Raw genomic sequence first — 72,089 nt, forward strand, 5'->3', positions numbered from 1 at the left:
GGGGGGGGGGAATCCTACTCCCGGTGGGAGTAGGACTCCCCTTGGGGCGCGCCTAGGAGGCCGGTCCCCTCCCCCTCCTCCACTCCTTTATATACGGGGGAGGGGGCACCCCATAGACACACAAGTTGATCATTGATCTTTTAGCCGTCTGCGGTGCCCCCCTCCACCATAATCCACCTCGGTCATATCTTCGTAGTGCTTAGGCGAAGCCCTATGCCGGTAGCTTCATCATCACCATCATCACACCGTCGTGCTGAAGAAGCTCTTCCCCGACACTCTACTGGATCGTGAGGTCGTGGGACGTCACCGAGCCGAATGTGTGCAGATCGTGGAGGTGCCGTACCTTCGGTGCTAGGATCGGTCGATCGTGAAGACGTACGACTACATCAACCGCGTTGTCATAACGCTTCCGCTTACGGTCTACAAGGGTACGTGGACAATATTCTCCCCTCTCGTTGCTATGCATCACCATGATCTTGCGTGTGCGTAGGATTTTTTTGAAATTACTACGTTCCCCAACAGTGGCATCCGAGCCAGGTTTATGCGTAGATGTTATATGCATGAGTAGAACACAAGTGAGTTGTGGGTGATATTAGTCATACTGCTTACCAGCATGTCATACTTTGATTCGGCGGCATTGTTGGATGAAGTGGCCCGGACCGACATTACGCGTACGCTTACGCGAGACTGGTTCTACCGACGTGCTTCGCACATAGGTGACTGGCGGGTGTCAGTTTCTCCAACTTTAGTTGAATCGAGTGTGGCTACGCCCGGTCGTTGTTGAAGGTTAAAACATCACATACTTGACGAAATATCGTTGTGGTTTTGATGCGTAGGTAAGAACGGTTCTTGCTCAGCCCGTAGCAGCCACGTAAAACTTGCAACAACATAGTAGAGGACGTCTAACTTGTTTTTGAAGGGCATGTTGTGATGTGATATGGTCAAGACATGATGCTAAATTTTATTGTATGAGATGATCATGTTTTGTAACAGAGTTATCGGCAACTGGCAGGAGCCATATGGTTGTCACTTTATTGTATGAAATGCAATCGCTATGTAATTGCTTTACTTTATCACTAAGCGGTAGCAATAGTCGTAGAAGCAATAGTTGGCGAGACGACAACGATGCTGCGATGAAGATCAAGGTGTCGCGCCGGTGACGATGGTGATCATGACGGTGCTTTGGAGATGGAGATCAAAGGCACAAGATGATGATGGCCATATCATATCACTTATATTAATTGCATGTGATGTTTATCCTTTATGCATCTTACTTTGCTTAGTTCGACGGTAGCATTATAAGATGATCTCTCACTAAATTTCAAGGTATAAGTGTTCTCCCTGAGTATGCACCGTTGCGAAAGTTCGTCGTGCCGAGACACCACGTGATGATTGGGTGTGATAAGCTCTACGTTCACATACAACGGGTGCAAGCCAGTTTTGCACACGCAGAATACTCGGGTTAAACTTGACGAGCCTAGCATATGCAGATATGGCCTCGGAACACTGAGACCCAAAGGTCGAGCGTGAATCATTTAGTAGATATGATCAACATAGTGATGTTCACCATTGAAAACTACTCCATCTCACGTGATGATCGGACATGGTTTAGTTGATATGGATCATGTGATCACTTAGATGATTAGAGGGATGTCTATCTAAGTGGGAGTTCTTAAGTAATTTGATAAATTGAACTTTAATTTATCATGAACTTAGTACCTGATAGTATTTTGCATGTCTATGTTGTTGTAGATAGATGGCCCGTGCCGTTGTTCCGTTAAATTTTAATGCGTTCCTAGAGAAAGCTAAGTTGAAAGATGATGGTAGCAACTACACGGACTGGGTCCGTAACTTGAGGATTATCCTCATTGCTGCATAGAAGAATTACGTCCTGGAAGCACCGCTAGGTGCCAAACCCGCTGCAGGAGCAACGCCAGATGTTATGAACGTCTGGCAGACCAAAGCTGATGACTACTTGTCGTGGAATCGTCACGGCAGATGTCCTAGTGTGAGGACTTAGTCGTGAGGCCAATACATCTACGCGGTAGCTTGAAGGGGTTGATCAGGATCGAGAGACGCAACACGCAAGACAAAGATTTAGACAGCTTCGGGCCCCGGGAAACATCATCCGGTAACAACCCTACATGCTGTTTGTGGCTAGGTCTCATTATCATCATGAGGGAGTCGCCGTAAACCGGCTCTCCTAGTTGTGTCTAGTCCTAAGATTACTCAACCTGTCCCTCTTGGGGTGCCCTGCCCCTCCTTATATAAGTTTAAGGGGCGGGTTACATGACTAGTCCTAGTAGGATTAGGATTACTCTATTACAAGTGGAGTCCTAGTCTTCCTTTGTAGGAGAATATTCCTTATGCCTTTCCTCTTAAACCATCCCACCATAACATGAGCCGGTCGTCTGGGCCTTGGGCCTTGTCGTCCGTTTGACCCGCCCGCTGGGTCACCAGTGAGTTGCAATATTAGGCGGGTTGTCCGTAAACTGCCAAGTCCGGGTGGGTCGCCAAGCTCCAGCCGGGTCTCTGGTGAGTTGCCAAGTCCGGCTGGGTCATACTACGGGGTATATCCCCGACATTAGCCCCCAGTTTAATTTGGATTTATCCATGTTAAACTGATCCTGATCATCCTTAAGTCCTTGTCATTTCCTCCTTCTGAAAAGTCCGGGTCAATAGACCAGCTTCATAATCAATTTGCTGACATTGGTTTCTCATTGTGAAGAATAATTCATTTGATTCAACTCCCAATGCTTAAAAAAATATTGGTCTTGAAATACTCATCAGATTTTCAGCCGGCTTGTAGAACTTGCCGGTTTATCATTGCCAGAATATCCAATTTGTAAATATTGATAGCACCGGGTCATAATTGTTGCCGATGCCGGGTCATAATTACTGATGACGCCGGGTTATGATTGTTGCAGACACCGGGTCATAATGATTGGTGACGCCGGGTCAATATGCTTTGCTCAAAACTGAGAATTTGAAAATATTTCTCCTTATATCCATATTACCTGTAGCCCCCAAGTCTTGAGCAGAACAACGTGATGATTTGAGACTTGTCAATATAATTACTGCCACTTTGAACAAATCTATGTTGTTCATCTCAGTCACTAGTAAAAAACTGAATACTCCATATATGTACCTGTAACATCCCAAAATTCTAAATTTTGGAATGTTATAATAAATAGATAGTTTTGATTGATTGATTGTGTGAAATTGAGTGAAATTTGAAACATTTTGAAAGTTAAATGAGAGGGAATGAAATGACTTTCCCAAACTTTCACCTTTGCTTTTATGATCTCCATGAATTCAAATTCATTTCAACACAAAACCCTAGAGTGAAGATGACATGACTTCTTCCATTTAATTAAATGAAAAAGGGTTTTTGAAAAATATTTGAATTTCATTGGGAAATATTTCAATTCAGAAACTTTAAGCAACTCAATGATTTTCATGAGAGAAGATAAAATGACTTCTTCAAATCATATGAAATATGAGTTAGAAGTTTCAAAGAATCAAATTTAAAGTCCCTTTGAAATTATTTTCAATTGGGAGTTATTTGGGTTTTATTCAAATTATTTTCCTCCAAAAATAAAATATATGGAAAATAGGGTAACATGATTCCCTACAGTAGAAAATTGGAGAGAAATAAATTTGAAGTCATTTTGGTATTTTTAAAATGATTTTTATTGGATTTTATTAGAGCTGTAGCGTTGTTTGAATTATTTGAATTTTTGTGGATTTTATTTGACGTTAGAAAATTGTCCATGTTGTAGAAAATGTTTTTCTGAAATTTTGATATATTACATGCCTGTGTAATATTTTTATTTATTTTTGTTCGTCTGGAAAAATGTTTAAAAAAACATTTCCCTCCGACTGGGCCGGCCCAGCTAGCAGGCCCAGCCCAGCCAGCGTGCCCTCCGCGTCGTCCACAAGGGCGGGACGACTCCCGCCGCCGCACGCCGTCGAGTTCGGCTCGGCTACGCTCCGCCGCCGCCTTACCCCGCCCCCTCCTCCACGCCACCTCTCCCCTCCCCTCGCCCTTTATAAGGCTGACCCCGACGCCCCTTGCCTCCTCCTCCCCTCGACAGCCGCCGCCGCCCCTCGACAGTCACCGCCGCCGCTGCTCCACCATAGCGTCGCCGCCGCACTTGGACGCCGCCTTCGCCCGCGCTGCGCAAGCTGGCGCCTTCTCGCCCCGCATCGCCGGATGCCGCCCCGACGCGCGCCGGAGTTCGCCGCCGGCCGGATCCGCTCCGCCGGCGACCCGTTTGCCCGGTCCAATACGAACCGCAGACCGCCCCGGTTTTTTTGTTTTCTTTTATGGTTTAGATCGGTTTTGTGAAAAAAACCGGTTTAGTTTTTTTAGTTAGCTCTATTCAATGAACGTTCTCTGTTTAGAACTAGATAGCGAGTGTTCACTCAATAGTCTTTTCTTTTTATTTTAGTTTTCAGCCAGGGACCTGTTTGTGAATATTTTATTTACAGATTAGTCCCTAATCTTCAAACCATCGCTACTTTTCGCTCATTTGTCCAAATCCAACGAAACCAACGCCCACTTCTTCATTATGATCTCCTCTATCCAGATAAACAACTTAAACATACTTTTGAAAGTTTAAAATTTGGTTTTATAACTCCGTTTGAGTTGATTCTTTTTGCAAATGAAAGGTCTTGACTTAAACTTTCTGATAAGGCCAAATTCACTTAATTTTGGTACTGTTAGAATTTTTTTTCTGTTGCAAGAGTTATTTGCTTGGTTTTGAAGTTTTTTGAATTGTTTTCTTCGTTCTTTTCGATCTTTTGAGTGAGTGCTTATGTATGCAATTGCTTGCTTACGATAGATTTACCGGAGTGTGACGAGTAGAACTATCAGGAGTTATGAGTGCGAATCATCTTCATCAACAGTACAAGGCAAGTTCACACTTTGATCGTACTTTTCATTACCCAGTTTTTATGCATTAGTTTCAACCCTCAAACATTGCATGAGTAGGATTGATAACATGTGGGATTTGGGAAGTAGATGATGAGGTAGAACCTATTGCCCTTTTATTATCAAACCCTTGGGAGTTACTTCTACGTTATGCTCATGTTGCTATGCTATGCTCGTAGACGTGGATTGGGTTTGAGTGTATCCATGACAGATGTGAGATTATTATTTAATGGTTAACTTAAGGTGGCTACTTTAATACACATCTGGGTGGATTGGTTGGGGCACCCTGGAGCACGAAGTGGTTTGCTCGGGCACCTGGAGAACCAAGTGTTTGCCCAAGGGGATCCGGGAGTACCCGTGTGATCACCCTATGGAATGCCACCCAGGCTCAAAGGGATCATAAGATTATTCATGCTAGAAACTTCCGTGTGCAGCCACAAGCTATTATGGGCTCTAGCATAGTTGAGTATGTTGCATGACCTCTTCCAGTGGTAGGCTAGCAGATGTAGGGGATGTAGGTTGGTACTGTCTACCCAGGGTTAGAGTTAATGCTTCTGAAACACTGTGTCTCGGTCATCCGTTTCTCAAACACCATGTAGTACGAGAAATCCAACAGAGGAGATCGAGTCTTGTGGGGAAAAGTGCGAAAACCTCTACAGAGTGTACAAACTAATCATGATTAGCCGTGTCCCCGGTTATGGACATCTTGAGTATCTCGTACTTGAATTATTGATTTTATCTCATCACTTTACTTAATTAATTTGTTGGGTTATAATTATTATTTTAGGATTGAGTTGGAGGAACCTTCTCAATATTTTCAACCAACTTTGTCGTTAAATAAAATATATTCCTTTGTTGTAGGGATAAATTGGCTTTATGCAAAAATAAACTTAGAGCTTTCCACCAGCCAAATATGCATGTAGTGATAGCTATTATTCAACATTGCTCTATGGTGTAAATTTGCCAGTACATTCAATGTACTGACCTATATGGCTGCAACGTCTCATGTTGGAGGAATCTTACGACGAGTAAGTGATACGTTAGGGTTACGATTTCTACTCTCAACTTTGCTGTTGGTGTTGATGGGAATCCACAACCTTGTTGTTACTTCCGCTATTTGGATTGAGGTAATAGTATTTACGTTGCTTTATACATGGATTTACCTCTGTTATAAATCCTCGAGTACTGTGTGTGCCAGCATATCGATCCAGGGATGACACTTAAGCATAGAGACTTGACCATCTGAGGTCGGGTCGCTGCAAGATGGTATCAGAGCACATGTTGACTGTAGGACATGACCCCTAGAAACTGGCAAGCCCATAGGAAATTTTTTCTCAAAAACTTCATTTTCAAAAGATCTTTTACCTCTCTTCTTTTCTGAGCTTTATTAAAATATTCCCTTTTGGTTAGACTATACCCCTTTCCCCTTTTGACCACGCAAAGATTCAGCTGATGAGACCACTCCGAGAAGATATCAGACAACTAAGACCACTTCGGAATGAAGATGATTTTACCGTGCATTATACTAATGGAAACTGCAATGGTTGAAGACTCCGAAGACTAGGAGAATTTGAAGGCTATGAAGAATTCCCAGATTGGTATGACCTAGGAAAGTTACCCTTATGGAATTTGTGAGACTATGGAAGCTGTCAATACCCGAGATCAAGGTGTATCGGAGAAACACTGGAACATGGAGCGTTAAACCTCAAGGTTTTTGTCAAGAAAACCCAAGGCAGGAGATATCAACTATGGAATGATAGAGACAAGGGCAGAAACACGGCTAAACCATGAGGTTATCGCCCGCTTATGCTATGGTCACCATGCTGAGTTAAACATGCATTTCTTCGGAATAATTGGATGGTAAAAGGCTGATGGGGCATCTGTCAGCAAAGGATGCAGTTTTAACCTTAGCTGGTGTATCGCCAGGATCTGGAGTATTACCTGAAGAATTTTTAGATGGACCTTCAGGAAGCCGTATTTGACCAGGAAGCATTTCGTGAAGAACTCAGGACCAGAAGCTGATAGTAGCCAAACTGGAGGAGCAAAACCTTGAGATACCGGAGATTCATCAGGAACTGAAGGACAGTAAGACCATGGTTCATGCCAATGATGTTGAAACCCAGAAGTTTGGAACGCAACTGCAAAATATTAAAGGGCGTCACGAGAGACTTCACGTCAATAGTGATGACCTGGCAAAAGAACTTGAGAAAGACAAGCATGAACGGAAGAAGCCATCGGAGACATGAACAAGACTTGAAGAGTTTGATGACTTTGAAGATTTATTGACCTTTAGAAGACCCAAACCCCTGTTATATACTTCCGTTAGATGTGACATTTGTGAGCTGTCATTTGTTTGATGTTTTTCCGACAGCCACAAAATAAATTTTGTCTTTTCAAAACTTTTGTTTGAATTGTGTGTATCGCTCTCTATCTCTCCTATCCCACCCTAAAACCCTTGAAACCAGTAGAGGATGAATGGAGATTAACTCATAGTTCCAGGACCGATAAGTCAATTGGAGACGGACCAATGGATTCAGAACATGGAGGATCACATGAAGAATAACACTATAGCCGGAAAGGATATGGCCCAACATTCTCTTCAGTGCTTTGAAAGAGGTGCTATTACTTGGTGGAGGATGTACCAAACCATCAATGGATGGCAATGAGTAACCACTTGGGAAGAATTTAAGTTGACTTTGCCAAAGTCTCGGTTTGTGTCCCAGCAGATGAAGCCTTATGGAAATTATATGAAGAAACCTTGTGCATGCAAGCTCTGTGGAGGAATAGGACACAACCATAAGGAACACAAGGATGGACGCACTAATTATAAAGGAAGTCACCCAGCTGAAGAATGCCCAACTAGGTAGATCACTTGTTTCTTGTGTGAAGGGACTACCCACTACCCTGCTCAGTGTCACATTTACCCCATGGTTCGAAGAACCATCCAGGAGAAGAAAGAAGCAATGAAAGGAGCCCTCAAGGAAATTTTTAGGAGAACCTGTGATGAAGGAAGAGGTGGAGGACACACCTAAAGAAGAACCAATTAGACCTTGCACCAAGTCTTGCTATTCATGTGGGGAAGAAGGACACATCTCCCAGAATTGTTTGAATGGGGATCTAGTAGAATTTCTGACAAAGGAAGTAGAGTATGACCCACAGGAAATAGAAGCCCTGATTGAAACAGAAAGTCCAGGAAGAGAAATAGATTGGATTCCAGGAAGGACCTGAGTCATATCACCTGTTTGAGGTGTAAAGATTCGGGGCACTACCTCAGGGGTTGCCCAAAAAGGAAGCCGAGGACCCAAGGAGGCTATGTAATCACAAGGAAACCACAAGATTTGTCAGAAGTAGTAGATTTCTGCTGTAATGAAGCAGGGCACCTTGCCAGGGATTGTCCCAAAGAGAAGGAGGCTTGAGCTAAATAGTTGAGTTTGCAACAAAGAAATGAAGTAGTAGTAGAAGTAGCAGGAACAACCCTTTTTGTATTGAGGCAATGAGTTGAGGCATGTAATGGAAAAGCAAGAGATTGTAATAATTTGAGAATCAATATATAAGTAGAACTAGCCACCACAGTAGAGACATCTGATCCAGGGGCATCTCGCCTGATCCTTAGCCATACACCCAACACAAGAACACCTCAACCTCAGGAGGCTGTTCTTCCCCTTGTACTGTTCATCATCAGCCCAAGAGGCAATCCACCACCACCACACTGGAGTAGGGTATTACACCACAACGGTGGCCCGAACCAGTATAAATCTCGTGTATTTTGTGTTGTGAGTTCGTCGAGCTCGTTCTTGAGATCTTAGCTAGTTAGGACGCGGATCGGTAGGAGGGAGAGAACTTCGCGCGCACCCGAGAGTTCGAACCTTAAGGGTTTTGCCGGAACCCGTGATCCGACATTTGGCGCGCCAGGTAGGGGTGCGCCGTTGCCTCCCTTCCGTCGATCTGCGCTCCGTCGCTCCATCGTCTCCATGGCGGACGCTCGCCGTGCTCGTGCTGAGCGCCGGGCTGCCCTTGCCACCCGCGTCGCTCAGACGGCTCCCGTCGGCGGGCCACCACATCGTTCTCCGTCGCCTGCCCCCATCGCCGCCTCCGGCCCGGCGGGGAACGAGCAGCAAGCATCCTCGCTGCACCGTCGGTGCGGCGGGACGGACGCACCGCCACTCCGTCACTGACCCCGGCCGGTTCGTCGTCCCACGCTCGTCGTGCTCCCATGGACGCGCGGGCCGCGTTCCTCATGGCGCACGAGCTCCTGCGCTACCGCCCGGTCGACGACCTCTATGAGGACTGGCTCGACCGCATCGCCGAGCTTGTCCGCGCCGCAGGGGGCTCCCCTGCGCCGTCCCTCTCACTACCTTGCCCTCCGCCAGCTACGGGCGACGTAGCTCACGGAGCACCGCCGCCACCTCTGCCCCAAGACGGCGCCCTGGCACCAAGGCGTGCGGCTCCGTGGCGCGATCGACCGCGTCCAGCGCCCGCACAGGAAGAGAGAAGCTGCCAAGAAGTCCCACGCCCACGAGAAGCTGCTCTTGCGCTCCTCGCGCCGCCTCGACAAGACCGCGCGCCACCTGCGGTGGCGGCGCGCGAACCCCATCAAGGCCAAGCTCCACCTCCAAGACGGGCCCCGGTGACCACAGCCGGCTAACGTGCCTTCACCCCCGAGCTGCGTAGCGTCGCCTGGCCGGGCAAGTTCAAGCCGGATCTGCCTCCACGCTACGACGGCACCCCCGACCCCGCGGAGTTCTTGCAGCTCTACGAGCTGAGCATCAAGGCAGCCAACGGCGATGAGAAGGTCATGGCATTCCCATGGCTCTCAAGGATGGTGCCCGCTCCTGGCTCCTGAACCTGCCACCGGGCTCGATCTCCTCCTGGGACGAGATGCGCGACCGCTTTGTCGCCAACTTCTAGGGCACTCGCGACCGACCACCGGCCGCGGGTGACCTGCGTCGCGTCAGGCAACAACCGGGAGAGACCCTCCAGAAGTACATCCAGCGCTTCAACAATGTTCGCCTCAAGATCCCCAAGGTGACGGACGAGGCCATCATCTCTGCGTTCTGGGATGGCGTCCGTGACGTCAAGATGAAGGAGGAGCTCGCTATCCACGAGGAGCTGTGCACTTCCCTGGAGCTGTTCAACCTGGCGACCAAGTGCGCAAGAGCTGAGGAGGGGTGCCTCTCCCTCCTCGAGCTCCCAGCTGTGGACACAGAGGAGAAGAAAGCCAAGGCCAAGGACGTGAAGCGCAAGGGAGCAGCCGTGCTCGCGGCGGAAACAGACACCAAGCGTGGTAGAGACCAGCCCGAGTCATCCAAGAGCAGCTGACCGTTCTGCGCCTTCCACAACCTACATACCCACAACACCAGCGACTGTCAAGAGCTCAGAGCCATTCGAGAAGGTCGCTTCGGGCAACGCCCTGAGCGCAACGGCCGGGGCTACGGCCAAGGAGGAGGACGTGGTGGTGGACGCTGGGATGACCATGGCGCGCGCCATAAGTGGCATGACCGGCCTCGCGAGGACCGCTGGCAGGATCAGCCTCGCGAGGGCGCCTGGAGGGACCAGCCTCGTGAGGACCGTCCTTAGGGCAACGCTGGCCTTCCTCCGCTGCCGCCACCACCAAGAAGGAACGACGACCACCATCAAACAAGGGGGCTGGGGGCTTCCAGGAGCCGTGCGCTATCGCTTGCAACTTGGGCGGAGCTCAAGCCCCAGCCTCGCAGCGTATCTTCAAACAGTTTGCTCGTGAAGTGAATGCAGTCCTCCCCAAGCTCGAGGCCACACGCCCGCTCAGGTGGTCCAAGTGTGCCATCACCTTCAGTTCGGCAGATCAGCTCAAGTGCGCAGCTCCGCTGGCGCCCTCCCAATGCTTTGCTCACCAGTCATCAACAATGTGCAAGTTACCAAGACCCTCATCGACGGCGGCGCAGGGCTCAACGTCTTGTCCGTCGATACGTTCGACAACCTCCAAGTGTTGTATGACCAGCTTCAGCCTACCAAGCCTTTCTCAGGATTGATCGACGGTTCCACCACACCGATAGGGCAGGTCCGCCTCCCTGTCACCTTCGGAGAATGCAAGAACTACCACACCGAGCTCATCGACTTCGACGTCGCGCACATCCGCCTGCCGTACAATGCCATCCTCGGGTATCCAGCCCTGGCCAAGTTCATGGCGGTGACTCATCACGGCTACAATGTCCTCAAGATGCCAGGGAGCAACGGAATCATCACGGTCCCGTGCGAGGAAAGAGATGCGGTGTGCTCCCTCGAGCGTGCCTTCCAAGTCGCAGCAATCGACGACCCCGACAGCAAGGGCGAGCGCCCTCCTGAGACCATCCCCAAGAAGAAGAAGCAGCAGCACCACGTGGGGTCTCAGGCGAGCGGTGCCTCGTCAGGATCAGCGCCTGCACCAGGGGCGCCTCCCTCTGTCGCATAGGAAGGCGTGCCCGGTGGCCTCCTCGGGCAGGGCTCGGGGGCTCTCTTCTGGAGGGCCTCAGACTTTGCCAACATCATGAGGGAGGCGCTCGGGCACCACTTGGAGGCGTACTTCGCGGCACGTTTCCCTCAGGAGAACACAGGGCGAGGAGCGCCCACCGCTCAGGAGTTCATCACCAAGACCGCTCAGGAACTACAAGACGCAAGGGCCATGCGCGGCGACCGCCGCTCACGAGGCGCAGCTCCCCATCCAGGCGAGGATGCCGGGCTGCGCTTCTGCATCGACGTCCCAGGGCTCAACAGGGCCGCATCTCAGGAGCTCTTCTGGCCTTTGCGCGTGGGCCGCTACGAGGGTCCATCGCACAGCTACGTTCGCATGCCTTTCGGCCTGCCGAGCGTGTCGTTCGTCTACCAGTGCAACTTGCAGCGCACCCTGGCGGCTCACGAGGCCAGGCACCGCGCCGTCCTGACGGAGATGGAGACGGTCCTCAAGGAACCACCTGGACCCCCAGAGCCTCCCGAGGCTCAGGACCCCGGTGGCTCATGAGGGGCGACCGCTTCGCCGCGTACTTTCAGCTGCCCCAACACCCCTTCATCAACAGAACCAGGTGACATTTTCTAAGCTTATTTAGCTCGGAGCGCCCCTCGGGCTGCATCATTCCCAGGCCACGCGGGTCCGTCCCTGTGGCATGTATCCCTTTTTATGTCTTTAGCTTACCTTGCTGGGGGCGCCCCTCGGGCTGCATCATCCCCAAGCCGCTCGGGCCTGACCCAGTGGCATGTTTCTTCCCTGCATTTACTTAAGCCTGCTGCTTTCCGTGCTTAATCTACCTATGACCATTACCTGCTCGATCGTCGCCTCCCACGGTGGCTGCTCACGCCGGCACGACGCTGGTGCACGGGTCCGTCCTTGCCACGCCGACAAACCTGAGTGGTCGAGCTCTGGCTCGCGGCACACCCCGCGCACGTCACGTCACCAGGCCCTCAGTGCCTCCATTTCCTCGCGGAGCAACCAGCGACAGGCTGGCAACCATAATGGCAAACTGTGTTCCTCCTTGTGCTGGCTTGCAGGAATCTCATGAGGATGACAGCAGGCGGCACCGCGAGCTCCCTTTTCCCCCATGCGATCCGCTTGTGCGTTAAAAAGGGGGCTCCTGAGCATCGCGTCTCAGGAGCTCTTACTGGCTCTCCAGCCCTCACCCCTGGCCTTGACCACGGCATGTGACCTGCCATACCAGCGCCGGATGAGCTCGCTCGAGGGCCGGGACCTGAGGACGTAGAGCACGAAGGAGAGCGTGGGAAAAGGGGAGGCTCGTATGGGCCTGGCCTAGCTACGCATTAACGCGGCGCATCGCAAGAAATCGACCCAAAACCGCCAAGATAAGTCTCGCGCCCAGATTGGCTAATTGTTGGAGCCTGAGGGTCACGCTCGCCGCAGCCCTGTTGCGGCCACGTTGCCTCCCTTTCTTGCCTTACCATGGCAGCTTGAGCGCTAAAGGGGACCTCCTGAGCATCCGCCTCAGGGGCTCTTACTGGACCTCGGGCCGCTCACCTCCTGGCCTTGACCACGGCACGCGACCTGGCATACCAGCGACGGCTGCAGCTTGCCTGGGGACCGGGACCTGTCGGCGTAGAGCAACAAGCCGCCGCGAGGTTGGAAAGGGGATACTGAGCCTGAACAGGACATGTGTTCGCAAATTTTCATAATAAGGAAGATATACACAGAAGACATCATAGACCCTTTACATGCCCCCACGGGGTACTTGATTCCTCGCAGGGAACAAAAGACGAGAACTTAGGAGAATCCTATCTACACGCCCCCGCGGCAGACGCCATCATCAACAGTGGGCCACAGGAGGCCGGCGCCAACCCCAGCCAGATCAGCGACGGCGGCGGCCGGACGTTGCGGCCCTGCTCCGGGTGCGGCGAGAGCTCGGGGGCACGTAGCTGTCGTCGCTCGTCTCCGGAGTCTCATAGAGCTCAGGAGAACCGCTGGACTCCCAAGAATCGCTGCTGCTGGAGTAGCCACGAGCGGGGCGCGCATCATCCTGGCGCTTCCCTCCAGGGCAACACTCCAGGCGGCGGCCCTCCACGTCGAAGACCTTGAAGAACAGCGTGGAAGCGCCATCATACTCGAAGTGGATCGCGAGGGCGCCCTCCGCACGGCAAACCCGCGCGACCTCGCCCCAGCCGCGAGTCATGAAGATCTTGTTGGGGGAGACCGCTTCAACCTCAGCTCCAGTCGCTGGAGCGTCACAGTCAGCGTGCTGCAACCAGAGCTCGAGGGGTCCCCTCGGTGGCATCACGTCGGAGAAGAACCACGGGAAGCGGATCCAAGAGCTTGGGGGCATCGCCGCCCACAGCACGAGTTCGCGCGAAGAGTCTGCCGCATGGACTACAGGAGCGACGACGCGCGTCACCACGACACGTCGACCTTGGCCGCGGCGCGCGCGTCGACGGCCGTCGTTCCATCCTCCTGAGCCCCCGGCTTGGGCGTACAGGGGCAGCGGATATCCAGGAGGAGGCCGCTCGCACCAAGGCCTCGTCACCACCTGCATCACTGCTGCGTCGCGGCGGTGAACCGAGCTCTTCTTCGGCGGAACCAGCCCCGGCTCGTCGCGGGGAGCCTTTCCTTTCTCCTCGGCGGAGAACCTTCGGATTGGCGCCATGGGAATTGTTACTAGTGATGGAGTAAGAAGGAAGAAGCAAGCGAACTTGGAAGAGATGGGCGACGGGGGCTCAGCCGCCCCTCCCTCATTTATAGCAGGAGAAGGCCAACCAACGCCCTCCACGATCACATGTAACGATGGTTTTCCTTGCATGTCGTAGGGACTTGTCACGTAGGGCAGTTGCCGAGGCAGCGTGGGGAAGCGGAGACGCCCACATCCAATCAACCACCACGCGTCGACCAAGGCTGCAGGCTTTTGGGGCCCGCGGCTCTCCATGCTTGACCTGTGGCTTCGCCTTGAAGCCAAGCCCAAGTGCGCCTTGGGCCCGGGGGCTACTGTCGGCGTTCTGGGAATGGGGGTCCCCCAGACTTGCCTGCCTGCGGCCCACGGCATGGCTGTGCTAGCAGGCCTGTATGGCCCATCTTCATCAACAAGGCATTCAAGACCCTCGCGAGGGGCCAAGCCTCGCGAGGCGGACGATGCAAGACCTCCTTAGGAGCAGCCTCGCGAGGCATGCTCGCGAGGGGCAGAGAGATCAAGGCAAGGCAAACCTCGCGAGGTTCTCGTGACGTGAGCCATGACGATCGAGACCAGGCGGGCGCTAGGCGGGCGCCAGCGCGCGCAGTGTCCTTGCTTCCTCTTTGGTGCTAAAGGGGCAAGAGCAGGCGCGGAGTACCGAGGCATCAAGCAAAGGTTTCCATATCGGTGCAACGAGACCAAGACCAGCAGGACGGCAAGACGGAGGTCACCATGGAGCCCAAGGCGGCGTCACCACCAGAGCCTTTTGCAAGCGAAGACCGCTTTTGTCAGGATAAGCTGTACTAGCTGCCCCCTTTCAAATTGGCCATTGTTGGCTCCCTTCCCGCTCAATATTTGGGAAGAGGACCAGGGCCTATATAAGTAGAACTAGCCACCACAGTAGAGACATCTGATCCAGGGGCATCTCGCCTGATCCTTAGCCACACACCGAGCACAAGAACACCTCAACCTCAGGAGGCTGTTCTTCCCCTTGTACTGTTGATCATATGCTACCTTAATGCTTGTTGGATGATATTATCTTTCATATCCATATATGATCATTCACTTGCTTGGTGATGAGTGCATGCTTTTAATTTCTATCATTTTGAGCGCTCCACCAAGATGTATGTGACATGGAAGAGTAACCCATGATCCTAATCGATTGTGCATTTGCATTCAAAAGCAAATCTTAAATAATGCACAAATTTAGGGGGAGCTCTTGTTTATCACATACTTCTCAAAGCGACGATGTTTTTCAATCTTATTATCATTTGCCGAAGCTTTGATCTATATGTTGTCCTCATTTACCAAAAAGGGGGAGATTGAAAGTGCAACTATCCCTGGGTGGTTTTGGTAATTCCTAACAACATATAGCTCATTGAGCTAATGCTATTTCAAGATAAATATTTCAGGAAAGCTCAATGATTGGCATGGCATGGATTAGAAAAGTGGACCCCTCAAAATGCTAAGGACAAAAGGATTGGCTCAAGTTCAAAGCACAAGACTCTACATTTTACTTTTAGTGATCCAAGATCACATTGAGTCCATAGGAAAAGCCAATACTATTAAGAGGGGGTGAGGTGTTGCTTAATGAGGTTCTTGCTCAAAATGCTTAGTGACATGCTCCAAAGCCCTCAACTACTTTCTCATATCCACATATGTCCTAAACCAAAAGCCAAACTCGGCCCCACCGATTTGATCTATCCGGCGCCACCGAGTTCACTTGACATAGCCACTGCCAGAAACCCTAGTCTTTTCGGTCTCAGTGATAGGGATCTCGGTCTCACCGAGATGGGATTGTAATCTCTTTGTTTCCCTTCGTATCGTTTCGGTCAAACCAAGATGAGCAATCGGTCCCACCGAGATTGCAATGCAAACTCTCTGTTTCCCTTTCGTAACGTTTCGGTCCAACCGAGATGAGCGAATCGGTCCCACCGAGTTTGCCTGACCAACTCTCTGGTTAGTCTATTACCAAAATCAGTCTCACCGAGTTACTGTAATCGGTCTCACCGAGATTACGTTATGCCCTAACCCTAACGAAATCGGTCCCACCGAGTTGACATGTCGGTCCCACCGAAAATCCTAACGTTCTCATTTTGAACTAAATCGGTCCGACCGAGTTTCATGGTTCGGTCCCACCGAGTTTGGTAAATTGTGTGTAACGGTTAGATTTTGTGTGGAGGCTATATATACCCCTCCACCCACTCTTCATTCGTGGAGAGAGCCATCAGAACATGCCTACACTTCCAACAAACATTTTCTGAGAGAGAACCACCTACACTTGTGTTGAGATCAAGATATTCCATTCCAACCACATAAATCTTGATGTCTAGCCTTCCCCAAGTTTCTTTCCACTCAAATCTTCTTTCCACCAAATCCAAATCCTGTGAGAGAGAGTTGAGTGTTGGGTAGACTATCATTTGAAGCACAAGAGCAAGGAGTTCATCATCAACACACCATTTGTTACCTCTTGGAGAGTGGTGTCTCCTAGATTGGCTAGGTGTCACTTGGGAGCCTCCGTCAAGATTGTGGAGTTGAACCAAGGAGTTTGTAAGGGCAAGGAGATCGCCTACTTCGTGAAGATCTACCCGAGTGAGCAAGTCCTTCGCGGGCGACGGCCATGGTGGGATAGACAAGGTTGCTTCTTCGTGGACCCTTCGTGGGTGGAGCCCTCCGTGGACTCGCGCAACCGTTACCCTTCGTGGGTTGAAGTCTCCATCAACGTGGATGTACGATAGCACCACCTATCGGAACCACGGATAAAAATCTCTGTGTCAACATTGGGTTTGCTCCCTCTAACTCCTCCCTTTACCTTCATATGCAATTGTTTTACATTCCGCTGCTATACTCTTTGAATTTCATGTATGGGCTGATTGCTTGACTTGTGCTAAGTTGCTAAAATCTGCCAAGAACTAAAATTGGGAAAAGGCTAGATTTTTATTTGGTCAAGTAGTCTAATCACCCCCTGTAGACATACTTTCGATCCTACACTACCTCAGGGGTTGCCCAAAAAGGAAGCCGAGGACCCAAGGAGGCTATGTAATCACAAGGAAACCACGAGATTTGTCAGAAGTAGTAAGTTTCTGCTGTAATGAAGTAGGGCACCTTGCCAGGGATTGTCCCAAAGAGAAGGAGGCTTGAGCTAAATAGTTGAGTTTGCAACAAAGAAATGAAGTAGTAGTAGAAGTATCAGAAACAACCCTTTTTGTATTGAGGCGATGAGTTGAGGCATGTAATGGAAAAGCAAGAGATTGTAATCATTTGAGAATCAATAAAGTTGGCATCGTTGGTACCGATTTGGATTTTATGAGTAGTGACTATGAAGAAAGATTTTGACCATTTTCGAGGATATGAGAAATATGGTCTACGGATGAATTTGTGTATTTCAAGGGTGGTAGTACCCTGTGAGAACGCTTGACCCCTGGAAAGGATAATGATGTTCCACGGAGTGGACTTCAGACAAAATAAGTACGAGTTTTATCTCGATATGTTGGATACCCCAAGAATATGAAGGGATGAAGTACTATTGGAAATAGAGGAGGTATAATGTTGGTAATATGGAGCAATTGTAATGCCATGATGAGTCTGAGTAATCACATCTTAGTTTGGTACCAATAGGAGGAAGCGAGACAGTACAATTGGATGGGTTCAAGAATGCTAGGAAGCTGGATGTTGGAATAATGATCAGTTGCCCCGATGATGAGTACAAGGTTTACAAGTGATGAGATGGGCCATAACCCACAGGCCCCAGGACCTGCCAAGAAGCAAGCACACTCTTGCTGAAGGAAAAACCCTGGAAGAAGTTACGATTTTTATCGACAGACGATCTTATAGGAGTTACGCAAAATCTGAGAGTTGTGAAGGAACGATAGATGTTGTTGGCTTGCATAATCAATGGATTTATCCGAAATTAGTTCGTCGACAAGAGAAATTCTGCAATGCTTGTGAGGATGACCGAGTGTTAGAATGCGAGATTCGCTAAACCGTATACAAGGTAATGATTTGGGTGCGGGATGGATTGATCACCATACCGACTTACTCTTATTATTTGCCTTGATATATGGGATAGTAAATCTGAGTGACTTACCCATAGTAGAGCAACGACGATCAAAACCTTGTTTAAACCTTAGAATGGTATGACAATTTTCCCTTGTACAAGGCAGTTTTTGCCAATCGTAGGATATACGGTGAGATTCAACCCAGACCCATTCCCTGCAGGAGAAACCCTAAATGGTTGACCACCATGAGATACCGATAGTTGTTTAGTATTGGTGCTAGACCCGACAGCTAAGAAGACCACGTCACAGCAAAACCGTATCCAGATAAAAGCACATAAGTATTGGTGAAAGTGCGTTATATCGACTAGAGGGGGGTGAATCGGCGATTTTTATGAATTCTTCATTGAGGAATTTCAGGGTGAGGAAATTCCTAAGCGAAGAACTACTTGCAGGGGAATAAGTATTCAGATGTAATCATAACAGAACACAAGCATGGTCATCATGATGAAATGAAGACAAGCACAGAGTACAGAAAGCGTAAATACAGGATAACTCAGGATGAAGACAAACAGACTGAAGAAATTGAACTGAGGAAATTGAGAAAGTCTTTAGTCAAAGTCTTCAAACAGATATGAACAAGCACACACCAACTGTAATGAGGAAATGAAAGAGTTGAGGAAATAGAACCAGTAGGCTTGGTGAAGACAATGATTTGGTAGACCAGTTCCAACTGCTGTGACAGTTGTACGTCTGGTTGGAGCGGCTAGGTATTTAAACCCGAGGACACACAGTCCTCACCGTATTCTCCTTGAGCTAAGGTCACACAGACCTCGCCCAATCACTCGTAGTAAGTCTTCAGGTGACTTCCAAACCTTCACAAACTCGGTCACTCAGCGATCCACAATTTCCTCTTGGATGCTCTAGACCATGACGCCTAACCATCTGGAAGATGCACAGTCTTCAAAGGTAACAAGCGTCGGATCCATGCAGGATCAATCTCTTTAGTGATGCTCAATCACTTTGGGTTTGTAGGTGTTTGGGTTTGGGTTTCCTCACTTGATGATTTTCGCTCAAAGTCCTCGGAGGATGGGATGCTCTCAAATGACAAGTGTCAGTTTCTCTCGGAGCAGCCAACCAGCTAGTGGTTGTAGGGGGCGGCTATTTATAGCCTAGGGATCCCGACATGATAAGACATAAATGCCCTTCAATGATATGACCGTTAGGTGGGTAGATATTTTGGGACAGCTGGCGCATAGCACAACAACGGTTGGAATTTTGAGTATCAAATTCTTCAGGGCTATCATGTTCCTCACTGTGTATGCAATCCACACTGGCGAATTCCTAACTTCTCAGCTAGAACAAATTCCTCAGAGACCAGAAGAACTTCGTTTTGTCCCTGAAGAATATGACTGAACTGCATGAGATTTCCAATGGCTTCACTCAAAGGGATTGGTAGGTGTAGGATTTTGAGTTGAGCATCACTTGGAAATTTTTCCTTAGTATTTCCTCGACCCCCTTTAACAGTACGGTGTTTCCTATGACTCAAGAAAGAGAAAATGAAACTACGAAAACAAAAGTTTCACGCTTCATGTTCCTCGAATGAATACCAAGTCTTCAAGGTCACACCAATTTCTTCACTTTGAAAGTCTTCAGAAAGTCTTCAGTAATCCAAAGTCTTCAGTCGAAGAACTTGATTTTTAGGGGTCGACTTTCTCTGTAAATATCAAACTCCTTATAGACTTATAGACCTGTGTACATTGAAAAACACATTAGTCCCTTCCTATAAGTCTTCAATACACCAAAATCACTAAGGGGCACTAGATGCACTTACAATCTCCCCCTTTTTGGTGATTGATGACAATATAGGTTAAGTATTCAACGGGGATAAACATATGAAATGTAATTACTAATATTGAGGAATTTGATTGCAAGATATAGAAGAACTCCCCCTGAAGATGTGCATAGAGAGGAATTTGCTTTTGAAGCAATGCACACTTGAAGAGTAGAATCATGGAGATCTCCCCCTATATCTTGTAATTCATATACGCATTTCACATATAATATGAAGAATTTGAAATGCATGATGAAATATGGTGACTGATGTAATTCAGCATGCGTGCATTAACATTAATGAGGAATAAGCATGCAGAAGAACACAACAAAAGTATCAGACCACCATAGAGTTTAAGATTACAACTCGATCCAGCAAAGTCTTCAAAAAACGAGAGTTGTAACTTAGCAAAAAAACGCCCATATAGGTAGACCCGCTTGAAGACTAACTCAAATTTCTCCCCCTTTGTCATCGAATGACCAAAAGGGTCGAAAAATGAGGACTAACGCCCCTGAAGAATATCATGATGATGAAGGAGCGCCAGCGTTGTTGTGGTCGTTTGTTGTTGTAGAGCCTGCCGCAGTGTCGTCCAAGTCTTCATGTTCGTCGGTTTCGCATGACGAAGAATATGAGCTGGCCACCAAGGAAGGAACCTTGACCTTCTTGAATTTCTTCGATGGAGGAGCAGACCAGTCAAAATCCTCTTGGAGACCCACTTGCTTCAGATCTTCTTCACCATATAGATGTGACAGAATAGCCCAAGTGCGACCGAAGACTTCATGGAGGTAGAAATGGTTTTTCTTCACTGCATTATGTGTAGCAGTCATGTTGTGAAGAATAGAACGAAACTGACGCTTAACCCATTTGTGGTTTCGATCCACCTTCTGGTGAAGACTAAGAAGAAGCTCACGGTCAGTCATCACCCTGGGAGCTGTGGCTTGAGGACTTGACTTTGATGCATGAGCGGCAGAATCATGAGTGGCAGAGTCATCATTGGTGGAATAAGATGCAGCTTTGCGAAACTAACCATCCAATGGACGAATGCCTTCATCAATAACAGCAGGTGCCTTGCCCTTTTCATCAGCTGAGGAATATGTCCGCTTGAGGACTTCAATTGGGGGCAAGTAGCTGAGGTGATTGTGAAAATCGGCCTTATAGTTGAGTGAAGACCTTGTTTTGAGGAATCTCATAATCCAAGGAGCATAAGGCTTCAACTCAAACGGAGAGAGTGCAACATTGGTCAAAGTCCTCATGAAGAAATCATGATGATTGATAGGAATGCCATGCATGATGTTGAATAGCAGATTCTTCATGATGCCAACGACTTCTTCATCAGATGAGTCGTGGCCTTTGATAGGACTCATTGTCTTCATCAGAATGCGATAGACTGTTCTGGGCACATATAGCAATTCCTTCACGAGGAATTTGGTCCTTGGTGCTTGACCGGGCTTCAGAGGCTTCATGAGTACTTGCATGTAATGAGCAGTGAGTTCAGGCTCTTGGTACAGGCAGCGAGCTCCTTCAAGGGGTGGACTGATGGGCAGGGCGTGAAGTAATTCAGAGGCCGGTGCCTTATAATGAGTGTTTTCGGTCATCCAGTCCAACACCCAAGAGTTGATATCATCACCATCGCGTGTGATGTGCAGAGTGGCATAGAATTGAAGAATGAGTTATTCATTCCAATCACAAATATCCGTGCAAAACTTGAGCAGTCCTGCATCATGAAGCACACTGAGGACTGGGGTAAAGCAAGTCAATGATTTCATGTCCACATGAGGAATATGCTCATGACCAAAGACTTTGTCCTTCTTGAAGAGCAGTGAAGAATAAAAATTTGCTTGGCTGGCAGTCCGTAATAATGCTTCTAAGGGTGGTAGCACCCTTGACCCCGGAGACGATCGATGGACTTTGAGAAGACCCCCAAACCTAACCTATTTCTTTCTAGCCTCTCCGAATCTCTAGGACGAGATTCATTTTAAAGGTGGTAGGTTTGTAACATCCCAAAATTCTAAATTTTGGAATGTTATAATAAATAGATAGTTTTGATTGATTGTTTGAAATTGAGTGAAATTTGAAACTTTTTGAAAGTTAAATGAGAGGGAATGAAATGACTTTCCCAAACTTTCACCTTTGCTTTTATGATCTCCACGAATTCAAATTCACTTCAACACAAAACCCTAGAGTGAAGATGACATGACCTCTTCCATTTAATTAAATGAAGGGTTTTTGAAAAATATTTGAATTTCATTGGGAAATGTTTCAATTTAGAAACTTTAAGCAACTCAATGATTTTCATGAGAGAAGATAAAATGACTTCTTCAAATCATATGAAATATGAGTTGGAAGTTTCAAAGAATCAAATTTAAAGTCCCTTTGAAATTATTTTCAATTGGGAGTTATTTGGGTTTTATTCAAATTATTTTCCTCCAAAAATAAAATATATGGAAAATAGGGTAACACGATTCCCTACAGTAGAAAATTGGAGAAATAAATTTGAAGTCATTTTGGTATTTTTAAAAAGATTTTTATTGGATTTTATTAGAGCTGTAGCACTGTTTGAATTATTTGAATTTTTGTGGATTTTATTTGACGTTAGAAAAATGTTCACATTGTAGAAAATGTTTTTCTGAAAATTTTGATATATTACATGCCTATGTAATATTTTTATTTATTCTGTTTTTATTATTTTTGTTCGTTTGGAAAAATGTAAAAAAAAACTTTCCCTCTGATTGGCCGGCCCAGCTAGCAAGCCCAGCCCAGCCAGCGCGCCGTCCGCCTCGTCCCCGAGGGCGGGACGACTCCCGCCGCCGCACGCCGCCGAGTCCGGCTCGGCTACGCTCCGCGGCCGCCTTACCCCGCAACCTCCTCCACGCCACCTCTCCCCTCCCCTCGCCCTTTATAAGGCCGACCCCGACGCCCCTCGACAGTCGCCGCCGCCGCCGCTCCGCCATAGCGCCGCCGCCGCACTTGGACGCCGCCTTCGCCCGCGCTGCGCAAGCCGCCGCCGTCTCGCCTGCTTCGCCCCGCATCGCCGGACGCCGCCGCCGCCCTGACGCCCGCTCCAGAGTTCGCCGCGGGCTGGATTCGCTCCGCCGCCGACCCATTCGCCCAGTCCGGTACGAACCGCAGACCGCCCCGGTTTTTTGGTTTTCTTTTATGGTTTCGATCGGTTTTGTTAAAAAAATGGTTTAGTTTTTTAGTTAGATCTATTCAATGAACGTTCTCTGTTTAGAACTAGATAGTGAGCGTTCGCTCGATAGACTTTTCTTTTTATTTTAGTTTTTGGTCAGGGACCCGTTTGTGAATATTTTATTTATAGATTAGTCCCTAATCTTCAAACCTTCGCTACTTTTCGCTCATTTGTCCAAATCCAAAACACCCACTTCTTCGTTATGATCTCCTCTATCCAGATAAACAACTTAAACATACTTTTGAAAGTTTAAATTTTGGTTTTCAAACAGATTTGTATTTGAACTTCGTTTGATCATAACCTGAGTTTTATAACTCCGTTTGAGTTGATTCTTTTTGCAAATCGAAGCTCTTGACTTAAACTTTCCGATAAGGCCAAATTCACTTAATTTTGGTATTGTTAGAAATTGTTTTCTGTTGCAAGAGTTATTTGCTTGGTTTTGAAGTTTTTCGAATTGTTTTCTTCGTTCTTTCCGATCTTTTGAGTGAGTGCTTATGTACGCAATTGCTTGCTTACGATAGATTTACCAGAGTGTGACGAGTAGAACTATCAGGAGTTATGAGTGTGAATCATCTTCATTAACAGTACAAGGCAAGTTCACACTTTGATCATACTTTTCATTACCCAGTTTTTATGCATTAGTTTCAACCCTCAAACATTGCATGAGTAGGATTGATAACATCTTGGATTTGGGAAGTAGATGATGAGGTAGAACCTATTGCCCTTTTATTATCAAACCCTTGGGAGTTACTTCTACGTTATGCTCATGTTGCTATGCTATGCTCGTAGACGTGGTTGGGTTTGAGTGTATCCATGACAGATGTGAGATTATTATTTAATGGTTAACTTAAGGTGGATACTTTAATACACATCTGGGTGGATTGGTTGGGGCACCCTGGAGCACCCAGTGGTTTGCCCGGGCACCTGGAGAACCCAATGTTTGCCCAAGGGGATCCCGGAGTACCCGTGTGATCACCCTATGGAATGCCACCCAGGCTCAAAGGGATCATAAGATTATTCATGCTAGAAACTTCCGTGTGCAGCCACAAGCTATTATGGGCTCTAGCATAGTTGAGTATGTTGCATGACCTCTTCGAGTGGTAGGCTAGCAGATGTAGGGGATGTAGGTTGGTACTGTCTACCCAGGGTTAGAGTTAATGCTTCTGAAAGACTGTGTCTCGGTCATCCGTTTCTCAAACACCATGTAGTGCGAGAAATCCAACAGAGGAGATCAAGTCTTGTGGGGAAAAGTGTGCAAACCTCTGCAGAGTGTACAAACTAATCATGATTAGCCGTGTCCCCGGTTATTGTCATCTTGAGTATCTCGTACTTGAATTATTGATTTGATCTTATCACTTTACTTAATTAATTTGTTGGGTTATAATTATTATTTTGGGATTGAGTTGGAGGAACCTTCTCAATATTTTCAACCAACTTTGTAGTTAAATAAAATATATTCCTCTGTTGTAGGAAAAAATTGGCTTTATGCAAAAATAAACTTAGAGCTTTCCACCAGCCAAATATGCATGTAGTGATAGCTATTACAACATTGCTCTATGGTGTGAATTTGCCCCCCTCATCTTTGCCGTTCGTGTTGATGGGAATCCACAACCTTGTTGGTACTTCCGCTATTTGGATCGAGGTAATAGTATTTACGTTGCTTTATACATGTGATTTACCTCTGTTATAAATCGAGTATTGTGTGTGTCAGCATACCGATCCAGGGATGATAATTAAGCACAGAGACTTGACCGTCTGAGGTCGGGTCGCTGCAAGATGGTATCAGAGCACATGTTGACTGTAGGACGTGACCCCTAGAAACTGGTAAGCCCATAAGAAAGATTTTCTCAAAAACTTCATTTTCAAAAGATCTTTTACCTCTCTTCTTTTCTGAGCTTTATCAAAATATTCTCTTTTAGTTAGACTATACCCCTTTCCCCTTTTGACCACGCGAAGATTCAGCTGATGAGACCACTCCGAGAAGATATCAGACAACTAAGACCACTTCGGAATGAAGAGGATTTTACCGTGCATTATACTAATGGAAACGACAACGGTTGAAGAATCCGAAGACTAGGAGAATTTGAAGGCTATGAAGAATTCCCAGATTGGTATGACCTAGGAAAGTTACCCTTATGGAACTTGTGATACTATGGAAGTTGTCAATACCCGAGATCAAGGTGTATCGGAGAAAGACTGGAACATGGAGCGTTAAACCTCAAGGTTTTTGTCAAGAAAACCCAAGGCAGGAGATATCAACTATGGAATGATAGAGACAAGGGCAGAAACACGGCTAAACCATGAGGTTATCGCCCGCTTATGCTATGGTCACCATGCTGAGTTAAACATGCATTTATTCGGAATAATTGGATGGTAGAAGGCTGATGGGGCATGTGTCATCAAAGGATGTAGTTTTAACCTTAGCTGGTGTATCGCCAGGATCTGGAGTATTACATGAAGAATTTTTAGATGGACCTTCAGGAAGCCGTATTTGACTAGGAAGCATTTCGTGAAGAACTCAGGACCAGAAGCTGATAGTAGCCAAACTGAAGGACAGTAAGACCAGGGTTCATGCCAATGATGTTGAAACCCAGAAGTTTGGAACGCAACTGCAAAATATTAAAGGGCGTCACGAGAGACTTCGCGTCAACAGTGATGACCTGGCAAAAGAACTTGAGAAAGACAAGCATGAATGGAAGAAGCCATCGGAGACATGAACAAGACTTGAAGATTTTGATGACTTTGAATATTTATTGACCTTTAGAAGACCCAAACCCCTGTTATATACTTACGTTAGATGCGACATTTGTGAGCTGTCATTTGTTTGATGTTTTTTTGACAGCCACAAAATAAAATTTGTCTTTTCAAAACTTTTGTTTGAATTGTGTGTATCCCTCTCTATCTCTCCTATCCCACCCCAAAACCCTTGAAACCAATAGAGGATGAATGGAGATTAACTCACAGTTCCGGGACCGATAAGTCAATTGGAGACGGACCAATGGATTCAGAACATGGAGGATCACATGAAGAATAACACTATAGCCGGAAAGGATATGGCCCAACATGCTCTTCAGTGCTTTGAAAGAGGTGCTATTACTTGGTGGAGGATGTACCAAACCATCAATGGATGGCAAGGAGTAACCACTTGGGAAGAATTTAAGCTGACTTTGTCAAAGTCTCGGTTTGTGTCCCAGAAGATGAAGCCTTATGGAAATGATATGAAGAAACCTTGTGCATGCAAGCTCTGTGGAGGAATAGGACACAACCATAAGGAACACAAGGATGGATGCACTAATTGTAAAGGAAGTCACCCAGCTGAAGAATGCCCAACTAGGCAGATCACTTGTTTCTTGTGTGAAGGGACTACCCACTACCCTGCTCAGTGTCACATTTACCCCATGGTTCGAAGAACCATCCAGGAGAAGAAAGAAGCAATGAAAGGAGCCCTCAAGGAAAATTTTAGATGAACCTGCGATGAAGGAAGAGGTGGAGGACACACCTAAAGAAGAACCAATTAGACTTTCCACCAAGTCTTGCTATTCATGTGGGGAAGAAGGACACATCTCCCAGAATTGTTTGAATGGGGATCTAGTAGAATTCCCGACAGAGGAAGTAGAGTATGACCCACAGGAAATAGAAGCCCTGATTGAAATTGAAAGTCCAGGAAGAGAAATAGATTGGATTCCAGGAAGGACCTGAGTCATATCACCTGTTTCAGGTGTAAAGATTCGGGGCACTACCTCAGGGGTTGCCCAAAAAGGAAGTCGAGGACCCAAGGAGGCTATGTAATCACAAGGAAACCACAAGATTTGTCAGAAGTAGTAGATTTCTGCTGTAATGAAGTAGGGCACCTTGCCAGGGATTGTCCCAAAGAGAAGGAGGCTTGAGGTAAATAGTTGAGTTTGCAACAAAGAAATGAAGTAGTAGTAGAAGTAGCAGGAACAACCCTTTTTGTATTGAGGCGATGAGTTGAGGCATATAATGGAAAAGCAAGAGATTGCAATCATTTGAGAATCAATAAAGTTGGCATCGCTGGTGTCGGTGTTCTGGGAACGGGGGTCCCCAGACTTGCCTGCCTGCGGCCCACGGCGTGGCTGTGCTAGCAGGCCTGTATGGCCCATCTTCATCAACAAGGCATTCAAGACCCTCGCGAGGGGCCAAGCCTCGCGAGGCGGATGCCGGAAGACCTCCTTAGGAGCAGCCTCGCCAGGCAGGCTCGCAAGGGGCAGAGGGATCAAGGCAAGGCAAACCTCGCGAGGTTCTTGTGACGTGAGCCATGACGATCGAGACCAGGCGGGCACCAGCGCGCGCAGTGTCCTTGCTTCCTCTTTGGTGCTAAAGGGGCAAGCGCATGCGCGGAGTACCGAGGCATCAAGCAAAGGTTTCCATATCGGTGCAACGAGACCAAGACCAGCAGGACGGCAAGACGGATGTCACCATGGAGCCCAAGGCGGCTCACCACCAGATCCTTTTGCAGGCGAAGACCGCTTTTGTCAGGATAAGCTGTACTAGCTGTCCCCTTTCAAATTGGCCGTTGTTGGCTCCCTTCCCGCTCAATATTTGGGAAGAGGACCAGGGCCTATATAAGTAGAACTAGCCACCATAGTAGAGACATCTGATCCAGGGGCATCTCGCCTGATCCTTAGCCATACACCCCGCACAAGAACACCTCAACCTAAGGAGGCTATTCTTCCCCTTGTACTGTTCATCATCAGCTCAAGAGGCAATCCACCACCACCACCACACTGGAGTAGCGTATTACACCACAACGGTGGCCCGAACCAGTATAAATCTAGTGTCTTTTGTGTTGTGAGTTCGTCGAGCTCGTTCTTGAGATATTAGCTAGTTTGGACGCGGATCGGTAGGAGGGAGAGAACTTCGCGTGCACCCAGAGTTCGAACCTTAAGGGTTTTGCCGGAACCCGTGATCCGACATTTCGCGTGCCGGGTAGGGGTGCGCCGTAGCCTCCCTTCCGTCGATCTGCGCTCCGTCGGTCCGTCGTCTCAATGGCGGACGCTCGCCGTGCTCGTGCTGAGCGCCGGGCTGCCCTTGCCACCCGCGTCGCTCAGACGGCTCCTGTCGGCGGGCCACCACGTCGTTCTCCGTCGCCTGCCGCCAACGCCGCCTCCGGCCCGGCGGGGAACGAGCAACAATGATTAACATGGCATGGCATTGAGCTACTGCTATTTCAAGATAAATATCCCTATGTGGTTTTGGTAATTCCTAACAACATATAGCTCATTGAGCTAATGCTATTTCAAGATAAATATTTCAGGAAAGCTCAATGATTGGCATGGCATGGATTAGAAAAGTGGACCCCTCAAAATGCTAAGTACAAAGGATTGGCTCAAGTTCAAAGCACACGACTCTACATTTTACTTTTAGTGATCCAAGATCACATTGAGTCCATAGGAAAAGCCAATACTATTAAGAGGGGGTGAGGTGTTGCTTAATGAGGTTCTTGCTCAAAATGCTTAGTGATATGCTCCAAAGCCCTTAACTACTTTCTCATATCCACATATGTCCCAAACCAAAAGTCAAACTCGGCCCCACCGATTTGATCTATCCGGCGCCACCGAGTTCACTTGACATAGCCAGTGCCAGAAACCCTAGTCTTTTCGGTCTCACCGATAGGGATCTCGGTCTCACCGAGATGGGATTGTAATCTCTCTATTTCCCTTCATAACGTTTCAGTCAAACCGAGATGAGCGATCGGTCCCACCGAGATTGCAATGCAAACTCTCTGTTTCCCTTTCGTAACATTTCGGTCCAACCGAGATGAGCGAATCGGTCCCACTGAGTTTGCCTGACCAACTCTCTGGATAGTCTATTACCAAAATCGGTCTCACCGAGTTTGTGTAATCGGTCTCACCAAGATTACGTTATGCCCTAACCCTAACGAAATCGGTCCAACCGAGTTGACATGTCGGTCCCACCGAAAATCCTAACGTTCACATTTTGAACGAAATCGGTCCGACCGAGTTTCATGATTCGGTCCCACCGAGTTTGGTAAATTGTGTGTAACGGTTAGATTTTTTGTGGAGGCTATATATACCCCTCCACCCACTCTTCATTCGTGGAGAGACATCAGAACATGCCTACACTTCCAACATACATTTTTTGAGAGAGAACCACCTACACTTGTGTTGAGATGAAGATATTCCATTCCAACCACATAAATCTTGATCTCTAGCCTTCCCCAATTTGCTTTCCACTCAAATGTTCTTTCCACCAAATCCAAATCCTATGAGAGAGAGTTGAATGTTGGGGAGACTATCATTTGAAGCACAAGAGCAAGGAGTTCATCATCAACACACCATTTGTTACCTCTTGGAGAGTGGTGTCTCCTAGATTGGCTAGGTGTCACTTGGGAGCCTCCGTCAAGATTATGGAGTTGAACCAAGGAGTTTGTAAGGGCAAGGAGATTGCCTACCTCATGAAGGTCTACCCGAGTAAGGCAAGTCCTTCGTGGGCGACGGCCATGGTGGGATAGACAAGGTTGCTTCTTCGTGGACCCTTCATGGGTGGAGCCCTCCGTGGACTCGCGCAACCGTTACCCTTCGTGGGTTGAAGTCTCCATCAACGTGGATGTACGATAGCACCACCTATCGGAACCACGGATAAAAATCTCTGTGTCAACATTGTGTTTGCTCCCTCCAACTCCTCCCTTTACCTTCATATGCAATTGTTTTACATTCCTCTGCTATACTCTTAGAATTGCATGTGTAGGTTGATTGCTTGACTTGTGCTAAGTCGCTAAAATCTGCCAAGAACTAAAATTGGGAAAAGGCTAGATTTTTATTTGGTCAAGTAGTCTAATCACCCCCCTCTAGACATACTTTCGATCCTACAAGTGGTATCAGAGCTTTGGTCTCCATTTGCTTTGATTTCCATAGCTTTTGGTGGTCATAGCCTTGGTTTCACAACCTAGGAGAGTATGGCGTCTAGCGAGGGAAATTACCACCGTAGAGGTCCTTACTTTGATGGTACAAAATTTGCTAGTTGGAAGCATAAGATGAAAATGCATATTCTTGGACATAACCCGACCGTTTGGGCTATTGTGTGTATTGGCTTGCAAGGTGAATTCTTTGATGGGAGAGAACCAAACCGTGAAGCTACCGCGGAAGAGTTGAAGATGCTGCAATACAATGCTCAAGCTTGTGATATTCTCCTCAACGGATTGTGCCCCGAAGAACTCAACAAAATCAGCCGTCTTGAGAATGCAAAGGAAATTTGGGATACTTTGATTGATATGCACGAAGGTACCGACTCCGTCAAGGAATCCAAATTGGATGTGCTTCAAAGTCAACTTGACAAGTTCAAAATGAAGGATGGTGAAGGCGTCGCTGAAATGTACTCTAGGCTTGCTCTCATCACAAATGAGATTGCCGGCTTAGGAAGTGAAGAGATGACCGATAGATTCATCATCAAGAAGATCCTAAGAGCCTTGGATGGAAAATATGATACCGTGTGCACATTGATTCAAATGATGCCCAATTACAAAGATCTCAAGCCAACGGAAGTCATTGGAAGAATAGTTGCTCATGAGATGTCACTCGAGGATAAGGAAGAGCTCCACAACAAGTCAAGTGGTGCTTACAAAGCCTCATGTGAAGCTCCTACATCATCAAGTGAGAAGCAAACCTTCAATGAAGAATTGAGTCTAATGGTGAAGAACTTCAACAAATTCTACAAGAGAAGGAGCAAGGAAAGAAGCTCCAAGTCAAGATCCTACAATGACAGGAGATCTTCAAGCCGTGAAAGAAATTGCTACAATTGTGGAAGACCCGGACACTACTCCAATGAGTGTACGGCTCCCTACAAAAGAAGAGAAGATTCTCCCAAAAGAAGGAGTAGAAGAGAAGAATCACCACCAAGAGAAAGAAGGAGTAGAAATGATCGTTATGAATGAAGACCCTCTCGGAGAAGCAAGGATTCGGAAAGGAAGGATAAGCCATTAAGAAGCTACACAAAAGGAAGACATCAAGCTCATGTTGGTGAATGGGTATCCGGTTCCGACTCCGACAATCACTCTGAAAGAAGTTATCACTCCGACTCCGAATATACTCACGATGAAGGTGTTGCCGGTCTAGCACTTGTGACAACCAACTCCTACGACATATTTGACTCACCAAATGAAGGAATTGGGAGATGCTTCATGGCTAAAGGTCCAGAGGTAACACACCCCGAGTATGTTGATTTCAATAGTGATGAACATGATTTGCTAGGAGATGATGATTTACTTGTTGACAACTCTAGTTATGAAAACAATGATGAACTTGCTATTAATCATGCTAATCAAGATAAAACGAATGACGATGATAAGAAGGAGATTGAGCGTCTAACTAAAGAACTAAACACTCTTAAGTTAGCTCATAAACTACCTTGGAAGCTCATCGAGAACTTTTAAAGACTCATGATAAGCTACGCTTTGAAAAGCTCAACCTTGAGCAAGAACATGAGTTTTTAAAGGCAATCAATGATGATCTTCGTAAGAAAAGTTCTTCTTACATTGCCAAGTGTTTACTCTTGTCTACTTACATGCCACAAGTTAAATCTAGCAACAAGAACAAGAAAGACTCTTCATCTAATAGTAACAACAATCATGCTAAACCCAATGTTGTTGCTTCTAGTAGTTCTCTTGATTCCACTAATGATTCTCTTAGCCAAGTTACACTTGAGCAAGAAAATAGCTTATTGAAGGGAATCATAGAGAAAGGTGTTTACAAGAGCCTTGCCGGAAGTAAGCAATTTGAGGAAATTGTACGCAAGCAAGGAAGACACCGGAAGAATCAAGGTGTTGGTTTTGACCGAAAGTTCAATGCCAATGGAGTTGAGTGGTAAGAAGATCAATACCCCAAGACGAAGTTTGTTCCTCAACAAGAGAAGTATGATCCTACTTCTTTCAAAGGAACACAAGCTCAAGATGATCTTCCACCACAAGACCACAAGCAAAAAGTCAAGGACAAGCTTCGAGAAGAGATTGATGCATTTGAAGAAGCTCCTAGGGCCTTGGTCAAGTGGGTTCCCAAGACTACATCAAGTTCTACTTCATCAAGTACGACTACAACTCCAAGGATTCCCATCAAGATGGTGTGGATCCCGAAGAAGAAGAACTAGAGAGTTCTTGAGGGTGACTCCGCCAACATAGTTCACTCTTATCATTTTGGCAAGGACAAGTGCAAACAACTTCCATATCCTGCACTAGTTCCAGGAGTCACAAACCCTCTTGTTGGTAAGACAAGGGACAAGGTAACCTAATGCTTTCATGGACATCATCTTGTGTATACATCACTCTATGTCTATGGATATCCTTGTTTGTTCCTTGTGGGACTAACCCGTGTAGGTATTGAAAGTGCAACTCACTCCAAAGGATTACTCCAAATGATCTACATCAACATTGAGCATCCACATCTTCATTACCTACCTGAAGTCATCATCGACAAAACCCAAGGTTAGTTCATCCCTCTTAGGGGGGATATCACATCTAGGGGGAGCTTCACACTAAGAATTGAGCTAAAGCAACTCTAATGGTGTGAGCACAACAATGCTTTATGTAAAAGTGGTAACCCCACTTGTGCTTAATCGATAAGTATGACCTATGATCAAATGTTCTCATTTGACTCCTAAGTCAATATACTCATATATAGATGACCTAGTCATCGCCAATTGCTTGATAGATGCTAGAGTGTTTGTGCATGCTTTGTCACATATTTCATTTGCCATTTTATTGTGTGAGCATGCTGGATGCATATTTTTCTCATTCGAGGACATCCATTTGTTGGTTTGATTGTTTGGCTTTTTCTCGTTTGCTAAATGGATGGACAAGAATTCCTAAGAACTCCCTCTAGCTATCTATGGTTTCCTCGTCTCAAACTCTATTCATGCTACATCACAAAGTTTGATCAAGTCAAATTCGAACCACTCTGTGTGAGGAGCACTCGGAGTCCCCGATTCATCATAGACTTAAACTTCCAAAAGCTCTTTGTGCATTTCGGTCTGACCGATTCATCCTTTTCGGTCCTACCGAGATCACTTAGTTGATCTAGGTTTTCAATCTCGGTGCAACCGATTAGAACCTTTCGGTCACACCGAGTTGCAGTAACTGCCTACAGTTTTGCATCTCGGTGCCACCGAGTTGTTCCACACGGCCACACCGAAAGGGTCAGGTTATATATACTGACGGGTCAAATTTTGGAATTTTTTCCGAAACCTTTCACCGCGCGTGGCCTGCTCTGCCTCTTCGGGTCTCCGGATCGTCTTCTCGCCGCCAGCGACCTCCCGCCGCTGGTCTCCGCCGCCGTCAACGGCAATCTGCTCCGCCGTTGCTGCCGTAGCGAACACTCGCCGCTCTAGGGTAAGTGTTCGACCCCTTGTGCTGTCTTTTTCACTCCGATTCGTAGCACAAGGACAATGCCATGTTTCTTGCCACGATTGAGATTGATCCATCCAGCTAAAACTTCCTTAGGTCTAGATTGATTCGAAAATTTTAGGGTTGGCTCTCCGCAGAACTCATCTCGGACCGACCGAAATGTAGAAATCGGTCTCACCGATTTGGCCTTGGCCATTGCACGTGCGCTTTTCGGCCCGACCGAAACGTGCAAATCGGTGTGACCGAGTTCAAGATTCTGTGAAACCCTAGCATTCTCGGTGCCACCGAACTGTGACTCGCCCCAACCGAGTTCACTAGTGTAGGTTCCAAGTGTTGCTTCGGTATCACCGAGTTTGTCAATTCGGTAGCTCCGAGATCACTTCTGTAGAGAACTAAAACTAAGCTTTTTGACTCAATTGTTTTGCAAAACCTCTGTACTTTGTGATGCTCATCTACTCTACCTCATCTACAACCTATTCACAGGGTCTGCTGACAGTTTCCCTGGAGATGTCTGATCAAAGTGGCAGCCAGAACAAGTCTGAAGAACAGGTTCAGTTGAGTGAGGGCACTAGTCCCTCCAGCAGCTATGATGATGGCAGCAGGAGCACACCTAGTAACTTGCCGAAAGCAGCCACCAGGACAAGGAAGCAGAGGATTGAGAAGGGCTTGGCCACCCTGACTCAAAACCAGGAGAGCTTGGAGAGGATTATTGAGCAAAAGTTCTATGATCTTGATGTCAAGGTAACTGAGATTCAAACAGCAGTTGAGCAGCTTCAGGAGGAAGCAGAGGAGAAGAAGGGTAAGTCTACTACATATGCTTTTGCTAGAGTGCCCAGAGGACAGAGATCAGCTGCAGTGCCAGTCACAGATACTAGAGCTACAACATCAGCACCAGCAGCTACAGCTCCAGTGCCACCTCCAGCAGCCACTCCACCAGCAACAGCTACATCAACAGATGCCTTCGACCTTGGAGTTCTCTCTACATCACCTCCCGAAGATCAAGCCTGAGAGACGTTTAGCACTATGCATTTTTGAACTTTTTGGTAACTTGTTGCCAAAGGGGGAGAAAAATGTATAGATCATAGGCTTCGAGAGAGAGTGTTGCTTTTTATCTCTCTTGCTATTTTGGTTGAGCTTTATTGTGTGCTTGTGTGAGATATTTTACGTCCTTGTGAGATACTTGTTTGTTCATATGCTACCTTAATGCTTGTTGGATGAAATTATCTTTCATATCCTTATATGATCATTCACTTGCTTGGTGATGAGTGCATGCTTTTAATTTCTATCATTTTGAGCGCTCCACCAAGATGTATGTGACATGGAAAAGTAACCCATGATCCTAATCGATTGTGCATTTGCATTCAAAAGCAAATCTTAAATAATGCACAAATTTAGGGGGAGCTCTTCTTTATCACATACTTCTCAAAGCGACGATGTTTTTCAATCTTATTATCATTTGTCGAAGCTTTGATCTATATGTTGTCCTCATACCAAAAAGGGGGAGATTGAAAGTGCAACTATCCCTAGGTGGTTTTGGTAATTCCTAACAACATATAGCTCATTGAGCTAATGCTATTTCAAGATAAATATTTCAAGAAAGCTCAATGATTGGCATGTCATGGATTAGAAAAGTAGACCCCTCAAAATGCTAAGGACAAAAGGATTGGCTCAAGTTCAAAGCACAAGACTCTACATTTTACTTTTAGTGATCCAAGATCACATTGAGTCCATAGGAAAAGCCAATACTATTAAGAGGGGGTGAGGTGTTGCTTAATGAGGTTCTTGCTCAAAATTCTTAGTGATATGCTCCAAAGCCCTCAACTACTTTCTCATATCCACATATGTCCCAAACCAAAAGTCAAACTCGGCCCCACCGATTTGATCTATCCGGCGCCACCGAGTTCACTTGACATAGCCAGTGCCAGAAACCCTAGTCTTTTCGGTCTCACCGATAGGGATCTCGGTCTCACCGAGATGGGATTGTAATCTCTTTGTTTCCGTTCGTAACATTTCGGTCAAACCGAGATGAGCGATCGGTCCCACCGAGATTGCAATGCAAACTCTCTGTTTCCCTTTCGTAACGTTTTGGTCCAACCGAGATGAGCGAATCGGTCCCACCGAGTTTGCCTGACCAACTCTCTGGTTAGTCTATTACCAAAATCAGTCTCACCGAGTTTCTGTAATCGGTCTCACCGAGATTACGTTATGCCCTAACCCTAACAAAATCGGTCCCACCGAGTTGACATGTCGGTCCCACCGAAAATCCTAACGTTCTCATTTTGAACTAAATCGGTCCGACCGAGTTTCATGATTCGGTCCCACCGAGTTTGGTAAATTGTGTGTAACGGTTAGATTTTGTGTGGAGGCTATATATACCCCTCCACCCACTCTTCATTCGTGGAGAGAGCCATCAGAACATGCCTACACTTCCAACATACATTTTTTGAGAGAGAACCACCTACACTTGTGTTGAGATCAAGATATTCCATTCCAACCACATAAATCTTGATGTCTAGCCTTCCCCAAGTTTCTTTCCACTCAAATCTTCTTTCCACCAAATCCAAATCCTGTGAGAGAGAGTTGAGTGTTGGGGAGACTATCATTTGAAACACAAGAGCAAGGAGTTCATCATCAACACACCATCTGTTACCTCTTGGAGATTGGTGTCTCCTAGATTGGCTAGGTGTCACTTGGGAGCCTCCGTCAAGATTGTGGAGTTGAACCAAGGAGTTTATAAGGGCAAGGAGATCGCCTACTTCGTGAAGATCTACCCAAGTGAGGCAAGTCCTTCGTCGGCGACGGCCATGGTGGGATAGACAAGGTTGCTTCTTCGTGGACCCTTCGTGGGTGGAGCCCTCCGTGGACTCGCGCAACCGTTACCCTTCGTGGGTTGAAGTCTCCATCAACGTGGATGTACGATAGCACCACCTATCGGAACCATGGATAAAAATCTCCGTGTCAACATTGCGTTTGCTCCCTCTAACTCCTCCCTTTACCTTCATATGCAATTGTTTTACATTCCGCTGCTATACTCTTAGAATTGCATGTGTAGGTTGATTGCTTGACTTGTGCTAAGTTGCTAAAATCTGCCAAGAACTAAAATTGGGAAAAGGCTAGATTTTTATTTGGTCAAGTAGTCTAATCACCCCCCTCTAGACATACTTTCGATCCTACACTACCTCAGGGGTTGCCCAAAAAGGAAGCCGAGGACCCAAGGAGGCTATGTAATCACAAGGAAACCACGAGATTTGTCAGAAGTAGTAGGTTTCTGCTGTAATGAAGCAGGGCACCTTGCCAGGAATTGTCCCGAAGAGAAGGAGGCTTGAGCTAAATAGTTGAGTTTGCAACAAAGAAATGAAGTAGTAGTAGAAGTAGCAGGAACAACCCTTTTTGTATTGAGGCGATGAGTTGAGGCATGTAATGGAAAAGCAAGAGATTGTAATCATTTGAGAATCAATAAAGTTGGCATCGTTGGTATTGATTTGGATTTTATGAGTAGTGACTCTATGAAGAAAGATATTGACCATTTTCGAGGATATGAGAAATATGGTCTATGGATGAATTTGTGTATTTCAAGGGTGGTAGTACCCTATGAGGACACTTGACCCCTGGAAAGGATAATGATGTTCCACGGAGTGGACTTCGGACAAAATAAGTATGAGTTTTATCTCGATATGTTGGATACCCCAAGAATATGAAGGGATGAAGTACTATTGGAAATAGAGGAGGTATAATGTTGGTAATATGGAGCAATTGTAATGCCATGATGAGTCTGAGTAATCACATCTTAGTTTGGTACCAATAGGAGGAAGCGAGACAGTACAATTGGATGGGTTTAAGAATGCTAGGAAGCTGGATGTTGGAATAATGATCAGTTGCCCCGTTGACGAGTACAAGGTTTACAAGTGATGAGATGGGCCATAACCCACAGTCCCCAAGACCTGCCAAGAAGCAAGCACACTCTTGCTGAAGGAAAAACCCTGGAAGAAGTTACGATTTTTATCGACAGACGATCTTATAGGAGTTACGCAAAACCTGAGAGTTGTGAAGGAACGATAGATGTTGTTGACTTGCAGTATCAATGGATTTATCCGAACTTGGTTCGTCGACAAGAGAAATTCTGCAATGCTTGTGAGGATGACCGAGTGTTCGAATGGGAGATTCGCTAAACCGTATACAAGGTAATGATTTGGGTGCGGGATGGATTGATCACCATACCGACTTACTCTTATTATTCGCCTTGATATATGGGATAGTAAATCTGAGTGACTTACCCATAGTAGAGCGACGACGATCAAAACCTTGTTTAAACCTTAGAATGGTATGACAATTTTCCCTTGTACAAGGCAGTTTTTGCCAATCGTAGGATATACGGTGAGATTCAACCCAGACCCATTCCCTGCAGGAGAAACCATAAATGGTTGACCACCGTGAGATACCGATAGTTGTTTAGTATTGGCACTAGACCCGACAGCTAAGAAGACCACGTCACAGCAAAACCGTATCCGGATGAAAGCACATAATTATTGAGGAAAAGGTTATGCCACTACCGGAAGAGCCCAGAGACGGACTTTTCCCGAGAATCTGAGAAGACCGACACTGTCAAGAATAAGGATGGAGTATATGAGTTTTGATGGAACCGGAATAATGCTTCTAAGGGTGGTAGCACCCCAGACCCCGAAGACGATCGATGGATTTTGAGAAGACCCCCAAACCTAACCTGTTTCTTTCTAGCCTCTCCGAATCTCGTGGACGAGATTCATTTTAAGGGTGGTAGTTTGTAACATCCCAAAATTCTAAATTATGGAATGTTATAATAAATAGATAGTTTTGATTGATTGTTTGATTGATTGTGTGAAATTGAGTGCGAAACTTTTTGAAAGTTAAATGAGAGGGAATGAAATGACTTTCCCAAACTTTCACCTTTGCTATTGTGATCTCCATGAATTCAAATTCATTTCAACACAAAACCCTAGAGTGAAGATGGCATGACTTCTTCCATTTAATTAAATGAAAAAGGGTTTTTGAAAAATATTTGAATTTCATTGGGAAATATTTCAGTTCAGAAACTTTAAGCAACTCAATGATTTTCATGAGAGAAGATAAAATGACTTCTTCAAATCATATGAAATATGAGTTGGAAGTTTCAAAGAATCAAATTTAAAGTCCCTTTGAAATTATTTTCAATTGGGAGTTATTTGGGTTTTATTCAAATTATTTTCCTCCAAAAATAAAATATATGGAAAATAGGGTAACATGATTCCCTACACTAGAAAATTGGAGAGAAATAAATTTGAAGTCATTTTGGTATTTTTAAAATGATTTTTATTGGATTTTATTAGAGCTATAGCATTGTTTGAATTATTTGAATTTTTGTGGATTTTATTTGACGTTAGAAAAATGCCCATGTCGTAGAGAATGTTTTTCTAAATTTTTTGATATATTACATGCCTATGTAATATTTCTATTTTTTATTATTATTATTTTTCGTCTGGAAAAATGTTAAAAAAAACCTTTCCCTCTGACTGGCCGGCCCAGCTAGCAGGCCCAGCCCAGCCAGTGCGCCGTCCGCCTCGTCCCCGAGGGCGGGACGACTCCCGCCGCCGCACGCCGCCGAGTCCGGCCCGGCTACGCTCCTCCGCCGCCTTACCCCGCCCCCTCCTCCACGCCACCTCTCCCCCCCCCTCGCCCTTTATAAGGCCGACCCCGACGACCCTCGCCTCCTCCTCCCCTCAGCAGCCGCCGCCCCTCGACAGTCGTTGTCGCCGCTGCTCCGCCATAGCGCCGCCGCCGCACTTGAACGCCGCCTTCGCCCGCGCTGCGCAAGCCGCCGCCGTCTCGCCCGCTTCGCCCCGCATCGCCGGACGCCACCGCCGCCCAGACGCCCGCGCCATAGTTCACTGCAGGCTGGATCCGCTCCACCGCCGACCCGTTCGCCCGGTCCGATACGAACCGCAGACCGCCCCGTTTTTTTGGTTTTCTTTTATGGTTTAGATCGGTTTTGTTTAAAAAAACCGGTTTAGTTTTTTTAGTTAGATCTATTCAATGAACGTTCTCTGTTTAGAACTAGATAGCGAGCGTTCGCTCGATAGTCTTTTCTTTTTATTTTAGTTTCGGCCAGGGACCCGTTTGTGAATATTTTATTTACAAATTAGTCCCTAATCTTCAAACCTTCGCTACTTTTCGCTCATTTGTCCAAATCCAAAACACCCACTTCTTCGTTATGATCTCCTCTATCCAGATAAACAACTTAAACATACTTTTGAAAGTTTAAATTTTGGTTTTCAAACAGATTTGTATTTGAACTTCGTTTGATCATAACCTGAGTTTTATAACTCCGTTTGAGTTGATTCTTTTTGCAAATCGAAGCTCTTGACTTAAACTTTCCGATAAGGCCAAATTTACTTAATTTTGGTATTGTTAGAAATTGTTTTCTGTTGCAAGAGTTATTTGCTTGGTTTTGAAGTTTTTCGAATTGTTTTCTTCGTTCTTTCCCATCTTTTGAGTGAGTGCTTATGTACGCAATTGCTTGCTTACGATAGATTTACCAGAGTGTGACGAGTAGAACTATCAGGAGTTATGAGTGTGAATCATCTTCATTAACAGTACAAGGCAAGTTCACACTTTGATCATACTTTTCATTACCCAGTTTTTATGCATTAGTTTCAACCCTCAAACATTGCATGAGTAGGATTGATAACATCTTGGATTTGGGAAGTAGATGATGAGGTAGAACCTATTGCCCTTTTATTATCAAACCCTTGGGAGTTACTTCTACGTTATGCTCATGTTGCTATGCTATGCTCGTAGACGTGGTTGGGTTTGAGTGTATCCATGACAGATGTGAGATTATTATTTAATGGTTAACTTAAGGTGGATACTTTAATACACATATGGGTGGATTGGTTGGGGCACCCTGGAGCACCCAATGGTTTGCCCGGGCACCTGGAGAACCCAGTGTTTGCCCATGGGGATCCCGGAGTACCCGTGTGATCACCCTATGGAATGCCACCCATGCTCAAAGGGATCATAAGATTATTCATGCTAGAAACTTCCGTGTGCAGCCACAAGATATTATGGGCTCTAGCATAGTTGAGTATGTTGCATGACCTCTTCCAATGGTAGGCTAGCAGATGTAGGGGATGTAGGTTGGTACTGTCTACCCAGGGTTAGAGTTAATGCTTCTGAAAGACTGTGTCTCGGTCATCCGTTTCTCAAACACCATGTAGTGCGAGAAATCCAACGGAGGAGATCGAGTCTTGTGGGGAAAAGTGCGCAAACCTCTGTAGAGTGTACAAACTAATCATGATTAACCGTGTCCCCGGTTATGGACATCTTGAGTATCTGGTACTTGAATTATTTATTTGATCCCATCACTTTACTTAATTAATTTGTTGGGTTATAATTATTATTTTGGGATTGAGTTGGAGGAACCTTCTCAATATTTTCAACCAACTTTGTAGTTAAATAAAATATATTCCTTTGTTGTAGGAAAAAATTGGCTTTATGCAAAAATAAACTTAGAGCTTTCCACCAACCAAATATGCATGTAGTGATAGCTATTATTCATCATTGCTCTATGGTGTGAATTTGCCAGTACATTCAATGTACTGACCTATATGGCTGCAACTTCTCATGTTGCGGGAATCTTACGACGAGTAAGTGATACATTAGGGTTACGATTTCTACACTCAACTTTGTCGTTGGTGTTGATGGGAATCCACAACCTTGTTGTTACTTCCGCTATTTGGATTGAGGTAATAGTATTTACGTTGCCTTATACATGTGATTTACCTCTATTATAAATTCTCGAGTATTGTGTGTGTCAGCATACCGATCCAGGGATGACACTTAAGCACAGAGACTTGACCGTCTGAGGTCGAGTCGCTACAGTAGCCCCCAAGTGCCGGGTCATTATGCAATAATGAGCAGGGACTTTATAAATATGATCATGTAGACTTGAACAGCAACGTGTAGCCCCCAAGGGCCGGCTCAGTAAGATAATATTGAGTTGGGACTTTATATATACTTCTTGGAAAAGAACATCATATGATGTAACCCCCATCACGGGGCTTGAACCCACGTCCACAAGGTTAAGAGCTTTGTGCTTTACCAACTGAGCAGCGGACCCTTCAATATAATGGATTTAGACTTGTGTACCTTGAATTGTTGACAGGAGCAATTGGTAGCCCCCAAGGACTGGCTCATTACACTGTGATGAGTCGGGTCTTCAATAAGATGAGCAAAAAATGACTTTGCATTAGCCCCCAAGTGAAATGGTGCATGCTGGCAGTGACATGGGACTTGTATATTTGATATAATCTCAACTTGAATAATGTAGCCCCCAAGTGCCGGGTCGTAAGCCTACAGCGACTCGGGACTATTCCTTCCATTGTAGCATAAATCATATCCATTGATAAAATAATAGCCATTGCGCTAAAGCGACTTTGAAAACGTCAATCATAATATTGGTTATTGATAACCATAATAAAAAATTCAGCCATGTTGGCTATTAAAGATTTGAATAATATAACCCGGTTTAAAAACCGGTTCCTGCCTTATAAACCAGTATATCCATGCACATATGATGCATACTATGATGATGTAATGATGATTCAATGTATGATGCAATATATGATGATGTATGCGTATGATAACAGAATACTTCAATGAAACTAGCATGATAGCCACTGGAGTATCCTCGCTTTCTTTAAGCCGGCTCTCACATGACCCAATCGATGTTTTAACCAGGATAAGTTCAGGGTCATGTATAAAGATTGAATTATCGAGAGTACACGAGGTCGGAGTAGCATCATGCAAACAGGCAGGTTTAACCAAGTTTCAATGAAGGCGGCTTAATAGCCTGAGTTCATCCTTGCTATCCGTAAGCCGTACCCTCACATGACAAACCGATGTTTTAACCTTAACGTGTTCAGGGTCTTGTTTAAAAGATTGACTATTAAGAGTTCGTCGGGCCAATCAGGATTACCTGATGGAGAAGCAGCTCGCATACAGGCAGGATGACCCGGGGTTTTAGGTGAATACACCTGGCTTCCAAGCCTGGCTTTTAAGCCTATTACAAGGGTCATAAAAACTCTTGTTCTTTAGAACAAAGAGCCCCCAAGCAATATTTTTGAGTTGTGCTCAATGGGCACCTATGTTTGAGTTGTGCTTTGCAACAGACTCTCTTTGGCCCCTGTACTTTTTCTGAGAACTCGAACTTGCGAGAGATTAATTCTTTTTGAACCGGAAATTCTTAAACCGGATATTGAAAGCTTCAAAGCTTGGTGAGGGACAGTTTTCCCTTAAGCCGGATTTTAAACCGGCACCCTTTATTTTGAGCCAGAAATTTTCCGGCGGCCTTTAAATTTCCATCAATATAGCAGTAGCCTTCGGGACCGGGTTATCTTCCCCTTGAACGTCCTGGGGTTCTTGAATTTGCTGAAACTATTTAAGATTTTGCTGAGTCATATCATTGTAGCCCCGAGTCTTAAGATGACTCAAGGAGTTAGCTTGAGACTCTCCATAGTTGACCGTGATATAAACCGGTATATGTCTTTCAACATCTCAGTGATATAATAGTCCATTTCGCAGTAGATAACTTGTCCTGCATTAGAGAACTTGCAAGCGAGGACACTTTTTATCTGTTATATGCATGAGGAGATTCCACATTGCTAAATATCATGAGCAAACATATCATATCTTAAACATGGCGGATTAACAGTGTCATGCAACATAAATATGCACGATGGCATAGCAGATCAAGAGTTTAAACTAGCCTATTACAAGGCGATTTGATGCCCAAAAGAATAATGGTTTTCAACAAGTCTTGCAGAATGCAGAAGCTAAACCGGCTCCCAATTTATGAATCTTCGCCGGGCTGACTTGAAGGTTGCGGATCATCCTGCGCCGGTTCATCCTCATCCTCTCTACCCAATGGCTGGAAGTCAATGGTTGCCCAATCGATCCTAGTTAAGGCTTTGAATACAGCTACATCACTTATAAGTGTGGAGGGGGTCAACATCAGGGGCGTAAGTATGCTTACGGATTGGAGGAATAAGAGTTGGAGCATCATAGGTTGGCACATTAACTCTATTGTTGTCGGCATCATAAATCGACTGATAATGGGAAATATTGGTCTCTTCAGCCAATTTGCTAGCCAATGGGCGCATTTCCTTCGTCAAGGCTCTGAGGTCATCGTTATCAAAGTCTGATCCGTCCTCCTTTATGCTCGGATAGCCATTTCCCACATCAGCCGGATCAAGATCAGGTATCCACGCTTTGGCCCGAGTTAGTGTGGTAAGAGCACCTGCCCTTGCAGCTGATCTTGTTAGCTCTTCAAACCGGGCAGGCATCATCGACAGCCTCTCTAATGTTTCCTTGATCAAAGTTGGGGGCGGCTTGTTATGGGAAGCTGCGCAGATGATCCGCTGTGCACCCATATATAATTGCTCTATAAGTGTATAGGCGGCCTTCAGTTTCTTCCGCATATCCAGGCCAAGATGAGTGATGCGAGATCCTGCATCATCACAAACGTCGGTAAACCGGCTGTTTTATAGATTTTACATGTTTAAAGCTTATGAAGAGGTTCTTTATCGAAAACGGGAGAAGTCATGGAATTTATTTGCCATTTCAAGCCAGTCAGTTCCTCTGCTACCAGATTAAGGGCCGCTTCAGCGTCCTCAGCCCTCTTCAGCAGAGCTGCCTTCTCTGTGTCCCAGCCTGCCTGCTCGCTCTTGTAGCTCTCCTTCAGTTTTTCCATGGCTGCTAAAGCGCCGGTCAGTTCCTCTTTGGCCTTGGAAGTTTCCGCTTGTTGAGATTTGATATTCTCTTGAAGGTCGGCGATTTGGGATTCTTTTTTGCTAAGCTCAGCCTGCAAGAGAAATACAATATATGAGTTGGCAGTACATATTTGAAATGCCAAGCACATAACAAGTTATACACTTGGCACTTGGGGGCTAATGCATATTCGCTCAAGTTAAAACTATGGATTTTTTCCTCCAATCAATCAGCTTGGTGGTCAATCGGTTCACCAAGGTGTTCAACAAGAATTTTGAGCTTTATAGCATAAAAGTACCAGTTCGTCTTGAAAAGATAAACTGGCCCTTGGGGGCTACACAGGTGAAATTGAAGAATTATTATTCTATAGTCCCGGTTCATCTTGAAAAGATAAACCGGCCCATGGGGGCTACACAAGCAAAATTGAAGTATTGTTATTTCACAAGTCCCGGTTCATATTGGTATTATAAACCGGACCTTGGGGGCTACTGGAGTTGATATTCTAAACCAGTCATAAGGGAAGAATACTTATGCAGAGTTAACAACATTTACCTCATATCGCTCCTTCATCATGTTCACTAAACCGGCTTCATAGTCACGGCTTGTGTACAAATGGTTTAAAAACCCAGAATGGATGTCTTGGGCGCTGAGGTGGGCATAGCTTTCCAAATCCGCTTTCCACTTGCCCTTGTCAAGAGTAGAGATTTATTCTTTGCCACTATGTTTTTACAGAGCAATGGGGTTGCCAGGAGATGTGTAGCCAACGCCAGTAACTATAACATCGTCAGTTTTGTCATCAGCAGCTTTAGCTGGGCTTGGTGGGTTATCAGCATGACCCGTCGGATCAATTTCCATCTGTTCAGCAAAGGTTTCATGATCTTGCGGTGGCGGATCATCAAGAGTAGCTTCATCATTTGGGTTGGCAGGTTCTGGGGTCTTCTCTGGTTCAGATGGATTGGGCTCAACAACCGGATTATTGAGTTTGGCCTTTTTGCTGGGTCTGGCTTTGGCTCTGAAAGAGACACAAATAAAGGTTAGTATATGTTGTGGAACGTAGCAGAAATTCAAAATTTTTTACGCATCACCAAGATCAATCTATGGAGTAATCTAGCAACGAGGGGAAGGGGAGTGCATCTACATACCATTGTAGATCACGATGCGGAAGCGTTGCAAGAACGCGGATGAAGGAGTCGTACTCGTAGCGATTCAGATCGCGGTTGATTCCGATCTAAGCGCCGAACCACGGCGCCTCCGCGTTCAACACACGTGCAGCCCGGTGACGTCTCCCACGCCTTGATGCAGCAAGGAGAGAGGGAGAGTTTGGGGAAGACTCCGTCCACCAGCAGCACAACGGCATGGTGGTGATGGAGGAGTGTGGCACTCCAGCAGGGCTTCGCCAAGCACTGCGGGAGACGAGGAGGGAGAGGGGTAGGGCTGCGCCAAAGAGAGAGATGTTCTCGTGTCTATGGCAGCCCCAAAACCCCCACTACATATAGGGGAGGGGGAGGGGCTGCGCCCCCATCTAGGGTTCCCCCCTCAAGGGGTGCGGCCAGCCCTAGATGGGACTTGGAGGGGCGGCCAAGGGGGGAGAGAGGGGGGCGCACCACTAGGTGGGCCTTAGGCCATCTGAGCCTAGGGTTTCCCCCTTCCCCCCTTTCCCGCGCCCTGGGCCCCTTGTGGGAGGCGCACCAGCCCACCTAGGGGCTGGTCCCTTCCCACACTTGGCCCACGCAGCCCTCTGGGGCCGGTGGCCCCACCTGGTGGACCCCCGGGACCCTCCCGGTGGTCCCGGTACGTTACCGATAGCACCCGAAACTTTTCCGGTGACCAAAACAAGACTTCTCATATATAAATATTTACCTCTGGACCATTCCGGAACTCCTCGTGACGTCCGGGATCTCATCCGGGACTCCGAACAACATTCGGTAACCACGTATATCTATTCCCTATAACCCTAGCGTCATCGAACCTTAAGTGTGTAGACCCTACGGGTTCGGGAACCATGCAGACATGACCGAGACGTTCTCCGGTCAATAACCAACAGCGGGATCTGGATACCCATGTTGGCTCCCACATGTTCCATGATGATCTCATCTGATGAACCACGGTGTCGGGGATTCAATCAATCCCGTATACAATTCCCTTTGTCAACCGGTATGTTACTTGCCCGAGATTCGATCGTCGGTATCCCGATACCTTGTTCAATCTCGTTACCGGCAAGTCTCTTTACTCGTTCCGTAACACATTATCCCGTGATCAACTCCTTGGTCACATTGTGCACATTATGATGATGTCCTACCGAGTGGGCCCAGAGATACCTCTCCGTTTACACGGAGTGACAAATGCCAGTCTCGATTCGTGCCAACCCAACAGACACTTTTGGAGATACCTGTAGTGCACCTTTATAGCCACCCAGTTACGTTGTGACGTTTGGTACACCCAAAGCATTCCTACGGTATCCGGGAGTTGCACAATCTCATGGTCTAAGGAAATGATACTTGACATTAGAAAATCTCTTAGCAAACGAACTACACGATCTTGTGCTAGGCTTAGGATTGGGTCTTGTCCATCACATCATTCTCCTAATGATGTGATCCCGTTATCAACGACATCCAATGTCCATGGTCAGGAAACCGTAACCATCTATTGATCAACGAGCTAGTCAACTAGAGGCTTACTAGGGACATGGTGTTGTCTATGTATCCACACATGTATCTGAGTTTCCTATCAATACACTTCTAGCATGGATAATAAACGATTATCATGAACAAGGAAATATAATAACCAATTTATTATTGCCTCTTGGGCATATTTCCAACAGTCTCCCACTTGCACTAGAGTCAATAATCTAGTTCACATCACCATGTGATTAACACTCACAGGTCAGATCACCATGTGACCAACATCCAAGAGTTTACAAGAGTCAACAATCTAGTTCACATCACTATGTGATTAACACTCAATGAGTTCTGGTTTGATCATGTTATGCTTGTGAGAGAGGTTATTAGTCAACGGGTCTGAACCTTTCAGATCCGTGTGTGCTTTTCGAATATCTATGTCATCTTGTAGATGCAGCTACCACGCGCTACTTGGAGCTATTCCAAATAACTGCTCTACTATACGAATCCGGTTTACTACTCAGAGTCATCCGGATTAGTGTAAAAGTTCGCATCGACGTAACCCTTTATGACGAACTCTTTTTCACCTCCATAATCGAGAAAATTCCTTAGTCCACTAGATACTAAGGATAAGTTCGACCGGTGTCATGTGATCCATTCCCGGATCACTATTGTACCCCTTGACCAACTCATGGCAAGGCACACTTCATGTGCGGTACACAGCATAGCATACTGTAGAGCCTACGTCTAAAGCATAGGGGACGACCTTCGTCCTTTCTCTCTCTTCTGCTGTGGTCAGGTCTTGAGTCTTACTCAATACTCACACCTTGTAACACAGCCAAGAACTCCTTCCTTGCTGATCTATTTTGAACTCTTTTAAAATCATGTCAAGGTGTGCGTTCTTTGAAAGTATCATCAGGCGTCTTGATCTATCTCTATAGATCTTCATGCCCAATATGTAAGCAGCTTTATCCAGGTCTTCCTTTGAAAAACTCCTTTCAAACAACCCTTTATGCTTTCCAGAAATTTTACATTATTTCGGATCAACAATATGTCATTCACATATACTTATCAGAAATGTTGTAGCGCTCCCACTCACTTTATTGTAAATACAAGTTTCTAACAAACTTTGTATAAACCCAAAATCTTTGATCATCTCATCAAAGCATACATTCCAACTCCGAGATGCTTACTCCAGTCCTTAGAAGGATTGCTGGAGCTTTGCATACTTGTTAGCATCTTTCAGGATTGACAAAAACCTTCTGGTTGTATCACATACAACCTTTCCTTACGAAAACTGGTAAGGAAACTTGTTTTGATATCCTATCTGCAAGATTTCATAAATAATGCAGTAACTGCTAACACAATTCCAACAGACTCTTAGCATCGCTACGAGTGAGAAAATCTCATCGTAGTCAACTCCTTGAACTTGTCGGAAAACATCTTAACGACAAGTCGAGCTTTCTTAATGGTGACACTTACCATCATTGTCTGTCTTCCTTTTAAAATCCATCTACACCCAACAGCCTTACGACCATCAAGTAGTTCTTCCAAAGTCTATACTTTGCTTTTATACATGGATCCTCTCTCGGATTTCTTGGCCTCGAGCCATTCGTCGGAATCCGGGCCCACCATCGCTTCTCCATAGCTCATAGGTTCATTGTTGTCTAGCAACATGACTTCCAAGACATGATTACGTACCACTCTGAAGTAGTACGCATCCTTATCGACCTACGAGGTTTGGTAGTGACTTGATCCGAAGTTTCATGATCACTATCATAAGCTTCCACTTCAATTGGTGTAGGTGCCACAGGAACAACTTCATGTGCCCTGCTACACACTAGCTGAAGTTATGGTTCAATAACCTCATCAAGTCTCCACCATCCTCCCACTCAATTCTTTCGAGAGAAACTTTTCCTCGAGAAAGGACCCGTTTCTAGAAGCAATTACTTTTGCTTCCAGATCTGAAATAGGAGGTATACCCAACTGTTTTGGGTATTCTATGAAGATGCATTTATCCGCTTTGGGTTCGAGCTTATCAGCCTGAAACTTTCTCACATAAGCGTCGCAGCCCCAAACTTTTAAGAAACGACAACTTAGGTTTCTCTAAACGGTGTCGTCTCAACGGAATTGCGTGGTGCCCTATTTAAAGTGAATGCGGTTGTCTCTAATGCCTAACCCATAAACGATAGTGGTAAAGAGACATCATGGTATGCACCATATCCAATAGGGTGCAGTTATGATGTTCGGACACACCATCACATTGTGGTGTTCCAGGCGGTATTAATTGTGAAACACTTTCCACAATGTCTTAATTGTGTGCCAAACTCGTAACTCAGATATCTCTATGATCATATCATAGACATTTTATCCTCTTGTCACGACGATCTTCAACTTCACTCTGAAATTACTTGAACCTTTCAATAATTCAGACTTGTGTTTCATCAAGTAAATATTCTCAGCATCTACTCAAATCATCTGTGAAGTAAGAACATATCGATATCCACTGCGTGCCTCAGCACTTATTGGACTGCACACATCAAATGTATTACTTCCAACAAGTTGCTCTCTTGTTCCATCTTACTGAAAACGAGGCTTTTCAGTCATCTTGCCCATGTGGTATGATTTGCATGTCTCAAGTGATTCAAAATCAAGTGAGTCCAAACGATCCATCTGCATGGAGTTTCTTCACGCATATATACCAATAGACATGGTTCGCATGTCTCAATCCTTTCAAAAACGAGTGAGTCCAAAGATCCATCTACATGGAGCTTCTTCATGCGTTCTATACCAATATGACTCAAATGGCAGTGCCACAAGTATGTGGTACAATCATTACTATTTTATATCTTTTGGCACTAACATGTGTATCACTGCGATCGAGATTCCTTTTAGGTGCAAGACCATTGAAGGTATTATTCAAATAAACAGAGTAACCATTATTCTCCTTAAATGAATAACCGTATTGCGATAAACATAATCCAATCATGTTTATGCTCAACGCAAACACCAAATAACAATTATTTAGGTTTAACACCAATCTCGATGGTAGAGGGAGCATGCGATGCTTGATCACATCAACTTTGGAAACACTTCCAACACATATCGTCATCTCACCTTTAGCTAGTGTCCGTTTATTCCGCAGCTTTTATTTCGAGTTACTAACACTTAGCAACCGAACCGGTATCTAATACCCTGGTGCTGCTAGGAGTACTAGTAAAGTACAGATTCATATAATGTATATCCAATATACTTCTGTCGACCTTGCCTGCCTTCTCATCTACCAAGTATCTAGGGCAGTTTTGCTTCAGTGACCGTTTCCCTCATTACAGAAGCACTTAGTCTCGGGTTTGGGTTCAACCTTGGGATTCTTCACTAGAGCAGCAAATGATTCGTTGTTTCATGAAGTATCCCTTTTGCCCTTGCCCTTCTAGAACCTAGTGGTTTTACTAACCATCAACAATTGATGCTCCTATTTGATTCCTACTTTCGCGGTGTCAAACATCGCGAATAGCTCAAGGATCATCATATCTATCCCTGATTTGTTATAGTTCATCACGAAGCTCTAATAGCTTGGTGGCAGTGACTATGGAGAACCATCACTGTCTCATCTGGAAGATTAACTCCCACTCGATTCAAGCGATTGTGGTACTCAGACAATCTGAGCACATGCTCAACGATTGAGCTTTTCTCCCTTAGTTTGCAGGCTTAAGAAACTTGTCAGAGGTCTCATACCTCTTGACGTGGGCACTAGTCTGAAATCCCAATTTCAGTCTTCGGAACATCTCATATGTTCTACGACGTTTCAAAAACGTCTTTGGTGCCACAATTCTAAACCGTTAGCATTACGCACTGAACTATCACGTAGTCATCAAAACGTGTATGTCAGATGTTTCGCAACATCTACACACGACGCTGAGGTTCAGCACACCGAGCGGTGCATTAAGGACATAAGCCTTATGTGCAGCAATGAGGACAATCCTCAGTTTACGGACCTAGTCCGCATAATTGCTACTACCACCTTTCAACTAAATTTTCTCTAGGAACATATCTTAAACAGTAGAACTAAAGCGTAAGCTATGACATAATTTGCAAAGACCTTTTGACTATGTTCATGATAATTAAGTTCATCTGATTATTTAATGAACTCACACTCAGATGGACATCCCTCTAGTCATCTAAGTGATACTTGATCCGAGTCAAACTAGGCCGTGTCCGATCATCACGTGAGACGGACTAGTCATCATCGGTGAACATCTCCATGTTGATCGTATCTACTATACGACTCATGTTCGACCTTTCGGTCTCTTGTGTTCCGAGGCCATGTCTGTACATGCTAGGCTCGTCAAGTCAACCTAAGTGTTTCGCATGTGTTCCGAGGCCATGTCTGTACATGCTAGGCTCGTCAACACCCGTTGTATTCGAACGTTAGAATCTATCACACCCGATCATCACGTGGTGCTTCGAAACAACGAACCTTCGCAACGGTGCACGGTTAGGGGGAACACGTCTCTTGAAATTTTAGTGAGGGATCATCTTATTTATGCTACCGTCGTTCTAAGCAAATAAGATGTAAACATGACAAACATCACATGCAAATCATAAAGTGACGTGATATGGCCAATATCATCTTGCGCCTTTGATCTCCATCTTTGAGGCGCGCCATGATCACCTTCGTCACCGGCATGACACCATGATCTCCATCATCGTGTCTTCACGAAGTTGTCTCGCCAACTATTACTTCTACTACTATGGCTAACGGTTAGCAATAAAGTAAAGTAATTACATGGCGTTTTCATTGACATGTAGGTCATACAATAAATTAAGACAACTCCTATGGCTCCTGCCGGTTGTCATACTCATCGACATGCAAGTCGTGATTCCTATTACAAGAACATGATCAATCTCATACATCACATATATCGTTCATCACATCCTTTTGGCCATATCACATCACATAGCATACCCTGCAAAAACAAGTTAGACGTCCTCTAATTGTTGTTGCATGTTTTACGTGGCTGCTATGGGATTCTAGCAAGAACGTTTCTTACCTACACAAAAGCCACAACGTGATATGCCAATTTCTATTTACCCTTCATAAGGACCCTTTTCATCGAATCCGATCCGACTAAAGTGGGAGAGACAGACACCCGCTAGCCACCTTATGCAACTAGTGCATGTCAGTCGGTGGAACCTGTCTCACGTAAGTGTACGTGTAAGGTCGGTCCAGGCCGCTTCATCCCACGATGCCGCTGAATCAAGATAATACTAGTAACGGCAAGTAAATTGACAACATCGACGCCCACAACTACTTTGTGTTCTACTCGTGCATAGAAACTACGCATAGACCTAGCTCATGACGCCACTGTTGGGGAACGTAGCAGAAATTCAAAATTTTCTACGCATCACCAAGATCAATCTATGGAGTAATCTAGCAACAAGGGGAAGGGGAGTGCATCTACATACCATTGTAGATCGCGATGCGGAAGCGTTGCAAGAACGCGGATGAAGGAGTCGTACTCGTAGCGATTCAGATCGCGGTTGATTCCGATCTAAGCGCCGAACCACGGCGCCTCCGCGTTCAACACACATGCAGCCCGGTGACGTCTCCCACGCCTTGATCCAGCAAGGAGAGAGAGAGAGGTTGGGGAAGACTCCGTCCAGCAGCAGCACAATGGCATGGTGGTGATGGAGGAGTGTGGCACTCCAGCAGGGCTTCGCCAAGCACTGCGGGAGACGAGGAGGGAGAGGGGTAGGGCTGCGCTAAAGAGACAGATGTTCTCGTGTCTATGGCAGCCCCAAAACCCCCACTATATATAGGGGAGGGGGAGGGGCTGCGCCCCCATCTAGGGTTCCCCCCCAAGGGGTGCGGCCAGCCCTAGATGGGACTTGGAGGGGCGGCCAAGGGGGAAGAGAGGGGGGCGCACCACTAGGTGGGCCTTTGGCCCATCTGAGCCTAGGGTTTCCCCCTCCCCCCCCCCCCTTCCTGCGCCCTGGGCCCCTTGTGGGAGGCGCACCAGCCCACCTAGGGGCTGGTCCCTTACCACACTTGGCCCACGCAGCCCTCTGGGGCCGGTGGCCCCACCTGGTGGACCCCCGGGACCCTCCCGGTGGTCCCGGTACGTTACCGATAGCACCCGAAACTTTTCCGGTGACCAAAACAGGACTTCTCATATATAAATCTTTACCTCCGGACCATTCCGGAACTCCTCGTGACATCCGTGATCTTATCCGGGACTCCGAACAACATTCGGTAACCACGTATATCTATTCCCTATAACCCTAGCGTCATCGAACCTTAAGTGTGTAGACCCTACGGGTTCGGGAACCATGCAGACATGACCGAGACGTTCTCCGGTCAATAACCAACAGCGGGATCTGGATACCCATGTTGGCTCCCACATGTTCCACGATGATCTCATCGGATGAACCATGATGTCGGGGATTCAATCAATCCCGTATACAATTCCCTTTGTCAACCGGTATGTTACTTGCGCGAGATTCGATCGTCGGTATCCCGATACCTTGTTCAATCTCGTTACCTGCAAGTCTCTTTACTCGTTCCGTAACACATCATCCCGTGATCAACTCCTTGGTCACATTGTGCACATTATGATGATGTCCTACCGAGTGGGCCCAGAGATACCTCTCCGTTTACACGGAGTGACAAATCCCAGTCTCGATTTGTGCCAACCCAACAGACACTTTCGGAGATACCTGTAGTGCACCTTTATAGCCACCCAGTTACGTTGTGACGTTTGGTACACCCAAAGCATTCCTACGGTATCCGGGAGTTGCACAATCTCATGGTCTAAGGAAATGATACTTGACATTAGAAAAGCTCTTAGCAAACGAACTACACGATCTTGTGCTAGGCTTAGGATTGGGTCTTGTCCATCACATCATTCTCCTAATGATGTGATCCCGTTATCAACGACATCCAATGTCCATGGTCAGGAAACCGTAACCATCTGTTGATCAACGAGCTAGTCAACTAGAGGCTTACTAGGGACATGGTGTTGTCTATGTATCCACACATGTATCTGAGTTTCCTATCAATACAATTCTAGCATGGATAATAAACGATTATCATGAACAAGGAAATATAATAATAACCAATTTATTTTTGCCTCTAGGGCATATTTCCAACAGTATAGTAATCAAGCATAAGGATCTGAGGGGTTGGTTAAATATGCTTACCCAGGAACAGTTTTAAGAGTTGGGATATGTGTCCCTGTGGACTCGCCAGAGGATGAATGAGAAGTTCCCTGATAGTTGGAATCAGACGGATTAAGAGGTTGTCGGAAATAACCCACCTTGGGATAAGATGTGTCAGAAATATAAGAGACCTCTGGGCGGCGTTTACGAACCGGTGTGTTTGGTAAACCGGAGGAAGTAACCACCTGGCCACTATGCCGGGTTGTGCGGCGAGCTTCGTGTTGCTGTTTCTTCAAAAGAAAGTTGGGATCCAAGTAAGCTAGAGGGTGTGAAAATCTAACTTTCCGGTTTGCTTGACGGGTTTTCTGCGTTGGCAGAGGATCTGAGCCGGAGGAAAGAATAATTACCTCTACGTCACCAGCATGGCTAGCCTCCGCATCATCCTGATAAGGATCATTGTTAATGAGGTGTATGAAAAAGGAGCCAAGAGAATCAAGTTCTACCTCTGACTCCGGGTTATCAAGGTCATCATCGATGTTCAACTCGGTGGATTCGGCGGTTTTCTTCTTGGCAGGCTTTTTCGTGACCTTGATCTTCGGGCGAGTTGTTTTGGCCGGTTTATCTTGTGGCTTCCTCTTCCAGAATGGATCATCACCCTGTTAAAGATTGACAAAAGTTATAAGGGAATATTAAAAAGATCGGATTAAAACAAGAGTTAGGCAATTCTTACAGCTGGCGGTTATTTGAAACGTAGAAAGGACTAAGCCCTGTTTTACTGCAGTCGGCCACCGGTTCATCCAGGATCTTCTTGACAACTTCAGTAATTTCAGCGTAAGTTAGCTGAATATCAATGTGCCGTTGAGGGTCTTTCACGTCCCCTGTGTACTCACACATTAAACCGGGGCGACGGCTTAAAGGTAAAATGCTCCAAAATACCCAGCAACATACAAAATCAATGCCTGTCAAACCGTTTGCCACAAAGGCTCTGATCTTCGAAAGCTGTGGGGCATATTTGGCCCGTTCATTCGCACTGAGTCTTTGGGGGAGTGGATGTGCACCGGCAAGCCGGTGAGCACGGTAACCCGGCAAAGGGTTCTCGCCAGTTGGAGATGTATCTTGGCAATAAAACCAAGTTTGATTCCAATCTTTGGGGTGGCTATGATGCTTAGCATGAGGGAAGCTGACATCTTTTCTTTTCTGAATTGAAACCCTGCCAAGTTCAGTATTGGGCCCGTCTGTAAATTCGCTACGGCGGTTTAAGTAGAAGAAATCTCTGAACAATTCGACTGAGGGCTCTTCTTGTAGGTAAGCTTCACAAAACACTTGAAAGTTGCAAATATTGGACACGGAGTTCGGTCCAATATCTTGAGGATGAAGTTGGAAGAAATGAAGCACGTCACAGAAATTTTTTGATCCGGGAGGGTTGAACCCTCGACTCAGATGATCAACAAAAACGACCACTTCACCATCTTTTGGCTTAGGTGGATTTTCTGGACCGGGAGATCTCCAATGGATGTCCTCCTTTTTTGCTAAAGCGCCAGTTGCAACATATCTGTTCAGCTCTTCTTCAGTAACCCGGGATGGAACCCAGTTGCAAGAATAAAAAGACTTGGCCATTTATTGGACAACCTGAAGGAAGGTTTGTGCCGGTTTAAGATTCATGATCAAACCGCTAAAAGATTAAAGGGCAGAAAGTATTCAAACATGCAAGGGTGATAAACCGGAGATTGACGTTATCAAGTTGCAGAGATGAGCAATTGGCGGTTTAAAAGGGGACTAATGGTACATGGTAGGTTATTATTTTCTGAAGATAAACCGCCTACACAGGCATTGAAAGTATAGATCTGAAGTCAAAAAATGACTAAGTGATGAAAAACAGGTTTCACAGATTCCTATTGCAATTTCGGATCTGCCGCGTGTCAGAAAATGAAAATATATTCAGGCCTAAAATACGGGTACCTGAACAGTGTAAAGGTGCAGATTGATTTTCCTACACAAAAGAGATGATCTAATGATAAAAGAAGGACTAGTGCTACTGCCGCATAGGAATATATCAAGTTTTGAATCTGCCATTTATGCTACGTTGAAGAACAGACGAAGAACAAGCGTCGAACCTCCATGAGTTTGGGCGAACCCTAACAAGATATACAGAAGGGGAGGAGGAAGAACTCACTGAGGCTGGTAAATGGCGGAGGCGCGTGAGTGGAGTCTGGTCCGAACAGGGTGATGCAGCGACCAACGTTGAGGCAGAAGCTTGACGGCGGCGGCGGAGCTCGAGCGCTAGGGTGTCGCGAGGAAGACGATGAGACAAAGAGGCACGGGGGGGAGTGAGAGGGACCCTCGGCCCTATTTATAAGGCGAATGGATAAGTGGCATGCGCGGGAATCGAGGAGGTCAAAAAAGGGATTTGTAGATGTGCACACGCCTCAATTTTCGGAGATTCATTAAAGAAAAGGAGATACATTAAAAGATTTTGGCTCTGTATAAAGTTAATGGCAGGTGACGTGACAGCGGATTATCATGATTCCAAAAGATGACGTCATGGCGAGTTATAAGTTTTGCAAAGGTAATGAAGGAGGGATTTTTATAAGTGTTGAAGATTGATGTGAACAAGTTCAGATCAACCTGGGGCCTAATGTTGGGGATATAACTATTGAGTATAAACCGCCTAGGAGGGGCCGGATTATACTCATGACGATTACCAGTATTGAAGCCCATGAAGACATGGAAGATGGCACTTTATGGAGGAGACTTAATAAGAAGGCCCAAATCCCAAGGGCGGATTAGGGCCCATAGATGTAAACCGCCATAAGGTGTTTAACTTGTATTGTAAGATAGGAAAGAGTAGATACCGAGCCGGACACGTTTTATGAGCCGGCAGGGATTCTGTAAACCGACCGGGCGTCAACCCGTGTATATAAAGGGACGACCCGTCGGCGGTTTAGGGACAAGAAACAACAGATCGAGAGCCAGGTCAAGCGTATTCGCTCCCTGGTCATCGAAACCCTAGCAATACCACCTCAAACTGGATTAGGCCTTTACCTTCACCACAAGGGGCCGAACCAGTATAAACTCCTCGTGTCCTTTGTCCTGATTAACCCCTTTAAGCTAACCTCGTTGTGATGGTTCCACGACTAAGTCCTCACACTAGGACATCTGACGTGACAATTCCACGACACTACTCGATAGTTCAGTGTGCCATGCTTTACGGTTTAGAACCGGGACTTCAACGACGTTTTGAACGTCATGGAGCATATGAGATGTTCCAGGAGTTGAAGTTAATATTTCAAGCAAATGCCCGAATTGAGAGATATGAAGTCTCCAATAAGTTCTACAGCTGCAAGATTGAGGAGAATAGCTGTGTCAGTCAGCATATACTCAAAATGTCTGGCTATAATAATCACTTGATTCAACTGGGAGTTAATCTTCCTGATTGGTAGAATTCTTCAATCACTGCCACCAAGCTACAAGAGCTTCATGATGAACCATAATATGCAAGGGATGGATAAGACAATTCCTGAGCTCTTCGCAATGCTAAAAGCTGCGGAGGTAGAAATCAAGAAGGAGCATCAAGTGTTGATGGTCAACAAGACCACTAGTTTCAAGAAAAAGGGTAAAGGGAAGAAGGGGAACTTCAAGAAGAACGGCAAGCAAGTTGCTGCTCAAGTGAAGAAGCCCAAGTTTGGACCTAAGCCTGAGACTGAGTGCTTCTACTGCAAAGGGACTTGCCACTGGAAGCGGAACTGCCCCAAGTATTTGGCGGATAAGAAGGATGGCAAGGTGAACAAAGGTACATGTGATACACATGTTATTGATGTGTACCTTACTAATGCTCGTAGTAGTGCCTGGGTATTTGATACTGGTTCTGTTGCTAATATTTTCAACTCGAAACAGGGACTACGGATTAAGCAAAGATTGGCTAAGGATGAGGTGACGATCCGCGTGGGAAATGGTTCCAAAGTCGATGTGATCGCGGTCGGCACGCTACCTCTACATCTACCTTCGGGATTAGTTTTAGACCTGAATAATTGTTATTTGGTGCCAGCGTTGAGCATGAACATTATATCTGGATCTTGTTTGATGCGAGGCGGTTATTCATTTAAATCAGAGAATAATGGTTGTTCTATTTATATGAGTAATATCTTTTATGGTCATGCACCCTTGAAGGGTGGTCTATTTATGTTGAATCTCGATAGTATTGATACACATATTCATAATATTGAAGCCAAAAGATGCAGAGTTGATAATGATAGTGCAACTTATTTGTGGCACTGCCGTTTAGGTCATATTGGTGTAAAGCGCATGAAGAAACTCCATTCTGATGGACTTTTAGAATCACTTGATTATGAATCACTTGGTACTTGCGAACCATGCCTCATGGGCAAGATGACTAAAACTCCGTTCTCCGGAACAATGGAGCGAGCAACAGATTTATTGGAAATCATACATACTGATGTATGTGGTCCGATGAATGTTGAGGCTCGCGGCGGGTATCGTTATTTTCTCACCTTCACAGATGATTTGAGCATATATGGGTATATCTACTTGATGAAACATAAGTCTGAAACATTTGAAAAGTTCAAAGAATTTCAGAGTGAAGTGGAAAATCAACGTAACAAGAAAATAAAGTTTCTACGATCTGATCATGGAGGAGAATATTTAAGTTACGAGTTTGGTCTTCATTTGAAACAATGCGGAATAGTTTGGCAACTCACGCCACCCGGAACACGACAGCGTAATGGTGTGTCTGAATGTCATAATCGTACTTTACTAGATATGGTGCGATCTATGATCTATCTTACTGATTTACCGCTATCGTTTTGGGGTTATGATTTAGAGACGGCTGCATTCACGTTAAATAGGGCACCATCTAAATCCGTTGAGACGACACCTTATGAACTGTGGTTTGGCAAGAAACCAAAGTTGTCGTTTCTGAAAGTTTGGGGCTGCGATGCTTATGTGAAAAAGCTTCAACCTGATAAGCTCGAACCCAAATCGGAGAAATGTGTCTTCATAGGATACCCAAAGGAGACTGTTGGGTACGCCTTCTATCACAGATCCGAAGGCAAGACATTCGTTGCTAAGAATGGATCCTTTCTAGAGAAGGAGTTTCTCTCGAAAGAAGTGAGTGGGAGGAAAGTAGAACTTGATGAGGTAACTGTACCTGCTCCCTTATTGGAAAGTAGTTCATCACAGAAATCTGTTCCTGTGACTCCTACACCAATTAGTTAGGAAGCTAATGATGATGATCATGTAACTTGATATCAAGTTACTACCGAACCTCGTAGGTCAACCAGAGTAAGATCCACACCAGAGTGGTACGGTAATCCTGTTCTGGAGGTCATGTTACTTGACCATGACGAACCTATGAACTATGAGGAAGCGATGATGAGCCTAGATTCCGCAAGATAGCTTGAGGCCATGAAATCTGAGATGGGATCCATGTATGAGAACAAAGTGTGGACTTTGGTTGACTTGCCCGATGATCGGCAAACCATCGAGAATAAATGGATCTTCAAGAAGAAGACTGACGCTAACGGTAATGTTACTGTCTACAAAGCTCGACTTGTTGCGAAAGGTTTTCGACAAGTTCAAGGAGTTGATACGATGAGACCTTCTCACCCGTAGCGATGTGATGTCTACTACACAACCTTCTTCTTGTAGACGTTGTTGGGCCTCCAAGTGCAGAGGTTTGTAGGACAGTAGCAAATTTCTCTCAAGTGGATGACCTAAGGTTTATCAATCCGTGGGAGGCGTAGGATGAAGATGGTCTCTCTCAAACAACCCTGCAACCAAATAACAAAGAGTCTCTTGTGTCCCCAACACACCAAATACAATGGTAAATTGTATAGGTGCACTAGTTTGGCGAAGAGATGCTGATACAAGTGCAATATGGATCTGAAATTATAAAAACAACAAGGTAACTAATGATAAAAGTGAGCGTAAACATTATTGCAATACTAGGAAATAAGGCCTAGGGTTCATACTTTCACGAATGCAAGTTCCCTCAACAATAATAACATAATTGGATCATATAACTATCCCTCAACATGCAACAAAGATTCACTCCAAAGTCACTAATAGCGGAGAACAAATGAAGAGATTATTGTAGGGTACGAAACCACCTCAAAGTTATCCTTTCTGACAGATCTATTCAAGAGTCCGTAGTAAAATAACACGAAGCTATTCTTTCTGTTCGATCAATCCTAGAGTTCGTACTAGAATAACACCTTAAGACACAAATCAACCAAAACCCTAATGTCACCTAGATACTCCAATGTCACCTCAAGTATCCGCGAGTATGATTATACGATATGCATCACGCAATCTCAGATTCATCTATTCAACCAACACAAAGAACTTCAAAGAGTGCCCCAAATTTCTACCGGAGAGTTAAGACGAAAACGTGTGCCAACCCCTATGCATAAGTTCACAAGGTCACTGAACCCGCAAGTTTATCACCAAAACATACATCAAGTAGATCACGTGAATATCCCATTGTCACCACAGATAAGCACATGCAAGACATACATCAAGTGTTCTCAAATCCTTAAAGACTCAATCCGATAAGATAACTTCAAAGGGAAAACTCAATGCATTACAAGAGAGTAGAGGGGGAGAACATCATACGATCCAACTATAATAGCAAAGCTCGCGATACATCAAGACCATGCCATATCAAGAACACGAGAGAGAGAGAGAGAGAGAGAGAGAGAGAGAGAGAGAGAGAGAGAGAGAGAGAGAGAGAGAGAGAGATCAAACACATAGCTACTGGTACATCCCTCAGCCCCGAGGGTGAACTACTCCCTCCTCGTCATGGAGAGCACCGGAATGATGAAGATGGCCACCGGAGAGGGATTCCCCCCTTCGGCAGGGTTCTGGAACAGGGCCCTGATTGGTTTTTGGTGGCTACAGAGGCTTGCGGCAGCGGAACTCCCGATCTAGGTTATGTTCTGGCGGTTTCTGTATATATAAGAGGTTTTGGCGTCGGGAACAATTCAGGGGGTCTCCGAGGCGGCAACGAGGTAGGGGGCGCGCCCAGGGGGGTAGGGCACGCCCCCACCCTCGTGGGTGCCTCGGGACTCTTTTGGCCCATCTCCGATGCTCCGTGGGCTTCTTCTGGTCCAAAAATAATCTCCGTCAAATTTCAGATCAATTGGACTCCGTTTGGTTTTCCTTTTCTGTAATACTCAAAAACAAGAAAAAAAACAGAAACTGGCACTGGGCTCTAGGTTAATAGGTTAGTCCCAAAAATCATATAAAATAGCATATAAATGCATATAAACATCCTAGATGGATAATATAATAGCATGAAACAATCAAAAATTATAGATACGTTGGAGACGTATCAGCATCCCCAAGCTTAATTCCTGCTCGTCCTCGAGTAGGTAAATGATAAAAGCACAATTTTTGATGTGGAATGCTACCTAACATATTTATCAATGTAATCTTCTTTATTGTGGCAAGAATATTCAGATCCATAAGATTCAAAACAAAGGTTTAATATTGACACGAAACCAATAATACTTCAAGCATGCTAACAAAGCAATCATGTCTTCTCAAAATAACATGGCCCAAGAAAGTTATCCCTACAAAATCATATAGTCTGGCTATGCTCTATCTTCATCACACAAAATATTTAAATCATGCACAACCCCGATGACAAGCCAAGCAATTGTTTCATACTTTTGATGTTCTCAAACTTTTTCAATTTTCACGCAATACATGAGCGTGAGCCATGGACATAGCACTATATGTGGAATAGAAAGGTGGTTGTGGAGAAGACAAAAAGGAGAAGATAGTTTCACATCAACTAGGCGTATCAACGGGCTATGGATATGCCCATTAATAGATATCAATGTGAGCGAGTAGGGATTGCCATGCAACGAATGCACTAGAGCTATAAGTGTATAAAAGCTCAACAAAAGAAACTAAGTGGGTGTGCATCCAACTTGCTTGCTCACGAAGACCTAGGGCATTTTGAGGAAGCCCATCATTGGAATATACAAGCCAAGTTCTATAATGTAAAATTCCCACTAGTATATGAAAGTGACAACATAGGAGACTCTCTATCATGAACATCATGGTGCTACTTTGAAGCACAAGTGTGGTAAAAGGATAGTAACATTGCCCCTTCTCTCTTTTTCTCTCATATTTTTTATTTGGGCCTTTTTCTCTTTTTTTGGCCTCCTTTTTTCTTTTTTTGTCCGAAGTCTCATCCCGACTTGTGGGGGAATCATAGTCTCCATCATCCTTTCCTCACTTGGGACAATGCTCTAATAATGATGATCATCACACTTTTATTTTCTTACAACTCAATACTTAGAACAAAATATGACTCTATGTGAATGCCTCCGGCGGTGTACCGGGATATGCAATGAATCAAGAGTGACATGTATGAAAGAATTATAAAGGTGGCTTTGCCACAAATACGATTTCAACTACATGATCATGCAAGCAATATGACAATGATGGAGCGTGTCAAAATAAACGGAACGGTGGAAAGTTGCATGGCAATATATCTCGGAATGGCTATGGAAATGCCATAATAGGTCGGTATGGTGGCTGTTTTGAGGAAGGTATATGGTGGGTGTATGATATCGGTGAAAGGTGTGCGGTATTAGAGGGGCTAGCAATGGTGGAAGGGTGAGAGTGCGTATAATCCACGGACTCAACATTAGTCATAAAGAACTCACATACTTATTGCAAAAATCTATTAGTTATCGAAACGAAGTACTACGCGCATGCTCCTAGGGGGGTAGATTGGTAGGAAAAACCACCGCTCATCCCCGACCGCCACTCATAAGGAAGACAATCAAAAAATAAATCATGCTCTTACTTCATCACATAACGGTTTACCATACGTGCATGCTACGGGAATCACAAACTTTAGAACAAGTATCTCTAAAATTCACAACTAATCACTAGCATCACTCTAATATTACCATCCTCATATCTCAAAACAATCATAAGGAATCAAACTTCACATAGTATTCAATGCACTTTATATGAAAGTTTTTATTATATCCCTCTTGGATGCCCATCATATTAGGACTAATTTTATAGCCAAAGAAAATTACCATGCTGTTCTAAAGACTCTCAAAATAATATAAGTGAAGCATGAGAGATCAACAATTTCTATAAAATAAAACCACCACCATGCTCTAAAAAGATATAAGTGAAACACTAGAGAAACGACAAACTACTCCGAAAGATATAAGTGAAGATCAATGGGTAGTTGAATAATTATGTAACTATGTGAAGACTCTCTAACATTTAAGAATTCCAGATCTTGGTATTTTATTCAAATATCAAGCAAAACAAAAGAAAAGAAAATGACGCTCCAAGCAAAACACATATCATGTGGTGAATAAAAATATAGCCTCAAGTAAAGTTACCGATAGACGAAGACGAAAGAGGGGATGCCATCCGGGGCATACCCAAGCTTAGGCTCTTGGTTATCCTTGAATATTACCTTGGGGTGCCTTGGGCATCCCCAATCTTAGGCTCTTGCCACTCCTTATTCCACATTCCATCGAATCTTTACCCAAAACTTGAAAACTTCACAACACAAAACTCAACAGAAAATCTCATGAGCTCCGTTAGTATAAGAAAATAAATCACCACTTAGGTACTGTTGTGAACTCATTCTTAAATTTATATTGGTGTATTATCTACTGTATTCCAACTTCTCTATGGTTCATACCCTCCGATACTACTCATAGATTCATCAAAATAAGCAAACAACACATAGAAAACAGAATGTCAAAAACAGAATAGTCTGTAGTAATCTGTCTCAAACGTATACTTCTGTAACTCCAAAAATTATGAAATAAATTGGTGGACGTGAGTAATTTATCTATTGATCATCTGCAAAAAGAATAAACCTAAAATCACTCTCCAGTAAAAAATGGCAGCTAATCTCGTGAGTGCTAAAGTTTCTGTTTTTTACAGCAAGATCACAAAGACTTCACCCAAGTCCCCCCAAAGGTTCTACTTGGCACAAACACTAATTAAAACATAAAAACACATCTAAACAGAGGCTAGATGAATTATTTATTTCTAAACAGGAACACAAAGCAAGGAACAAAAATAAAATTGGGTTGCCTCCCAACAAGCGCTAACGTTTAACGCCCCTAGCTAGGCATGATGATTTCAATGATGCTCGTATAAAAGATAAGAATTAAAACATAAAGAGAGCATCATGAAGAATATGACTAGCACATTTAAGTCTAACCCACTTCCTATGCATAGGGATTTTGTGAGCAAACAATTTATGGGAACAAGAATCAACTAGCATAGAAAGGCAAAACAAGCATAACTTCAAAACTTTAAGCACATAGAGAGGAAACTTGATATTATTGCAATTCCTACAAGCATATGTTCCTCCCTCATAATAATTTTCAGTAGCAACATGAATAAATTGAACAATATAACTATCACATAAAGCACTCTTTTCATGATGCATAAGCATAGAATTTTTATTACTCTCCACATAAGCAAAATTCTTCTCATGAATAGTAGTGGGAGCAAACTCAACAAAATAACTATCATGTGAAGCATAATCCAATTGAAAATTAAAAATATGATGACAAGTTTCATAGTTATCTTTATTCTTTATAGCATACGTGTCATCACAATAATCATCATAAATAGGTGGCATGCTTTCATCATAATAAATTTGCTCATCAAAACTTGGGGGACTAAACATATCATCTTCATCAAACATAGCATCCCCAAGCTTGTGGCTTTGCATATCATTAGCATCATGGGTATTCAAAAAAATTCATACTAACAACATTGCAATCATGCTCATCATTCACATATTTTATGCCAAGCATTCTATGTAATTCTTCTTCTAGTATTTGAGCTCAATTTTCCTTCCCATCATTTTCACGAAAGACATTAAAAAGATGAAGCATATGAGGCACCCTTAATTCCATTTTTTGTAGTTTTCTTTTATAACCTGAACTAGTGATAAAACAAGAAACTAAAAGATTCAATTGCAAGATTTAAAGATATACCTTCAAGCACTCACCTCCCCGGCAACGGCGCCAGAAAATTGCTTGATGTCTACGACACAACCTTCTTCTTATAGACGTTGTTGGGCCTCCAAGTGCAGAGGTTTGTAGGACAGTAGCAAATTTCCCTCAAGTGGATGACCTAAGGTTTATCAATCTGTGGGAGGCGTAGGATGAAGATGGTCTCTCTCAAACAACCCTGCAACCAAATAACAAAGAGTCTCTTGTGTCCCCAACACACCCAATACAATGGTAAATTGTATAGGTACACTAGTTTGGCGAAGAGTTGGTGATACAAGTGCAATATGGATGGTAGATATAGGTTTTTGTAATCTGAAATTATAAAAACAACAAGGTAACTAATGATAAAAGTGAGCGTAAACGTTATTGCAATGCTAGGAAACAAGGTCTGGGGTTCATACTTTCACTAATGCAAGTTCTATCAACAATAATAACATAATTGGATCATATAACTATCCCTCAACATGCAACAAAGAGTCACTCCAAAGTCACTAATTGCGGAGAACAAACGAAGAGATTATTGTAGGGTACGAAACCACCTCAAAGTTATCCTTTCTGATCGATCTATTCAAGAGTCCGTAGTAAAATAACATGAAGCTATTCTTTCCGGTTGATCTATCCTAGAGTTCGTACTAGAATACCACTTTAAGACACAAATCAACCAAAACCCTAGTGTCACCTAGATACTCCAATGTCACCTCATGTAAAATCCCAAATTTTCAATTTGGAATGTTATACATAGATCATTCATGCATATCATATTTTATTGCATTTCGGTTTGCGATCCTCGAAATTCGAAGCAACTCAAGGACCCACGGAGAGAGTTGGGGATTTCACCGTTTTCATATTTGAATTTTATCAAATATCGAAACGAGGATCATTTGTTTTAATTATTTTTCTCTCCAAAAATATTTCATATTAAAATATATGAGAGGAGATAATATGACTTCTCCAAAATAAATGAAATATTGGAGGAAAAAAATTAAAATCAAATATTTCATTTTATTTGGATTTTATTGCTATTTTATTTGCATAGGAAAAATATGTATTTTTCAAAATTGCATTATAGGACCAAATAAATGTTCACCTTTTCCGCCTTATTTTTAGAGGACGGAGAAAATCAATTTCGGAATTTTTCGAGACCGTTTAGTACTCTTTTTCTTACTTTTTCTGCAAGCCGGAATTATTTTAAAAAAAGGGAAACCGCCTAACGGGCCGTGTCCGACCGGGACTCCGCCCGACCGGCCTTATAAGCCGGGGCCCGGACCCCGAGCCCACCAGCCGAGCCACCCGCCCGAACCCTAGCGCCGCCCGAGCCCCACGCTGCCGCCGCCCGACGCCACCGCCCCGCCGCCCGACGCCGTCGCCCCGCCCCGCCGGAGCCGCCGCCGAGGTAGCCACCGCCGCCGCCGCTTTTCGCGGGTTAACCGCCGTTTTGTTTTTGGTTCGATCGGTTTTTTTTAGAACCCCAGATTCGTTTTTTTATTAGATCGGTTCGATTTTTCTCGGTTCGGTTAAATAGCGGACGTTCGTCCGTACGTTCGTTTTAACGAACGGTTTTCACTCGTTAGTCACAGATAGCGAACGTTCGTTCGTTAGCCTGTTCGTCAGTTTTTCTTTTTCTCAGATTTTTCACGATTATTTCCGATCGCGATTTCTGATCCGATTTTTGTTTTAGCGTATCTTTTCGCTCGTTTATCAGAATCAGGCGATTGAAGCGCCTAGATCTTCGTATCGAAGCCCTATTTCTGTTTAACCAACTTGAACAAGATTTTGGTACTGTAAAATTTGACTTTAGTCCAGATTAGTAAACGGATCTTGTTTCTTTCGCAGTTTGTGTTTCGTTGCTCCGTTTGATTTGAATCTTTTTGCAAACCGGAGTTCTTAAGTTGAACTTTCTGGTTAGATCTTGTTATTTGAGTTTTACCCTTGCACCTTTGCTTGATTGCTTATGTATGTTACTGTTTGTTTGCGATAGAATTTCCGGAGTGCGAAGCGTGCTACTACGAGTCACTAGGTTTTGCGGATCGTCGGCAAGGCAAGTAACACATTGATCATACTCTTTTCATACCTAGTTTTTATGCATTAGTTCAAATCCTCAAACACTGCATGACTAGGATGTGATTAACTTGTGGGTATTGGGAAGTAGTTGATGAGGTAGAACCTATTGCCCTGTTTATTATCAAACCCTTGGGAGTTACTTTTACGTTATACTTATTGCCATGCTATGCTCGTAGACGTGGTTTGGGTGAGTGAATCCATGATGGATGTGAGATTGTTAATTAATGGTTCAACTTAAGGTGGCTACTTTAATACACATCTGGGTGGATTGCTTGTTTGGGCACCTGGGGAATCCAGTGTTGTCCTAGGAGATCCCGGGGTATCCGTGTGATCATCGTACGGTCCGCCACCCAGGCTCAAAGGGATCATGAGATATTTCATGCTAGAAACTTCCGTGTGCAGCCACAAGCTATTATGGGCTCTAGCATAGTTGAGTATGGTGCATGACCTCTTCCAGTGGTAGGCTAGCAGATGTAGAGGGATGTAGGTTGGTACTGTCTACCCGGGGTTAGAGTTAATGCTTCTGAAAGACTGTGTCTCGGTCATCCGTTTCTCAAACACCATGTAGTGCGAGAAATCCAACGGAGGAGATCGAGTCTTGTGGGGAAAAGTGCGCAAACCTCTGCAGAGTGTATAATCTAATCATGGTTAGCTGTGTCCCCGGTTATGGACAATCTTGAGTATCTAGTACTTGGATTATCAAATGTATCTCATCGCTCTAATTTAATATGTTGAGTTGATAATTACTTTTAATTGGGATTGAGTTGGAGGTACCTTCTCAATGTTGTTTCAACTACCATGATAGTTAAATAAAATATTCCTTTGTTGTAGGGAAAAATTGGCTTTTCGCAAAAACATATAACCATAGAGCCTCCACCAGCCATATATGCATGTAGTGATAGCTTTTATCTGTTCATTGCTCTACTGTGTTACATTGCCAGCATATTCCATGTGCTGACCCGTTTTCGGGCTGCAACGTATTATGTTGCAGACTTTTCAGACGACGAATAAAGGTGCGATAGGTCGTTGTCATGCACTCAGCTATGCCGTTGGAGTTGATGGACTCACTTTATCTTCCAAGCCTTCCACTGTTATCGTATTAGATGGCCTTAAGCCATATTGTAATAAGTTCTCTTTTGAGACATTCAATGTAATAGGTGTGTGATTGCTACTCTACTATAAATCCTTCGAGTACTGTGTGTGTCAGCATTACCGATCCAGGGATGACACTGAAGCACAGAGACTTGACCATCTGAGGTCGGGTCACTACAAGATGGTATCAGAGCACACGCTGAATGTAGGACACGACCACTAAGAAAAGCCATAGGTCACTCTTCTCTACTCATTTCTGACTCCTCTCCATTTTCTACTCTTTAGGATGGCGGACTCAAGGAACAAGTTTGCTCAACCGGATGAAGATACACCTTTTGGACGACACTTGAAGGAAGTTACTAGATACCTGAACATAGGAATACTAAGCTTCACCGGACCTTCAACGCCACCTTACCAGAAGAGGAGCACTGGATGATTCAAGTTCAAATTCCAGGAAGGACTTTCACGCCAGTCACTGAGCCTGTAGAGTTTTCCTTTGATGCCCCAACCTGGAGTCTAGGCAAGAGCATGGCAGCCCACATCGCCATGGGACGCGTCGGCGAAGTTACCACAAGGATCTCAAGGATACTATCTATCAGATATGTGGGCGCCGAGATGAGCAATGGGAGATGATCAGCACCAGGAAGGACAGATCCATTGCAGCTTTCATCCAGGAGTTAAACCAGCACATTCGACGCCAGGAGAACCAGATGTGTGCATGCATGATGGATTTGAAGAAGGCGATGACAAGGATCACCAAGCTGGAGGATGAACTCAAGTCTACACGCGATGGATACGAGGAGGAAATCGCGACACTATTGGAGAAGAACGATGACCTGATAAAGAAGATCGGAGTATTCATGGGAGACCCCGCGCCAGGAGGAGACGACGACGATTCTACTTGCCCGGAGAACTACATCATCATCGACGACACTGACTCCGACCCCGACGACAGTGATGATGACTTTGAAGACGAAGCTGGAGCAGACATCATGGAGTCTTCCACCGATCAAAATTTCTAGTAGACCACCATAAGATTAGTAGTATTCCCCCATGTATATAGTAGTAGTCTGAGCACTTTTAACGATAGTTGTAGACCGATTGTATGCCCTTGCTTGATTGATTGAGTGATATGATTGTGTTTGTCTCATGTGCATATGGGTAATGCCTTCTCATTAGACCTCATTTCTATTCTAATCTCTCCCCTCTAAACCCATCAGATGCCTCCGAGACGTGACACCGGATTTGTCTTCCCACCGGAGATCACCCAGTTGATTCAGCAGCAGAATGCCTTGATGCAGATATTAGTCCAGAACCAAGGCAACAACAACAACCCGCCTCCCGTTGACAACTTAGCTCGTTTTCTGAGGTTACAGCCGCCAATGTTTTCCAGTAGCACTGAGCCGATAGTTGCCGATGACTGGCTATGCGGAATTGGGAGGGAGTTGACCACCGCAGGTTACACAAATGCAGAGAAGGTGTGTTTTGCCGCACATCAGTCGGATGGACCAGCAGCCTCATGGTGGGAGAATTACACAGCCACTTTTCCCATAGCCAACGTTACATGGGACCAGTTTCAGCAAGCATTCCGCACAACCCATGTCTCAACTGGAGCTATGAGCATGAAGAAGCATGATTTTCGCAACTTACGCCAGGGGAACCGTACTGTAGCTCAGTACGTGGATGCTTTTAGTGAGCTATCTCGTTATGCCCCTGATGATGTGGCCACAGATGCCGCGAAGCAGGAGAAGTTTATGGAAGGGCTGAATGATGAGATGAGCATGCAGTTGATGGTGGCAACATTCAACAATTACCAGGAGTTGGTAGACAAGGCTCTTATGATTGAAGGGAAGCACCAGCAGATTGAGAGCCGCAAGAGGAAGTATGGACAAGGAAAGTACAATTCTGGATCTCAACAGAAGCCTCGTTTCACCCCGAATTCGGGAGGACTTGTCCATAATCATGGAGGCCACAACCACAACGGAGGAAGTTCTCACAACCACAATGGCCCCAAGAATAGAAACGGGAATGGAGCAGGCAGCAATCAGAACCGTTCTAACCAATCCACACCCGCCAAGAAGGATCAAAGTCACATTACTTGTTTCAAGTGCAGGAAGACTGGACACTACACCAACGATTGTCCGAAATGAAAGAACTGCAATGGCAATGGAAACGCTAGGAAGAAGCACAACCCTTTCAATAGGGGACAAGTGAACCACGTGAACGTGGAGGAGGTTGAGGAGCAGCCCGATGTAGTTATTGGTAAGTTATTGGTTAAGTCTTTTACCGCTCTTGTTCTTTTCGATACTGGTGCATCGCATTCATACATATCAAGGGGATTTGTGGACAAGTTTAAGTTGCCAACCCTAGCCCTTAGGACACCCCTGTTTGTAAGTTCACCTGGAGCAGAGTATATGGTCAGCCGATGGTGCGACCGGATACCCTTCACCATTGGTAGCCATGTTTTTCCGTCAAACCTAATAATTTTGGAGTCACAAGGATTGGATGTGATATTAGGCATGGACTGGATGTCGAAGTATGGAGGAAGCATTGATTGTGCTAGTAAGTCAATTCTGCTCACTACCCCGGAGGGAAAAAGGATCAAGTATGTGTCCAGGCATGCGTCAAGGAGGACCCAAGTAAATTTTCTCACGGGAGTTGTTCAGGAGGAAGTGCCGGAAGTGAAGGATTACCCGGATGTATTTCCGGAGGAGTTGCCAGGCATGCCACCAGATCGAGATATTGAATTTTTGATAGAGCTGTTGCCAGGCACCGGGCCAATATCAAAGAGACCATACCGGATGCCCGCAAATGATCTAGAAGAGATCAAGAAGCAGATTAAGGAGTTATTGGAGAAAGGTTACATTCGAAGAAGTTCCTCACCATGGGGAGCCCCAGTGCTCTTGGTTGAGAAGAAGGATGGATCCTTAAGGATGGTTGTTGATTACCGTGCGTTGAATGAAGTGACGATCAAGAACAAGTACCCATTGCTGATGATCAATGATTTGTTTGACCAGCTGCAAGGAGCTAAGGTGTTTTCGAAGATCGATCTGCGATCAGGATATCACCAGCTGAAGATTCAAGAGAAGGATATACCAAAAATAGCATTCACCACTAGGTACGGGTTATATGAGTACACGGTCATGTCATTTGGACTGACTAATGCCCCTGCCTATTTCATGAGTATGATGAATAAGGTGTTCATGGAATTTTTGGCTAAGTTCGTTGTGGTGTTCATTGATGATATAATGGTATACTCGAAGAATGAGGAGGAGCACAAGGAGCATTTGCGTTTAGTTCTCGAGAAACTCAGGGAACATCAGTTGTATGCCAAGTTCAGCAAATGTGAGTTTTGGTTGAAGGAAGTTGGGTTCCTTGGACATGTTATATCAGGAGAAGGTATAGCAGTAGACCCCGCCAAGGTTCAGTCAGTCACTGAGTGGTTGGCACCCACCTCAGTTAGCGAGATCCGCGGTTTCCTTGGACTCGTGGGATACTATCAGAGATTCGTTGAGAATTTTTCCAAGATTGCGAAGCCAATGACGGAGTTATTGAAGAAGGATACCAAGTTCCAATGGACGGAAGAATGTGAGGCAAGTTTTCAGGAGTTGAAGAAACGTTTGACTACAGCCCCAGTGCTGATTCTGCCGGATATACGCAAGGATTTCCAAGTATATTGCGATGCCTCATGCTCAGGACTTGGAAGTGTGCTTATGCAGGACGGAAGAGTTGTTTCGTATGCCTCACGCCAACTTAAACCACATGAATTGAATTATGCCACTCATGATTTGGAGTTAGCAGCCATAGTGCATGCGCTCAAGACTTGGAGACATTACCTTATTGGAAACCGTTGTGATGTGTACACGGATCATAAGAGTTTGAAGTACATTTTCACACAG

This window comes from Aegilops tauschii, chromosome 6, assembly GCF_002575655.3.
Source record: "Aegilops tauschii subsp. strangulata cultivar AL8/78 chromosome 6, Aet v6.0, whole genome shotgun sequence".
Taxonomy (NCBI): domain Eukaryota; kingdom Viridiplantae; phylum Streptophyta; class Magnoliopsida; order Poales; family Poaceae; genus Aegilops; species Aegilops tauschii.